The 69,071-nt window shown below is 38.6% G+C and overlaps 1 protein-coding gene across 1 annotated transcript; it reads right to left on the bottom strand.

Annotated features, from left to right (window-relative positions):
• Positions 1 to 31,927: 31,927 nt before the first annotated feature.
• LOC121321425 (leucine-rich repeat-containing protein 3-like) lies at positions 31,928 to 33,008 on the bottom strand. The gene has a single exon (XM_041260367.1). The coding sequence runs from the start codon at positions 32,798 to 32,800 to the stop codon at positions 32,006 to 32,008; it is 795 nt and encodes a 264-aa protein (XP_041116301.1). The 5' UTR covers positions 32,801 to 33,008; the 3' UTR covers positions 31,928 to 32,005.
• Between the last annotated feature and the right edge of the window lie 36,063 nt (positions 33,009 to 69,071).

Genomic DNA, 69,071 nt, shown 5'->3' with positions numbered 1-69,071 from the left:
TACTTAGATAAATTAACTACAGAAATGTACAGCTTTAATTTATTAGCACACAGTATAGTGTACAACGTTTATTCACAATTCAAAGACTGTATCGTAAGTTACTGTTAAAAAATGGGACACACTTCTAAACAGAAGTGCATAAACTCCAATGAAGCTACAGTGTACACTTTATTTACATTTTCATACTTATGTACTGTAACACAGAGGCTCGCCACACAGGCTTGCTTAGGTTCTTTACCCTTCTAAAAACACGACCCAACAAACAAATTTGAAAGACTGACGCGCACTTTAATTATTCCCAAAACGAAAACAAACCCTAGCTCTCTTTGAGCACTAACTATATATTTGCCGGTTCCCTGGCACACTTTTCTTTACAGTACTTACATCAAAACGATATGACATAACATTTTTAATGTATGGCTATATTTACAATGGAAATAGAGGTAGCATGTTATGATTGCCATGCTATTATTCCTGAAAAAAATAACCCCTTGACACTTTTGACAGTGGTTTTAGTTTGATGGTAATTAAGGATAGGCTTTGCTAATATTTCATACAGCACACATCATAAGAATGTACCAGTAATTAAACGCACATTGCGTTAAAGGTTTTCACAATGACTTTGTAAGATTTTAGAATGGTATTGCAAAAACGTTCCAGTTTTCCCATACCAAATCGTGGCCATCTGGGTTTACAGCAGATGTAACTGGAGCGTTCCCTTTCAATTCGAAGACAACTACCACTGACATTATGTACTGGATATGCCTGCCCGTTGGGTAGGTATCACTGAGCCCTCCATATCAGAGCTGCCGGTAGGCCCCTTCCTGGGATGACGCACTCGGTTCTGCCCACTGTGGGATTTAAACTGTCATACTGAGGAAGCCATTTCTTCTTTTCCTTCTCAAGACGGTACGGTAAGGAACTTTGTGTTTAGCTGAGAGTGTTGATAGAAAAGAGCTTCTCAAGTTGAATTGAGTTGATTGTGTTTCCCTTGCATTCGTGCTGAAAGCAGGCTCGCCGCTTTCCTGGAGTTGAAAAAGACAGAGCCCTTTGCCTTTGTGTCCTTCAGCGGCCTCCTCGCTTGTGTGGTAGGCCACTCTTTCTTATCTGTCTGTCATGCTTGAGCAACTGCCATGCAGTCACCCTCGCAAGTGCTTGTCTATTCCTTCTTGGGAGAGCACAGTTCCTCCACGGGGCTAGACCTTGCCTCATCCCTGCTGTCGAGTGACCCTTCTAGCTGTGTGTTTCCTCCACGGGGCTAGGCCTTGCCGCATCCCTGCTGTCAAGTAAAACTCACCGGCTGAGTAGGCCCGCCCACCTCGGTGAGTCAGGCCTTGTAAACAAACAGTGTGCTTTACCTATCTATCTATTTCTACAGTGTTTTTTTGCAATTTGCTTCAACTCGCCCGCCCTGGCTTCATCCCTTGTGTCTCCCTGGTCTATGCTATGCGCTGACCTGGGTAGACACCGTTGCATAGCGCCCCTCCCCCCCCCTTTTGGTGTTTCGGTACCACGGTGCACACATTGCACATGGTGCTCGGTACCCACAGCTACAGCGCCAGTGCATGGGCGCACGGTGCTACAGCACTAGTGCAGGGACGCATGGTACCTTATGGTACAGCGCTAGTGCACGGGCGCATGCCACTGCATGGTACACGATGCATGTAGTGTTCATGGCAAGCGGTGCAATCGTTGCTTGATTGCACAGTGCTATATTGCATATCCTATTATATATATATATATATTATATATATATATATATAATATATATATATATATATATATATATGTGGGTACATATATATATGTATATATACATATATACATGTATGGTATACACACCATGTCAATTTTTTTTATAAAAGGTAGTTTCACAAGTGTACGCAAACTAACCATGGTATCTGTACTGTGTGTGTGTGTGTGTGTGTGTGTGTGTGTGTGTGTGTGTGTGTGTGTATATATATATATATATATATATATATATATATATATATATATATATATATATATATAAGCTCACAGTGTATCCAGTGCAAGCAGTGTTTGGTGCACAACATGCCAATATATGTTGAGCAAGACTGGGTTCCAAGTCTGTACATCCTGCAGGGCTAACATCCCTCAGGAGGACAAGCACACCCTCTGTGCGTGGTGCCTGGGCGTTCAGCATGCCATATTGGCCCTAGAGAGAGAGAGGTGACCTGCAGTACCTGCATGGCTTTTCAGCCCCAGTTGAAAGAGAACAGGTTGGAGAGGGCCACGAGGGTGAGTTCTGCATCCCCAGTGGCTGGACCATAGGCTCTCGGAGCCCCAGAGCCCCTCCTCCATGAACTGTCCCAGGACCTCCTGCTTGACATCCCCGGCACACAGGCCTCTTGTAGCTGCTCCCCATCCCCTCAGGCAAGAAGGGTAAAGCGGTCTAAACAAGCCAGAGACATTATGGACCTCAAAACACAAATGACCCAGGTGCTGGAGCTTCTGTATCGACAGGCACCTGCGGCTCCAGCCGCAGCCCCAGCTCCAATCCTGCCCCAAGTACTGTACCCTCCCTCCCCCAGGGGAGATAAGGGTGAATGGGAAAAAGCACCCCATCCGGCAGAAGAGGATACGCTCTTCATAGCGCCCTCCTGGGACAGAGCCTCCTTCTCCTCCGACATGGAACCTAGCTTCAAGGTGGCCTCGGAAGCCAGAGCTCCATCACACTCAACATCGGTGCTGATGGGGCGCTGCAGCGTTTCTGCAGGTCCCCTGGACACCAGCGGGAGAGCCACGCCGGTCCTTTTTTTTGACGTACGTGATGGTCCTCAAAAGTTCCCGGTCTTCCCGGATTTCATGGAGGAGGTTTGCTCCTCCTGGGATTGTCCAGCCTCAGCTCCAAGCGTGCTGAAGTATGCCACACAGCGTACCTCCCTGGAAGGTGCGAACAAGCTGGGCCTAGTGGGGTTTCATCCGATAGACTCCACCATCACGGCCTAGGTCAAGGCCCTGCTGGTGGGATATGAGCCATTCGCCTCATAAACCCCACCTCCCAAAGAGAAAGGTACTACTTGAGATACTTTATGGTATCCAAAAAAGACACTGGCTTTTGCCCCATTCTAGATCTGAGGCTTCTCAACAGGTTCTTAAAAGAAAGGAGGTTCCAGATGCTGACTCACAGTCACATTGTCCAGTCAGTCCGGCCGGGCAACTGGTTTACCACTGTGGACTTACTGGACACGTATTTTCATGTTCCCATTCGTCCAGAACACAGGAAGTATCTCCGCTTTGCCTTTCAGGGAAACATTTACGAGTTTGCTGTGCTGCCATTTGGCCTCTCCCTAGCTCATTGTATGTTTTCAAAGTGCGTGGACATTATCCTGGCCCCCTTGCAGCTGCAGGGGATCAGAGTAATAAATTATCCCCAGTCACGAGAGGGAGCAGTGGCCCACACGGCGGTCGTGACAGAGCAACTCGTGAGGCTGGCTCTCACCATCAATGATGCAAAGAGTCTGCTTATACTGGTGCAGTGCACAACGTACTTGGAGTTCTGGCTGGACTCCAGTATGATGCGTGCATACCTGTTGGACAACAAAGTAGCAGCTATTCAAGAGTTCCTCTCCTTGTTTCAATATGGATCGCAGGTCACTCCTATTTGCCAGAAACTGGGTCTGATGGCCGCAGCCATATAAATCATTCAGCTGGGTCTACTTCGCTTACGCCCGCTACAAGCATGGCTCAATGTGCTCCATCTCCATCTCAAGTGCAACAGACACCATTGGCTGACAGTGTCTCATGTGCTCGGCAGCACTGCGCTGGTGGAGGACGACCTCTCGACTGCGCTAGGGTGTGTGGACGGGAGTAATGTTAAACCGTCAAGTGGTGACGACAGATGCTTCAACTTGGGTTGGGGGTGGTCTGGGAAGGCAGAGGAGTATGTGGATCCTGCTAGAATAAACATGCTGGAGTTGCAAGTGGTCTCACTTGCTCTCCACCACTTCCGCCCAGTGCTTCAGGTTACACGTGTTGATCCGGACTGACAACACTACAGTGGTGGTGTATTTCAACCACCAGGATGGCCTACGATCCCCGGGGTTCTATCGCATGGCATTCAGACTACTGACATGGGCTTAGGGGAACTTGCTGTCCCTGCGGGCAATGCACATTCCCAGAGTGGTGAACTGGGCAGCAGACCTTCTCTCCAGGGAGGGTTTGCATTCATTGGAGTGGTGCATCCACCCTCAGATAGTGGAGCGCATTTAGGAACGGTTCTGGAAGAAGCAGGTCAATCTCTTTGCCTCGGCAGAGATGACACATTGCTCCATGTGGAACTCCCTCCACCACTTAGGCAGTCCACTTATCGTAGATGCCCTAGAGCACGAATGGCCCAAAGCATTTTTGTATACTTTCCCGTCTATACCGCTGCTCCTGAAAAATCTGGTTCTCGAACCCGTGCCAGCTCTTAAAAGGCCACCCCTGGGAGATCCCGCTTCACATGGATCTCCTTAGTGAGGCGATAGGCACTCTTTGTCACACAGAACCGGGCAGGTTACAGCTATGGGTCTGGCCCCTGACTGCTGGTTAGCCCTAGGGCTTTCAGATGCAGTTGTGGGTACACTGCAAAACACTGTGGCAGATTCCACTAGGTTGTTGTACGCCTATAAGTGGAAGTATTTCCAGACTTGGTGTCTGACCAGGAGTCATGATCCAGTCTCTTTCCACATGTCAGTTATCTTACAATTCCTACAAGAGCTGTTTGATGCTGGTATGTCACCTTTCACTTTGAAGGTGTATTTAGAGGTTATTTCTGCATGCCATGCCCCCGTGGATTTGGTTTCTCCGGGTGCGTATTTTTTGGCTACCCGATTTCTTAAAGGCACGCTGTGATTATGTTCTCGCTGAATGGAGCCTTAACATTGTACTGGAGGCTCTCATGTAGGCCTCGTTTTAGCCCATACATTCCACAGAGTTGAAGTATCTGTCTATGAAAACAGCCTTACTTGTGGCTATCGCCTTCGCTAAGTGGGTCAGTGAGCTGTAGACGCTGTCTGTGCACAGCTCCTGCATGCGTATTAGGGACGATGGTAGCAAGGTGTCATTGTGTACAAACCCTGCTCTCCTCCCCAAGGTGATCACAGCCTTCCACATTAATCAGTCTGTGGAACTGGAGTCCTTCCCCGTTTTCTTTGGAGGAGGATGAGAAATTGAATTTCCTCCACCCAGTGCGGGAATTGAGATGCTACATGGATAGGACAGACCAGCTCTTTGTCACGGGACATGGACCCCAGGATAGCCCCTCTCAAAGCAGCATCTGTCACATTGGATTGTGGACACAGTCTCGACTGTATATGATGGTGCTGGCTTGCCCCCACCTAGGAGGGTGGTCACACACTCCACTAGAGGGTTGGTTACATCTTCAGCCCTCTTCAGAGGGGCCTCGCTAAGGGACCTACGCCGCATACTTTCTCCAGGTTCCACTGCCTTAAAGTGTTAGATACTGCTCTGTCTTTATTGAGGGTGTAAGCTTACATCTCTAACCCCAGGGTTATGCAGTTATGATGCATCCCTCTTATGCTGCCGTTCCTTCTCTCACGACGGTTCTGGTATACATTATCCCATACTAAATATTATTGGTGGTCATCTTAGAATTGAAAGGGAATGTTAGGTTACTCACGTAACCCTGGTTCCCTGGAAGAGAAGACTACCACAAACCGCGAGATTGCATCGGTCAACACACAGGTTCGATGGAAAAAGAGAAATGGCTTCCTCAGTATGACTGTTTTAATCCCTCTGTTGGCGGGACCGAGTGTTGTCATCCCAGGAAAGGGCCTATCGGCAGCTCTGATATAAAGAGCTCAGCGATACCTACCCAATGGGCAGGCATATCCCATACATAATGTCGTTGGTGGATGTCTTCTCTTTCAGGGAACCAGGGTTACGCAAGTAATCTAACTTTCTACTGGTCACCTCTGTTTTTTATATCTCCAAGGATGGTTGTGTTCTTTACATTCTTCCACCTGTCTTTCAAACCTGTTCAAGAAAACTTTGAAACCAATCAAGAACTGAAGCAGGTCTTGTATTATATGTTACATATTCACTTCTGCTTACTTGCACTCAATGTGGTTACATTTGAATTTAAATTTGCCCTGAATATAAGGAAACTGAAACTATTTTTAGTTTCTCTATATTCATGTGTTCTTACTTTGTATGCTCAGCTGCTGCTACCTTGCCATGGTTACCAAAAGCTAAAAGGCCAGAGGGTGAGAAATAATATACTTTCCTTCCATTTTCCTAAATGTTCCCCATGGTTGCTGAGAACTCCCAACTTTAAAGGGCAAATATCTTTTATTAGATGCATAGGGTGGTCATAACTGCAGCGGCATAAGTAAAGACCAGGTACGTGCTTTAAAACAACAACCCCCATGCAGAGAAACTTTTCTTTACTGATGTCATGTTCCTGTTACAGCATGGGTATGTGGCCTAAATCACTAGCTTTTTTCATTGTTAAGCATACTGGTCTTCTGACCTCTCACTGGTCCTCTTTTCAGCACAGTCAGAATAATCTCAAACTACATTCCTCTCCCTTCTGGAATAAAAACCCTAGCTCCCTTTATCAGACAGTTATATATTTGATTTTTGCATTGATTAGGATGCAGTTATACTATTTACATGCTACTGAAACCAATACTGGTTTAGTAAGTTTACATTCTGTTGGTGAACATAAATATAATTCAGAAAATATGCTATTTAAAAGAAGAAGCACAAGAGTTACAATTCCAGCATAAAAAAGGTAACACTAGATTTAGCTGAAATAACAAAATAAAGGTTTGCATCCTTACATGTGAAGTTGGAGATCTTTGCTGGGATTTCACGGCAAGCACTGCAGAATTAGCTTTCGAATGCTGGAAGGCACAAATCAGGGCCTGGCTGAAGAGTTCCTGAGTGTTTAGTGGACTGGAGGACATTTACTGACCTTCAGTTCTCCTGAACTGCTGTGGGGAGGAACATAATTGAACGTTGTAAAATGGGGAAGAAAACGAGGGTAAAATAATTGGGCACATGAAATTAGCTTGCTGGAATGAAAGCTTTGAAAACATGCCCCCAAAAAGGTGTCGACGTGTGTTTTTAATCATTAATCATTTAAAATCTGTTCACTATTGTATTTATTATAATGAAGATACATATTCAAGGTATGCTGATGTTGTTAATTAAATGAGATTAGCTTATCTGATTTAACAATCTTTTCCCCCACTTAATGTGTTCAATTATAGAATGCTTAATGTTATGTGAATGATTCACATGATCTACTATCAAAATATGTGATGACATAGATGTATGACATTTGGATATTTAATAGGCATTTTATATGCAGGACTTGGTATTTGGTTGACAATGGAAATGTGAGTGTTTGTAATTTGTGTTGATGCAACGTTAGGATAGGTCTGCTTGAGCCTGACATCAAAAAAATTGTAGCATATTTTGAATTAAAAATGTATTTGGGTTAATGCTAAATGGGGTTCAGAAAAATATAGCGTTATATGACCCCAGGTGTTGCTACACTGTTTAAATTACATACCTGTAGGGGGTCCCCGAGTGGCTCATCCAGTTAAAGCACTGCCACGGGGAATGCAGGATGAGTCAAGCAACTTGGATGATGCCGGGTCCAGGCTATGCAAAGAGGCCAAACTTTGCTGGGGACTTTTCATTGTTATTCATGTTTCATTTTTCTTTTAAGACCTTAAAGTTATGTGTAAAAAGTTGTAAGGGTGTTAACAGTAAAAAGAAAAATGACAGGTACATTATCTAACAATCATGATTGTGTTTTAAAAAGACATTGGTAAAACTGTATGTAGCACACAAGAGGTAGTAACAAGAACAGGTATGTGATATACATCAGCTGTCAGAGGTCTCTAGTTACACTAACACTTTAGCAGGGTGCTCCTTTCAGGCCACGCAGCAAGATCCTTTGTTCAGTGGCAACCTCTAATCAAGTGAGGTTGTATTTCTCACACACTCTTTCTTGTGTCAGGCCCACAAGCAAAGTATATTAGAAGTCATTAACGCTAAATAAAAATGAGACAAAAAGCTGATTTTAATGTATTTAATCTTTTATGTTGATTCTGTTGTGTTTTAAATGTTTAGAATTCTTTGTTATTGACATTCTCAGGGAGAGATCTACACAATTATAAGTGTAGTTCCTGATAATAGTTTCCAACGAGGACTTGACTAAGAATGTACTGTATATTCTAACTCCTAACCTTACTTATTGAACAGATTAGTTTAAATTCTCTGGTTTGAATTAACAGGATATAATTTAACACGCTAATTCAGTTCCAAGAACGTAGATCGAGTTTAAATTAATCCAGATAATTTAAGCCGGGTTAATGTTTCTATGTGTGTGCGTGGAACCAACAGTTGACATAGTTTCCATAGCGCTCGTGTGTATGTTTTCATGGTAACATTTATTACACAGTAGTTGAAAAAGAAAATGGAGAAGAAAGGAAAAGCAAGTTTTTTATACTGCCTCCGAGCAGCAAATTTTAATTTCTAAATATGAGCAAGTAAAATATATATTATTAGCAACAAAAAAATAAATAAAACACTGCCAATGCCAATAAAGGCAGGGAGGCAGCCTGGCATGCTATAGCAGACGCTGTCAATGTATACGTATACCGTATCCCCAGTAAGCACAAAATCACATATCCCAACTTTATTTTTATATTTCTTAACACTGGCCCAGTAATTCTCCACGCTGTCTAGCCGTAAACTGCAAAGTCATAATTTATAGACACATATCACGGAGAGTAAATCTACATTACTCCAACATTGCATAGGCTAAGTATTTTTTATTTTTTTATTTCACTTGCTAAGTTATATGAGTGATGCTTTTAAGCAACACAATCAGATGGAATTAACTTCATCATAGCTGTGTTAACTTTGTTACAAAGAGAGACTGATGGAAAGCATTATGTTTTTGTTTTTGTAAAGGTCAAATCCAACAGGTGTCAGGAGAACATGGCAACAGGTCAAGCTGAAATATACAAATATAATTCAGACTGGTGAGCTCTTAGTTAAATATAAAACTATATATAGTTAATGTTCATGTTGCCTTATTAAGATTCTTGGCATCGCCGACTGTATACAAAAATGTTCCACAGCCATAAACCTTAGGCCTATGGAGAGCACCTGTATATGAGTAAGGGCTAAGGGCTCTGTTCTGTCAGGTTTGTTGTTCAAGGGAGTGTCTTAGGAGACCTGCCAAATACAGGATATCGTCCCTAGAGAAACGGTATCGCTCATACAGGGTAGAATCTGGATTATTCAGTGGATCTTGACAATCACTGAACACCCTCTCCCGACGAAAAGCCCTTCTTATAATTGTAGCACCAACATCCACTGCTCCTTTTCAGTTTTAAAAGTCAGGATTAATGGGGGCTCCTGAGTGCTGCATCCAGTAAACGCGCTCCACATGGAGTGCAGGATCGCAGGTTCAAGTTCAGGCTATGTCAGAGCCGACCATGACTGGGAGTTGCTAAGGGGTGGTGCACAATTGGCCGAGCCCTGCCCGGGTAGGGAGGGCTTAGGTCAGCAGGGGAATCCAGAGCTCACTGCACATCAGTGACCGCTGTGGCCGATAGGGTGCCTGTGGTTCTGCAGTGGAGCTGCCAGATGTGCGTTTTCCTCCGGCACTATAGGTCTGGTGGCCTCGCTGTGGATCCGCAGTGCGAAAAATGATGGATTGGCAGCAGCAGGTTTCTGTGGATACGTGCCCTAGCCGCCATTCCCCTAGTTGGCAGGGGGGGTTTGCGAGCGGTGAGCCGAGGATACAGATCATAATTGGGCACGCTAAACTGGGGAGAAAACTGGGGTAAAAAATTGGAGACAACTAAATAAAAAAAGAAAAAGAAGAAGAAAAAAAAAGTCAGGATTAATCTAGTTATCCCGCTCTGGAGCAGGTCTGTTTAATCGCGATAAGTTACCATGGATTTAAGACCGAGTTATTATTATTTCGTTTTTTTGCAACGGTATAAGTCTGACTTTCACAATTAAACCTGGAAGTTATCTGGATAACTCATTAAAACACCATTATGCAACAGCCCCTGGTCATTTTTATTAACAGGTCAGGTGGGACATTGGTAATTTGCTCTGTAGTATAGTGACAGCCTTTACTATCTGGTTTATAACAGCATATACTGGATTTGGAATCCCCATAGTTGAAGTTAATGAGGCAATTTTGTACAATTTTCAGTATTGCAATTGTTTCTGATAGGGGTACCACTGTTAAGACATTATATTTATGGCAATTAATAACCAGCAACTGTGTTAACGTTTCCTTTTTCAATGCGAGCAAACATTTGCTTGACGCAATTGCATGCACGCTAAGACTTTCCGAATATGGCAGTACATTTAAATTTTAAACATGGTCAAGCTTCAATAAGCACTGTAAACCGTCTTTCATAAGTATGCCATGTTTTTCAGATACTTTCACTGTGTCTAATTGCACTGCCCTTCATTGCTAATGTATGCCTTTCCTAATTTGAAGTTTCTTGAGGTTCAGCTGCAGATATAGGCTAATGGATTGTACAATATAATCAGACTTCTCCATTAAATGTATGATCTATGTAAGCAATAAAGCAAGACAGAGTGTGTGATATACTCTAAGATCACCATGCCCCTGATACGTTGTAAGTCACAAGGCAAAGCTGTATAGTTTTTTTGTATTTGATTCCTTATACTTCTTGTAATTCTTGGTTTGTTCATTACATTTTAAAGTAAAATATTACTGCCCATTTTCATCATGACACAGCACAAATGAGTCTGCCTTTAAATCACGCTGACCCTTCCTCACAAGACCTGCAACAGTATCAATGAGACAGCTTTTTTTTTTTTTTTTTTTAATCGTACTTTGTTATTCGGGGTAGTCAGGTATCCATACCAGATTTGAGCTACCGCTTCAAAGTGGCGAGAAAGCTGTTATTTGCATGGAATACCCGGTTAATTTTCATATTAATTTTGCAGTTTACGGCTAGACAACGTGGAGAATTACTGGGTCACTGTTAAGAAACAATTTAAAACAATGCAAGGCACAGCAGAAGAGATGATTCCATCATACCAGGACACATGCATCTCGACATTTATGTCGAGATGCATTTATAAATACTCTGCATCAGACCACACAGCTATATAGGGGGTGGGACCTGTGGCAACAGGCAGCATAGGAGATGCAACAGACCAGAGATGAACGCACAGAGACGGGGGCAGCATCAACAAAACATCTATTTAACCAGTAAAGCCTTTTTTAAGAGTTATCTAAATATTTTTTAAAAAGCTGAAAGTTTAAGATATACATATTTTTAAACTGTTTATTTTCAGAACGGGATAGGGAAACACTGTAGTTCATTCAGAGAGAAGCAGCAGAGCGATCAGAATGGTGAGTTTTGAATTGATTTGAATACTTTTGCCTTTTTTCACTACTTAATGTATCACTGGTGTCCGATTCAGACTAATTCAATATCTCATGTACACTTAGGTTTCCCAAAAGGTCAACATCTACATAAATCTCATCATTCATGTTTATCGCAATAAATTTCAATATGTCTGCTGTTTTTTTCCCCTCACAGAATTCTAGTGATGTATGGATATCTACCAGTGATTTGCCCCTTTGTGAAAAGAAGTGCTAACCCATGGTGATATGCTACAATATCAACACCCCCATGTGACCTGTTTTGACCAATCAGGATAGAGTATTTAAAATACTGATTTTGTAAATTCACTTAAACCTTGTTGAAAAAAGACCTTATGAAATATGATACCTGTCTTTACTCCTGAACCCAATCTAGCTGTACACAAACGATCAATTGCAGCAACTAAACCTTAGTGAAAAGCCACTATCCCTGTGTTTGGCAGTCTTTCCATCATAATAATAATCTTTATATAGCTCATTTCATAGTGGACCACCATCACAAAGCACTTTACAAGATACAAGACTAGGGTGTGTGAACTATGCATCAGCTGTAGAGTCACTTACAAAAACGTCTCACCCAAAAGATGGAGCACAAGGAAGTTAAGGGACTTGCTCTGGGTCACACACTGAGTCAGTAGGATTGAACCAAGATTTGAACGGGGTACCTCCTGGTTACAAGTTTGTTTCTTTAACCACTGGACCATACAGCCTCCTATGGTGAAATAGTCATTCCTATGGGTGTGTTATAAGGATTGGTTCTATAATAGGTAACAACTTGCATGATACATTGGGGATTGATCAGCATCTGTAATGTAATGCTAACCATCATGGAGTGCAGGCTTGAACAGGACAGAATCCTTAGTGCCATTACTGGCTGAATTCTTGGGGGGGTGGGGGTGGGGGGGAATTACATGTCATGCTTTAAAAACATGCCAGGCCATTGGACGAGGTAAGTAAAATGATGTTATGAAATATCAGCTTGAATTTAGAATTCCTAATAGATTTTCCTAGCACCATTAGATAACAGCTAAGGCCATAGGTTCACTTTCTTGCAATTTAGTTGCGTATTACAAAATGAGTTTCAAATAAATCAATTACATAAAGCACTTATGCAGCTCAAAATAGCAATAATGGAAGGCTCCTAAAACCTGAAGACGTTATTGCTCAAATAAATCCTAGGGAATGGATACAGGAGTGAATTAGGTTTTATACCTTTTTAAATGTAATATTCTAAGTATACTTACCTTAAATCTGTAGTCTCAGGCCTGTGAAACCAAAGGCAACTTTGAAGTAAGATGTCAAGGTGAAGTTAAGGTAACAACATCACAACAATTTTGATTAAGAGCTTGGTGAAAATAGTTTGAAAATGGGACATTCAGAAAAAGTTGCTTCATGGCTTTAAAATCGATTCCCCAATCCTGTACTCTCTTTATAGTCATTTTCATCTCTTTATGAGCTAGTCATACTAAAAGGAACTGTGACCAGGATGTCTTGTTGTGACGTCAGACCAGGAAGACAGACACACAGGACTGGTGTGCCAGTTTATTGTAAAACAAATACTTAGACAAAACACAAACCGATAACAAGTAGTGATCTGGTGTAGAGCCAGCACACGTAGCAATTGCTATTATTTTATTCTTATTCCTCCTGACTCTCTCCCATTCATTCTCCCTGAACGCACCTAACACTGAGTGAGTGATTCGTGCCTCTATATATACAGCTGTGCCGGGACTCAACTGCTAATTAATCATTCACGTGAATCCCAGCACAGTCTGCACATTAACTAATTTGTGCAATCCCTGTGCCCACATACAAATACACACTTTACTCTGCACGTGAAGTGATTGTGCAATGCCTGTCCCTAAATACAAATATACATTTGAAATCACCTGTGCAACATAACCCACACTCCGTGCACTACTACATACATAGAAACAATAACACACCAAACAAAACACAAAATAGGCACAGGGGCGGGGATATCCTGCCACAGGAAAATAGGAAAATTATTTGGCAGGTGCATTTTAGAAGTCTTGGTCATTGTCTTTAATCATAGTGCCGTCGAACCTTTGTACATTTTTTATGCATTTCGGAAGGTACAACAAAATAGCTTTCTCCCTGCCCTCCATGTTGGTTCAAAACATATAGTGCCCCCCATGCTTTATTTCCTTAAGTCCCTTAGAATTCTGATCCCTTGAGCTGAGACAAGGCTCTTTACTGCTCATGGAAGCCTGGCACTTTTTGTTACATTGGTCAACCTGACTGCTTCCCATGCTGCTCTTAAAACATCTACTGGAGAACATGCATCATTGAGTGGCTCAACTACTAGTAAAGGCACATTCTCAAGGTATGCAGGGCTAGTCATACACTCAGGAACACATGTTCATAGCACAGATGTTGATCTTCACTGTTCATCCTGTGTTGCATTGGCTCTGGCACTCCCACAGATTAGAGGGGGCAAAATTGACAGGACCTGTTTCTGCTGCGGTGAGGGAACATAACTGGACAACTGGGGTAAAATAGTTGCCACTCTAAAATAAAATAGTCAAACAAAACAATACAAAACAAACACCCATAAGCCATATATACCAGCTGTAGTACTGCCATAAACCTATTCTGGATTGTTTTTATAGACATCACTTTATAAAAAAAAAATGTTAAAGAAAATTACACTTGTGGAGGATGATGGGGAGGATGACTGGGTCATTTTAACCAAGGTATTTCTGACATTGATCTCACTGACAACTAATTAGATTGATAGTTCCTCTTTGCTTTGTACCCGTTTGCTGTGAATCACATACAATTTGTCTCTGTTAGCAGAGCTACAGCAATCAATCTAAGTATAACACCACAAGTGTTCCAGGCAGATGGACACATTACTATTTTCATTTTTTATTAATTACCATCTTGTCAGTCCACACATGTATACCATGTACACAGAAAATATCAAAATCTAGAACAGTTTTAATGAATTCTTTCAGTTACATGTACATAAAACTACAGTATCCTGCATTCATGTTAGGTTTACAATATGATTCTGTGTGTCTGTTTCTTGCTTTTTTCCATAGCTTTTCCAGTTAAACTGTGCACTTGACTTAATCAAAAAACAGATTGTTCCTAAATTTGCCATCTGGACAGTTTTCAGTCAGTCTGGCTGGATTTTGTATTGCTGTGCCAGTTGAAGGATGAAATTATACTTTTTTTTTTTTTAAATTAATATAATTTATTATTCTATGCAGCAAAACCTTTGAGAAATCTTGATTATGCTCAAATAGATACAAAGTGAGTTTGTTATGAACTTTGAATAGAATTCTTTAACCATTTAAACCGCAGACAAGATCAATGATATCTGACTACGGTCCCCTGCACGCTGCTCTCGTTTCTTTATCCAAATTTCAGATATGAAATTATCCATACAAAAATAATTTAACAAAAGTTGCACCTTGAACTCCAATTCTCTGACTGTCGTACATGAGTGATGATTTAGCTCTGTTGTTATGTACCATAAAAAGGGACAGAAACCAATATTTCATGTAGGGAGACATCTGACTAATGCAACAGTGAAGTTATTTAAAGCTGTCGTCCAGTGTACAATCAATTGAAGTACAGCATTTCCAGATGATAGCAGATAAATGACTGGATGGATCTAGTGTGTAAATAGCCATGAGAGTTATCATATAATTTGATTTTCATTTATTCATTGGCAAGAGTCAATCTGCCCTCCTTGTTAACATATGAATAAACACTTAAGGTGCGAAAAGCATCAAACTGGAAGACCAGGCAATCTGTCTCACTCACCATTGAAAGTACTTGAGACTAAAGCGTAAATTAGAACTGTCAGAAAAGAAACTAACAAAGAATGCACCAAGGGCCATTGAGTATTCTAGCTGATTTTAAAGCAGTCATGCACTTGAAACAAAGCTGTACAGAGATAAATGTGAATATAGTATAAAAAAAGAGTAGGAAAACACGATAATTTAACACATGCTAATGTAAAAAAATTGTAAACAAACAAACAAACGAAAACTTGTGTAAATGGCAAAAATACTGTAGATATATCCAATGGCAAACCTACAGAAGGAACTAATCAGGTTTATTGAGGTGAACAAGATATTTTTATAATATTATCTACCTGGCTGTGTGACTGGTAAGCAATAAAGATATACTATGGGCCCGATCTTCGAAAGGTTTGCGCTCCGCGCAGAGGGGTATGTGTGTTGCAAATGGCCATTGTGCTGGAATTGTGCCAAGTTGCCATATTCAAAACATCCTTTTGCGCATCATAATCCAGTTGTCCTGATCTAGCAGGATTCCAGTTGTATTCGGAATAGTGGGAAATTTGAATAGCTATTCCATGCCATGTAAACAGGGTATTCCGAATGAATCCGTCCATATTCTTGATACCAGTATTCCAAAAACGTGATACGGAATACCGACTTAGTATTAGGATACTATTGGAATACTAGCCCTTCTAGACATCTTATTCAGAAAACCTGTTTTTTTTTTTTCTAGACACACAAGTCATCGTTTTATAATCTCCAATATATAAGATGACGATTTTTGTGCCCAACAAAGCGTTTGCAAAAACTGTGCACAAGTAAATTAGTACTTGTATGACCTCAAACTGGTTGCCGACTATGCAATATCTTCCTTTTTTTTTTTGCTTTTTAGTAGATCAACAGTCAATACCAGGATATATATATATATATATATATATATATATATATATATATATATATATATATATATATATATATATATATATATATATATATTTATTATTTTCCTTGTAGTCACATTGAGATTAAAGCCTCTTTTACGAGTTAGACCTAGCCAAGCAGGTAGCAGCAAGTCAATCGGAGAACAAGTACACAATAAAATACAATTAAGACACAGGCAAATCACATTTTAAACAATAATCAAAATACACAAAAGTAGTCAACTATTTAAAACAATTACAACTCTCAGTCACGAGATCATGCAGTTTACACTTAAATTGCAATAAAGATATCTGGGTCTGCAGCTTTAGTTTGGACTGGAACTCATTCCAGGACCATGGGGCATAATAAGCAAAGGATCCTTTACCAGCCTCAGTACGCACATTTGGGATTTTAAAATGCAAAAAAGAATGAGATCTGAGGCTATGGTTACTATGGGAAGCTATAAGGTATTCATTTAAATAAGTATATTTCATATAATTTACATTGAATAGCCTTATATACCAGAATATACCAATGCGTCAACCTGCGTAAAGCAAAGAAGTCCAGCCTACCAAATCGTATATATACAATAATATAATGAATATATAATAATGAGTATTAAATCTTGTATTTGTATTGTACCTCAATGCTGCATGATATAGCGAGTCCAGTTTACCTAAAGTTGATGGTGATGCAAACCTATATACTGCATCACCATAGTCAATTTGCAGCAAAAAAATACAAGCAATAAACCTCTTTTTTTTTGTTTCCAAAACGAGTGTGGAAACATGCACTGGAAATGAAGATTGAGAGAAGGATGAAGAGGGGAGGGGGGTTTTGCCTGTTATCTTTGCTGTGTGTTGTCACACATCTGAAATTAATTGAATAAATACGTCATACACCCATCTTGTGGCCTGTCGCTTTATTAATCTATTCCATAGATTGCTGTGTATTACGGGTGTAGGGGTGAGCAGCTGCACTTATGAGAGCCAATCACCATCAGGGCAAAAGGCTGTGAAAGACATGCTAATGTTTTCCTAATGCCAGACCAGTGATGCAATCAACCAATCAAAGACCTGTATTTTCTCTGAAGCAGTCCATTCATAAGTTAGCTGAGGTGGGACAAACAGCTCTGTTAACTGTAATTTCTGGCTGTTTATGCAGCTATCCAGTCTGCTGAATGTCGATGTTGCTAATTTTACAGAGACACTTCATTTATTGAGAAATCATAGTAGGCTAAAATTAACATTTTAGGGGTGTATTTAGAATTATTATTCTTACAAAAAAAACAAAAAAAATGTCATAATGAAAAAAATCCATTCCGGCGACACTCAAAACCTTACAAACTGGGCTTAATCATGATGTACAAATAGGTGACTTATATTAAAAAAAATAATTTAGAAAAAAAAGAGAGACAGTATCGAAAGCCTTTTTTAAAAAATGTTACTTCAAAAACATACAACTATATCAGATCAGCTGGCCTTTAAAGAAACCTACATAGTATTTCCTTGTGATATAACACTGTCCGTATTCAATAAAACAGTGGCGTTATCAGTTTATTTATTTGAAAAGTTGGCGCCCAGCTGTGGTCTTGTCTGCTGTCATATCGGTACATACTGTGGCGACATCAATGATAGCAGCTTATCGGGGGAATCTCATTGCTAATAGTGACTGTCCATCATTCTACATTTTCGCTTGACTGTTGTGTGCAGTTGCTATATTGGTAGTGAATGCGCAGACGGTTTTGCGAAACACAAACAGATGTGCGAATTGCTCAAAAAACTGCTATATTCCTTAATGTCTCGCAACTGCTTAGTGCCGTTTTGGAATATCTCTCATTTTGTGCCAAAGCACTAATTTTTTTGCGAGGCACAAATTTAGCGAGGGGATTGCGTGAAGATTGAAGATCGGGCCCTATATCCATTTACCTGAATGGTTTTCAGATGGAGAGTTCTATGCTGCAGACTCACTGGTTCAAGATTGCATAGGGTTAGATGAGTCATTTTGAGGGAAGTCCGGATGAAGAACCTGTAGCTGGACAACCAACAACAGCCACGCTCAAGATGCTGGTGCACTACCTTTGCATACATGAAAATTCAACTAAAGTGCATTTTGAGATTGGAATACAGGATTTAACTTTAAAAGGGTTACAGAACACCCTGCAAAAATGCTACCTTTGCTATAGCCTGTGATTTCCATATTGCAGCATACATCTGTTAAAATACTGATATTTATTTATTTTATTTTTTTCCAAAAATCATAACTCAGCTGGGAACACATTTCTCAATTTTTAGTCAGGCGCATTCCCCTCCTGCAACAATCCATAACTATAACTATACTATAACTAATCAATTGTGCTCCATTTAGAAATACTAAAAGAAACATAGTAAATTCAGTGTCAAATGTTCTGCCTAGAAGTCTCTCTCAATTTATCCATTCGTGTTGTGTGTCTAGTGAGTGTATTCTCAATTAAGGAAAGGTGTCCTTAGTCACTTTTGAACTGACTGCTAATTGAATCACATAGAAGATTTATATTTCAAATTGATTTTAATAGCTCCTGAAGGTTCCCGCTGTTGAATTTCAATCTTGTGCAATTTTTGTTTAGTCTTATTTTTTCATATGCAGAAATGCTTTTGTTCATAATTCAGGCTTACTAGTTAGTACTGGCACCAGAGATTTTTCGGTAATGGGTAGTCTTTTTTCTTAAAGTATACCAGTAAGTACTGAGGATATCAAATACTTTTTGTCAATGATTGCATTGCCTATTACGATGGTTTCATCTGAGCAGCTACTCTTTGGCGCTAGTTGCCTAGATATACTGCATGTAAGATTTGCATCACTCTATAGAATTAACTCATTTTGCTTCATAAAGTTGAATAAAACCTGCTGAATAATGTTACGTTAACATATTGAATTACATACTGCTTTGTAGTTTTCCTTAGTGAAAAACTGACAGAAAAAAAGATTCCTAAGTCTAACATGAAATACTGTACTACTATTACGGCTTCTGGTAGACTTTTGCAATATCATTCTGTAGTTTATTTGATTACATAATGTTAAATATAATACCTAAATTATGTTCATGTAGGTATTATTATTTTTTTAAATTATGTCTGAATCCTAAAATTCTAGGTGATGCTAAACCTTTGGCCATAGAGTAGCTGTAGATCAGCCAAAGAAGTAAGAACCAGCACTATGTAGTGATTTGTACAAGTTCACCTTTAGTTTAGCTGCTGATACACTGCTGTGAAGCATATGGTACTAGTGCTTACTTATATAAAAGGCACTTTGGTTGATCTAGCATACATTGTATAGGTTTATGACAGGCAACTAGAACAACTCATAAGAACTGCATAAATGCATATACACTAAGGAGAAAATAAAAATAAAATAATGATATTTATCATTCATGCTGTATCTATTTGTTACAGTTTATTGAACCTGTATACAGTAGATAGGGTTTACATCCAATAATGATGACATATATTAATAAAAATATTATTTATATCTTATAATAACATAATTAAAAACACAATATTCAATGTATTTTTTTGTCATTCTAGATGACTTATACAGCCTGAAGTATGGTATTATTCTAAAAACAATTGGTAAAATGAATATTTATACATGCCAAAAAATACTTTCTTGTTCTGATTTTAATTTCTGCTGCTCTATGAAGTAAATGTCTTTTTATATTTAGATCAGGGAATGTTGCCAGTATAATAAAACCAGGATCAGGATTTTTATTTTTTTTTATGTTAATCGAACTACCTCTTAAAATACAAAGGAAATGAGGCAATAGTATTCTTAATTGCTAAAACTTAAATAACAATGACACTCCAACCTAATTTATATGCACAATTTATTTTTAGATGCACACACCTGGCCTTTGGGACTAAAATATTAAAAACTGTATCTCGCTTGAGAAAATAATGGGTATCTGTGTGCTGTTTTACAAAAAAAGAAACATTGTTTGATGGAGACAGGATCGCAAGCCAGTGATGGCCACATTGTAAAACATTAAGGTCACTTCAGTATTAAGATCATATTGCAACAAAGGCTACTTTCTACAGTCCAGATTTGCTCCTTTTGACAGCAATGTAACGTTACCTTCAAAAATAAGAATTAAGTCCACCGTCTGCATTCCCAGAGATACAAAGCGCTCTTACCTCTGTAATAAGATCAACATGCTGTAAACTACCAACTACATATCACATTACTACATATAATTTTGATGCAACATGATATAACTAAGTCAGGAACCAGAAACACATAAGATAGATTGGCTCGGCAGAGCCCACGACACGCTCTGCTGAGCGGCAGTTGTGTAGGTAGAATAAGCTCTTATATAGACTGTATATTTGGAGCATCTAAGGAATCCAAAGAAAACAGTTAAGCAACATGATTTCCATGAGGAGATCTTCGAAGAGGTTGATATGGGAAAGTAGGAGTGGATATGTGTGGAACGTCAGGCGGATTGCTGACCAGAAGGATCGAAGAGGACTCTGACATAAGATGGTAACAGAACTGATTCCGGAGATGCAAGACTTGATTGAAGAAGCAGAGAGGTGTAGAATGTCTCGTACGTGGACGATAAAGCTAAGATCCAGTCATGATTCGCTGATTTATTTATTTTTGTGCAGAAAGAAGACCAGCCTGTAGAGTTGCCTGCTCATGTTGATGGAGCTAGGGCAGTGGACATGTCATTTCTAGCTGCTTGACGAAAGGAACACTAGGTAACTTTGAGAGGTGCTGGAGCTGCAGCGAGAACCAACTGCTGAAATCTGATGACCTTCTATAATATTGTGGCAAATCTGTATAGAAAGAGAATGATGGTGGATGGAGGTGGGAGCTTGAGAGCAGAGATCTGCTGAAGCAGTGATCTGTAACAGTGTGCTGTAGACTACCACCAGCAGTGTGCAATGGCCTGGTGTAGAGAGCAGAGTGTGCAGTGGACAGGGGTGGAAAGTAACAAAGTAGAAATACTTTGTTACAGTACTTAAGTATTTGTTTTGGGGATCTGTACTTAAGTACTTTATTTTTGGGATACTTGTACTTTTACTCAAGTACGTTTATTTTGAAAATACTGTACTTTTTACTCCACTACATTTCCCAGAAGCATCTCATTACTCGTTCTTTCAGCACACTGACTCTTGCACTGGCCAGGATTCTGACTGGGTAAAGCAGAGTCGCATGCGCAAAGTGGCTGCTTGCTTTGATGATGACATACTATGTTGATGCCCAGCCAGAGACCTCTGATTTTTAAAATAACCAATCAACAAACACAATTTTTAGCTGCGGAGGATGCACTAGTAGTTTATAAGAGTAACAGGAATCTACAAGCAGTTTAAAAACAATTTTACATTTTTAACATTTGATCCTAGAATTGTTTCATGAATTGTGTTTTATTTATGGATAAAGGACTTAAAGAAAAGAAAATTTCCATTCCTGATTTGAGATTTAAATTACGCATTTGAACCACAAGGAGCGGGCTTAATCGTGTGGTAATGCCCACTTCATGCATCCGAGGGCTGTTCAGGCTCTTTGGTTTAATCCAAGCGGTGGACCCTGTAGGCTACTTCCAGTTGCGGCGTAAATAACAATTTAATACAGTACCGTATTTAATAAAAATATTCTACTTACATGCAGCTGTTCGTACTCTGTGAAGTGTTTGTTATCGATAACTTTAAAAAAAAAAAAATAGGACTTGAGTGCATATTTGTACAGCCAGCTAAATATCAGCATTTACTGTTAAGCTACTTTTTTTAATGTGTTATTGGTAATTGTGCTGTTGTATTTATATAGTTTATTCAAAGTGCTGTCAGAGAACATGTACCGAGTCTGTGTTGCTGGTGATCCATTGAAATAAAGTTATTGAATGTCAATCTGCTTCTGTTTGTTTTACAACTTGTGAATAAAAGTATAGAGTAGTTGCTGTAGCCGCTGATTAACACATACACACACAAAAAAATTGCTATTCTAAATTTTAAATATATACAGTAAGGACAGCTAGGAAATAGACATTACATTCACAGCATGTGTACAAAGAATGGAGATTTTCTTCTGTCAAGCAGGAAAAGGTCAATAATACCAGAAGTGAATACATACTGGAGGTCTGCAGGACAGGGTTGTTTTTTCAGGTGGATTTCCATGGGTAGAATTTAAGGGCGGCTACTTTTTACTTCTGATACTTGAGTACTTTTAAGATATGATACTTTTGCACCTTTACACAAGTATGGTGATGAGAAGAGGGATACAGCACCACGGTCATAGGCCAGGAGGAAGATGGTACTGCGGGTACATTTTTAAAATTATTTCTCTGGATTTTTTTGTGCATCGTCTGCCTGGAGTATGGGCACACATATGGGAGTGAAGATCCCATTTTTGTGCAGGCCTTCGATCGGGGTGAGGTGGAGACTGCGAAGGAGTGGATCCAAGTGAAGGCTGCACCATCACTACAGGCACATGATCAGGACATCTGCCTCAAAAGAGGAGGAGTGGTACTTTGCCATTGGCAAGGTCGGGCATATATCACCTGACCAACCGCTTGCAATGTCTAGGGCTGCCTGCTCGTCACCGCCTGTGGTTGCCCCTACACTATTGCCTGGGAATGCCTGCCCTGGAGGTCATTTGCTGCTGACCCCTGGGTATTTGCTGTGGCCGCTGGCGGAGTATGCCACATCGCTGCCAGCATGGCCCTTGGCAGCATTTCCACTACCGGAGTGGGTCACCCTGCTGTCAGCCTTGGTGCTGCCATGGGCATCCTTTCCGCTGCCAGGACTGCACCGGCTGGAGGAGCAAGCATGTAAGCCTGTCATTGGCAACATTGTCACCAGCGGGCCAATTAATGCCTCAGTTTCCAGCCCAGGACCCTGTGCAAGGCTTTTGTTTGGCAGGATGAGTAAGGTGCCATCCGCCATTATTTGTTATTGTTTTGTTATTCTTTTGTGTTTTTAAAATACATTGTGAGAATGCATGACTGTCAGCTACTGATTGTTTAACTGGTTAACAGTCACTACTATAAAGACCTGCAGCTTTGGCTGCAATGTGAAGAGTGTTCATGAGTTGATAATGGGAGTAGAGAGAGGAGAAGGAATTAAAATCTAAAGAAAACAATTTCTACTGGTGCTAAAACACCTCAGCACGGTAGTTGTTTGTTCTGTTTGTTTGTTTTGGCCAATGTGCCCTTTTGTTTTGTAAAAGTATTTTGTTTTGTTTAAACTTTTTATTTTCTTAATAAAAGCGCAAGAAGCGCATTCATTACTCCATTACTGCCTTGTGTGGCTGTTTCCTTCCGGTTCTGTGATGTCATCCACCATCCATTCAACACAGTCACATGGTTTTCTTTTGTTTTCAACACACCTCTGTGTCTCTCCCTGTCTGTCAGTGGATAACCCACACCCTCTATCACACCTTTATAGAGAGGTTTCACTGGATATTTAAAGCCTTCCAGTATACTTTCACTGCTTTTATGCATAATTTACATATACACTTCTAAATGATTTTCATTTATGACTGTACTGAAACCTTAAACAATATGGCAGCAATCTTACTTCTTAGGGACCAAGAGTCATTGAGACACATTTATTTTAATTTAAGCAAAGACATTAAATAAACAACCCTGCCACGTCTTTCTAACACTGACTATTCCGACAGCATAATAAGCAGAACTAAAATCATTAATCAAGTGGCCAGGAAAAGTTTAGATAAATTAGGCCTTTTGCCTTTCTCTGGCTCTGGTGTAATGTAGTGTAGTGCAGTGAAGTGAGAGCAACGTCTACGGCCTTAAGATTTCAATTTCACCATTGACCCGGATGGCCTGCCATTCCTCACCAAGCCCTTGTGCTCTAAAATGAGTGATAACGTCATGGTGCATTGACTACATCAGTAACATTGCAATCAGCCTTGGGAACTGCACTTCACTGTTAATGTCACCATATTATCTTTTAAGTATTTTTTAATCAATAAGACAATGAAAATGAGCAATTGAAGAAGGTTGGAAAGGCATGTGCAGATTATTGATCATGCACAATACAAGAACATTTGATTCTCACTAATCCAGTCAGCTGATCAGATTCATGTTTTGTTTGGAGTACCGATCTTAATTTGTACTTTGTTTTATGTTCATTCCTATATTTAAATCACACAGTAGGTCATATCCATTTAAATAAATATTCAGAAACAACTAAATATTTTAATCATATGAAATTGAAGTTTGGTTTCTACAGCTTCTATCAACATGCATTATACAGCATCATTTTGGCCTGCTGTATGCCATGACACTTCACAAAGAAACTATTTATTATATCAATCTTATCATATTGAGTTTCTACTTTGCTTTGTTCTCAATAAAATGTACAGTCAATTACCAAAATAAATAAAAAAATAAATAATCATACCTGAGGCAGCTCACGGACTTCAGTTCAACTGAAAAGACAATTCAAAACAGTGACATCCCAGTCTGCCATGTATCTCAGTCACTCAACAGTATTCTCTTCATTAGATTAAATTAACAATAAAAAATACAACATGTATTCCATGCATTGCATATCAATAATTAAGCAGTATATAAGTTATATTGACACTCTTATAAAAAGACATTCCTTGTCCTTGAACCTTGTATGCTAACATGGTTCAGATTACACAGATCAATTCAGACTACCAGGGTTCAGATGAACTAGTCTACTGTATATAGAGTTATATCTTTCCCTTGAACACCTATATAAACTTAGAATAAGCTAAATGACCTAAAACAAATAAGCATAAAGAATGTTGACTTTTATATAAGAGTGAGTGATGAATCTCTCCGATAGTTTTCTCCCTGGTCTCAAACTAGACTTCAGCTTTCATTGCTGCTCGATGAGAATTTCTAGTGACTGACAATTTATTTTACTCATTCCAAAATGTTACATGATGTTCTGACCTTATAATAGCTATAGGGAAATATCAATATTGGAGCTCCAGTCAAAAATCCTCAGAAAAGATTGCATACAAAATACAAAGAACCCTTGATTTTTGTATTTCTTTTATGGGTATTTATGCAATTTCATAATCAATGTGTCCGCTGTAGTTTAGACAATTTGACACCAAATGTATTTGCATGTATGACCCAGTTACCTATAGTTATAGTACATGTTCTTGGATTCATTCAAAACCTAGTCAATCAATGTGTTTGTCATTCTGTCAAGCTATTTTGAATGATTGTACTGTTTAGGAGGTGAACAACCTGTATTGTGCTCAGAGAAACAGTATGCTTTCTTCCAACAGTGCAGACCCAATATTTACTTCTAAATGCATTTGACTCCACAGATTCAATATGGCAGGATGACATCAGATTAGAGGGCAGAATGAATGTTCTAGAAACTCATTTCATCCCGAGGAGAAACCTCTCCTCAGGATAGGGTGGAATAAATGCTCTGTGACCTTCTGGTCTAACACATTAATGAACACAATTTAGCAGGTGTTGTTCTTTTTCATAAGGCTTCTCAAAAAGCAACTGAAGAACCTGTCACATATGCTGTAGTAGTGGTTTTCTATACAATTTTCAAGGTCAGTCCAATCAAAATGATTCTATTTTTTACAGATTATATAAAATCTATGTAATATATAAAGGTGGCTTCTATATACCCTTTGGAAAAGCAAAATAGGGTAATGCTTGCTGACTCATCCATTATCACACTAACAGCCTGCAGTCAAAGGAAAGTGTTCTCCTAAACCATAAATTACAGAGTTTTCTTTTGACAAAATTAGGTTTCAAGAAAAAAAAAAAGAAGCACGACATCTGTATTTTTCCAGTACCATTTATTTTTTGGAGACCATAGCATGATGATGTAATCCAGCTACATAGAGCTATGATTCTGCATTTTAGGTGACCAAAACCATTAATGCTGTACTGAAATAATGTTTAAAGTACTGGTTTTGTACTTCTATTGCTAACTGATATCATAAAGAACAGGATATACTTGATAAGCAATACAGCAGTTAAAACGGACCTTCAAAAATAAATTATATTGTCCAAAAATGATATTTCAAAATACTCTACCCATGTGGAATGATAAAATGAGTTAGGAATTCAAAGACTGAAATGTGCGTCACAGATTTGAAAGTTTTCATCTTGAATGCCGAATGCCTTGGGTCTACCATCAGCACACTTGAGCTTTAATGTCCCTGGCACAGTCTGCTATGAAGTCAGACCAATAAACACAGTGCCCTTTATCTTTTACTTCTTTAAATATTGCACCTTCTGATCAGTCTCCCTTTTCCTTTATCAGTCATCAACTGGTCCAGGATGTGAGAGTTCTGGCTAGATTAAAGCAGCGGTGTCCTCTAGTAGTGTTATTTATTATATAATAAATCAAATATCAGTTGGTATTGGCTTACTAGTTTAAAGATTTGTCAAAAAATTTCCTTAATATGTAATCTGCAATATATTTACAGTATCTACTTTTACTTAAAGGAACCTTGAAAGGACCAGAAATTTGAAATGCCAGCCCTATTTAGTACACCCTTTTGTGTAAACGGTCTGCCCTTCACATGACCGATTCAATTATACATGCAAATGGTATCCCAGGCAAGTATTCTGCAATATACAAAACAATGGGAAAAGTCAACAGATCTTTGATGATGGGCCGATTGCAAGGATCCAGTTGGCAGGTGCTTCTTTTTCTAAGACACTGTCACAAAGATGGCCGGAGTGGGTGACGTCAGACCAGAAGCAGGAAATACAACGACAGAGAGGTGGAGTTTGGTGGAGCTGAGAGAATGGTCTTGCTCAGCATTTAATGAATGAACAGACACAGAAAATAAATGGTTGCAACAAAAAAAAACACAGGACATGGCACTCGTTGCCAAAATAAAAAGACAAACAAAACGAACTATACAGACAAAACACGGTGAGCAGATTTAGCTACTTTACAATTATTACCTCTGTCTCCTATCCCGTTCTCCACTCACCGAACACACAACCCCGAGTATGTGAAAACAGGCTGCTTTTATGCAGCTGTACCGAGACTCGACTGCTAATCAATCATTCAATTGGAGTCGCGGTACAATTGCACATGAATTAATAAAGTGCAATTCCCCATGCTCACATATTACATTTTACTTGCACGTGAAGTGCTGTGCAATCCTCGTGCCTAAATACAAATATACATTTTAAACACTCGTGCTACACAGACCCGTTTATATCCCGTGACTATACACCAACATTTAACACACCACACACAACATATAACAGAAAACATACACAGGGGCGGGCACTTCATCACAGACACACGAGGAAAAATAAAAAGAATTATGACTACAGCCCATTCTGAGTAATTCAAACTTACACCACAAACTTCCCTGAAGGAATTTTAGAGAATTGTCACGTAACCATCTCTAAAAAAAAATCTAACACCTGCAGACTTAACACAATCAGTGCCAGCCTGACTAGTTGAGAGTTTAGATAAATTAAATGAAAGCTACACCACACAGTCCAACTTAGTTTCAACACAGCAAGGCAGAGGTTCCCAACCTTTGGTCCATGAGCAAATCCCAGGCTCCCTGAAAGATTCCCAAAGTAAGACAGCTGTATCTGTCTATCTATCTATCCATCTCCCAAACCATTTACCTGCTACTCAACACACAACACCTGTGTCTCCAAACTGCACCCTATCTATCAATGTTATTAACAACTGAAAGCTTGTTAGAGTTCTAAAAATAAAATGTTAAAGTGTAAAAAGCTTCAATCTTGAGCATCTATTTTTTGAATGTGCCCTCGCTTTTTAATAAGTACAAACGTAAGTGTCAAATACAGACAAACAAATACTAGATTCCCTGGATTTATACTCAATAACTTATGTGAAAGAATGCCTTTTGCAAGTTAACAGCAACCATGTGTGCTGGGAGCCTTGTTTCACTCATTACCAAACTAATAAGGATAATCTTAGTAAATGTAACATGATTTGGGAGCAATACAATTATTCCACACTTTTAGGGCATGTAATGCACTTATGCTTGATGACCTAAACAAATCTACACCATTTTTTCAATTTAAAATGATTGCATTTTAATTGATTTTTATGGTTGTGGCATTGGATGTTTGTTTATTTATTTATTTAGTAAAACAAACAAAATAAATTAAACAATTGCCTTTGTTAATAACAATTATATTATTAAAGGTGATGTGTTCCATAGTCATGCTTAATTTAATTTTACATTATTATTCCAGGGTTAGCTTTTCTGATTAAATAATTCCTTTAAGTCTTACATGTGGCACCCTTCCATTCACTCTGCTAAACTATAGTTCATGCTAAAGTTAATTTTTTTTAATGCTAAATTTGACTCGATTATCAGTAGGATTCAATGTGGTAACATTGTCTGTGGTAACTCTTATAAAGGTTTCCCACAGTAAAAGCACAGCAAAGTGCAATAAAGCTTAGTGAAAGCATCGTAAAGACCAACAATATGCTAAAGCATATTTAAAAACATTGCAAACCAGGGTAAACTATTGTAATTGCATAGGAAAACCATATGAAAAAAAAATAAAGCATTAGGCGCTTTAGAATGAAATAGACTTAAAAAGAATAAAACGCACAACCGTGTGGCATGTGCAAGGTGAGTCATAGTCAGGGGACTCAGGTTTGTGTCTTGGCTGTGCGAAGTTGCCTTCAATTAACCCTGAATTTAGAAATTGAAATTAGGCTTTTCCAGTTTAACCATTTATATGGACCGATACGAGTTCCAATAATAGAAAGCATGGTATCTGGTACTGCACTTGGGTTAAGAATACTCTCAGTTTGCATTCCTTACTTTCAGGTAGTCCTGGGAGGTCATTTCACCACAGCAGGTGTCTTCGGCATCAAAGCATGTCACTGGCTGCAAAGCATGTCAGTCATTAGTGGAAGCAGCCTGGTTGATTAATGACAGAAAAAAAACACTGAAAGGAGGGGACAATTTTCCAGATAAAAATCGAGACTTTTGAAGACTAGTATGCAGTTTGTGTACTCAGTGCTTTAATGTATTGCAGTATGCAACACAATCTCAACCATAGTTTCGAACTAGTTTAGAAATTGAAGGCCTTACCTGCTCTCACTTGTTTTCAAATATTTTGGTATCCCTGAAAATTTGGCAAAAGATTTCAATAAGCAAGACATCCGATTAGTGTAGTATCCATTTACTAGCAATGCAGAGTAACTGTGAAGGGTGGTTGTCCTTCTTTTAACCTCAATTTTGTCTCCCCAGTGGTGATTGCCAAGACTGTTTTCACACTTAATGATCTATGAATGAGGATAGTCATTACTGCAGAAACACATTTCTTTGAGGACAATGAAGATCAAATATCCCTCCAAGTTATTCTGGATTCCATTTAGCAATGCATTTCTGGGACAACTTGCTTGTTACAATCTTTTGCTGATTTTTGAAAAGGGGGAAATTATCTAATCAGAGATATTAAGATATTTAGTAAACGAGGGTCTGGGGGGGTTAATGGGCAATAACCCCCTAGTCATTCTGTATTCATAGCAAATGGAAAGCATTTTGTGGAACAACTGCACTTGTGAGATGGTCTTCTCATTAAAATCTTTTGTCACATGATTTAAATGGAATGTGGAAGTCTATTCAATGGATTCTTCAAGCAAGCTCACAGCCAGGTGAAGTCGATTGAAGGTAGAGGACTGCAATAGTGTAAGTGGAGTAATCAGAGCAGCACGACCCTGAATGATTGCATACATCATAAAAGGTAAATGTAAAAGATACAGAATGCAGGTGTGTTGTTTTTTCCTGATCACTTTACAAAAAACAACTTTGCTATCTCCTTCATGTCAAGGCTGATTGACCTCACCTTGCTGTGCAATACCATTGTTCAGTCTCCCCAAAGTGCAAGTTTAGACCAACCCTTGTTTCTAAAGTGCACTGCTTAGTTTGATCAGTCTCACCCTATAGCTTTCATTTTAGGGGTCTTCATTTATTTAGCTTCTCTCCCTGCCTCCAAGTCAATGATGCTGGTAGGTCCACGTCAACCCATATGATTTCATGTTCTTTCACTCCCTATTTAAGAATGTAACATTTATTAACATTGTTAATAAATATATTACACACTGTCTTTAAATGACATAGTTCAATTAGAATGCTAAATTAACACTATGGGAAGCAAAACTAGGCAATCAAAGAAAAAAAAATAAGTACAAACACATTAACATAAACAAGGCTATATTTCTAAAAGTGGCAATTGTGAATAAGACAATACATAACACACAACTGTAGAGCATACAGACACACACACACACACATATAAGAATACTTTAGTTACAGCAACATGTAGGATAAACATTCACAGGTGTTGCTTACAGTATTGGTAAGCAAATATACCTTCAAAAGTTAGGCATCTTGGTTTCAGTGTTACTTAAAAAAAAGAAAAAGCAGTACATTAAGAAACTAGCCATATTTCAAAAACAAAATTCAGCTTTAACATAGAGACCAAAGTTACTCCTTAAAACTCATATAGGTCCTGAGAGCTAAAAATTAATTTAATGTTTCCCCTCTTTAAAAAAACGTGTTAAACCATCATGTGATTACAACAGTAATCACATGATAGTTCATATTACATAATGAAGCCTAGTTTTACCACTTTTTTTTTTTTACAATTGCATGAAAAATATTTTCACTTATGGAAACCGTATAATCCTGCAAATAAACTACGTACGATTTGTATGTGAAGATGCAGGTTGTGTCTCTCAATACAATATAATAGATATAAACTACACTTGAGGATGAGAGGAAAAAATATGTTTTTATGTTTACATTAAAACTTTTTTTTTGTGATAGCAAAATTAATACAAGCCTATATCACAAACTCGCAGTTGGACTTATTTTTCTGTTTTCAAAATTGAGGTCTGCCCTTATTTGCATGATATGTATTACAGGGTGATTGATTTAAAGAAAAAAAAATAATGAATTAGTTTGCTAGATTGTTTTCATATGTGTTAGTATAATTATAGTTAGTATGAACTGCTCTGAATTGTTGCTGATCTGCTCTAAACTCATAGACATTTATAGATGCTTCAGGTTGCACTTGGGTGCTATCCAATAAACTGTTTATGTTTTACAAACTTTACAAATGTAATAACATGAAGCCAGTCAGCCACAGTATCAAATCCTTCAGAGCAGAATTCACAGTTTAAACCATACTAAAAACTCTATGGAGTTTTTACTCGCGACATGCTGTTGCTTTCTCCTCTTCTTATTAATACTTGTATTCACACAATAACGAGTAAGCTATCCAAATGCTTTTTGATATCGATGATACAAAAAAATTCTTAGTAGTGAAAGTATTAAATGAAAGAATTTGGTATGTAACACCATGGGAAAGCAAATGCAATAGCACGAGAATGGTGGCCTATCATCCTAGATTTCCTTGAAAACGAGTTTAATCAAGAAATGCCAGTTACCAATCAGCTTATGTCTGACTTATCTGAACAGTCTAAGCCCCTTCATTAACACTGGAAACAACAGAGAGGCTGCAAATTGACAGACTGAGCTCAAGATTCTATCTAAAAAGACGGTTGCGAAGAGGTTGTAAACAGGGTTTGAAATTAATCTGCGTCTAAGCACAGTCTGTAGACAATGAATGTATAGATCCGCCAGGTAAAATAATCCCTGAATTAATTGATTTCATCTTTAAAAAAAAAAATTACAAGTGTTATCGCTTTTGATTTTTAAAATACAGCTGTGGCCAAAAGTTTTGAATCACCTTGAATTTTAGGATTGAGATATTAAAATATATGTACAGTATCTTGGCGTTACACACAGACTTTCACTATCCTGATCTCTCAGAACACTACAAAAACTGAGGGAATGCATTTTTGAATTCCATTACAATAAAATAGAGCTACAGCACAGTGTTAACGGTATCAAAGTCCTTGGTAAGCTGAGTGCTGGGGAGCGATTTCAAGTACTCCAGGTGCCGTCTGGCATCTTCCTGGTTATGCCTCACATAATACACCACATATGAGATGACCATGGTGAACCAGCCAAACATGGTGACAAACATCGCCATGTCAGTGGTCTTGTGATGAAAATTGCAAAAGTTAATGCCTGAGTCGAGAACCTGGATCAAGGGCTTGCCTGCATACTCCTCTTGGACAGAGGTCTGGCAGCTGATCTCATTGACTGTCTCCGGATCCAGCTTCAGCTCCCGCAAGGCCTCCTGCAGGGCACACTCACAGTGCCACGGGTTATTAGAGAGACGGATTTTTGCCTTTAGCTTGGAAAAGGCCTCCTTGGGCGCACTCTGGATGTGGTTGTTGGAAAGGTCCAGCAAGCGGAGGCCCTCGGCCACGCCGTTGAAGGCTCCGATGTCAATGATCTCGATGGAGTTCTTTGACAAGTCCAGCTCCTGGAGATGGCTCAGATCTTTGAAGGCATTGTTTGGTATTTTGGCGATTCTGTTCGAGTCCAAGAACAAAGACACAGTATCTCCTGGCAGGTCGGTAGGGATTTCTTCCAGGTTATGGGAGGAACAATGCACAGCTGTCATGCCATTTTTCTCAGCACAGTGGCAGATTTTGGGGCAGGGTAAAACAACCTCTACAAACACAAGCATTAAGAGTAGCCCCGAATGGAGTGTTAAACCAGCCACTCTGAAGGGTTTCCTAAACAGAGCAGGCATTGGTTTATTTACCATGTCCGACCTGATTTGTATTCTTCCTCTTAATTGCTGAATGTAGTCATGTTTAAGACAATAACAGGACGGTGATTAACAAGAGCTTTCATATGACGGTGCAGCACTTGAAGTTTCTGGGTGTAGGAGTTTCAGTTTTGTTACCCCATTAGTTAAAATAGCTTCATTCAATGTTCTTACCATTTGCAAAAGACAGCATGGGTATTTAATGGTGCAAAGCTGTAAAGATAAAAAATAAAAATAAATAATGTATTATGCAGCACAGGCAGAAGTACCTTTCACTATGTATCTTTTCTAAAAAAACAATTGCATCTGATCTTCACTAAACCAGACACTATCTACAGCTATGGTCAAAATGTTTGCATCACCTAGATATTTTAAGATTGAAACAATTAAAAAAAAAAAAAAGTATATATGTGGTGATTAGAAAGTAAGTTTACCACATCAATCATATGGTGAGTTGATTGATATATACTGTGTAATTATATCTGTATTATGTCTGAAGTTGGTCAATGACAGCACTGACATGATGGACCAATTTTGTCAGTCAACGTTGTTATAAAGACCCAAAAAACATTGGCTGGGCAATGACGACATTGCCCAGTAACAGTTGGTCAATGTTGAAAAAAAAAAATTGCATTACTACCACAAATTAAAAAAAAAAAAAAAAAAAAAGAAAGTATTGCTTTATTCAACCAAATATTGCTCTGACAAAATCTTTCATTTTAAATAATACAAGTGAGATTTGGCAAAGTACAGAGAGGTTACTATGACACTTACCGTTTACCATTACTATTATTTATTTTTATTTTTTTTTACCTACACTTATTGGTAAAACTTTGTTTGGCAAGAACCTTTTATAACAAAAAATGTTTCTTTTAAGCGTAAGCTACTTATTGTAGCATGACACAATACCGTGATACTTAGAATTACGTAGTTTACCATTAGCGTTGTGTACATCTTTGTGTTCAGCATTGTTGACAATGTCCGGCCAGCGTTAGCAGAAACACCATTGGCCGGCTAATGACTGAAGTACTGTACATTTCTGTTAATAAGACACCATTGCCCAAAAATAGCGGCCAGTGACGTCAATTGCCAGGCATTGTTGTCAGTGCCCAACAGCAGCGGACCATAACGTCAACGTTTCAGACATTGGCCATAACATATGTATATGTATGTATGCGTATATCTACTGTATGTATGTGTATATTACGGGTTGGCAAGGATAGAAAAGCTGGAACCAGGCACCCACCGTGAAATAACCGGACACCCATGTCTTTTTCAGGTAATAATAAAAAAAGGGCAACATCACAAATATTAATTGTTTTAAGTGAATGATACATATTTAAATACTACAGAGTACACACACATTTAGTCCCTTCCAATCTGAAGATTTGTGTAGCCTTTTTAAGTACTGGAAACATCAAATTAATAATAATAATAATCTTTGAATACAGCTTTTATTTAAATGTGCTTCATGCTGTGGGATTCTTTGCGACATCTAGTGACCCTATTCCGCTGTTGTTTTAAAACATCGCATCCAAGCAAAGGTGCTTATTTTCGTACTTCAGGCTATGAAAAAGTACGTTTGTAATTTATTCATTCTTTGATTTATAAGTTTAATTGAAAGCATGGCCAAATGCTTATTTCTCTTTTGCTTATCAGTTTAGCTAATTAGTATGAAAAAGATTTTACTAGCACACTTGGAGCCCTGTTTAGCAAATATGTGCACAGCCACTGTCGCTAGGGCAAAAATGACTGTTTGCAAAGCGCTGCGATAACACACGAAAATGTGGGCTAACGCACATCAAATAGCGAATCATGCGCCCAGCCAATCAAATCATAGTGGGGGGAGCAAGGTTACAACCAACAAGGATTCAACATTCCCTTTAGGAGGACCTGTGTGTCTGCAATAGCGAATGGAGGGTATTGTAAAAAGCAAAAAAAAAAAGACGGAAGACGACAAGCGCCTCAAGCAAGGCTACATTTTTTTTTGTAGCAGTCTCGGGGTGAATACTTACGAAATAAAAAAGTAATCTATAAGCAAAATTAAGCTACAGAAATAATTTTGAATCAGGAGTTTTTCTTAAGTTAGGCATGTACAGCTCACCTTTGAACCATGTGCACTGCCACTGCCTTTATTATAAATGCTTTCCTGTTAAAAATGTGCATCTTATACAACAAAAACTAAGTCCGCATTTTTTTATTGGTCCATATGCCTACCTGTGAACCCCTGTCTAAAAGGTTTTGTCTGACCTGCCTGGCACTTGCAGCATCCGCAATCTCCAACGGTGCGTTAAATTCAGCATCTGCTTCCTTCAAACACTGTAATCGTTCCTCTAAGTTCAATGTCCATTATGGAGAGATATGTTGTATAAAACACAAGTAGCCAGGATGACATTGCTAACCTTCTGAGGAGTGTACTGTAGTGTTCCCCCACAGACATCCAAACATCTGAATCGCATTTTGAGGATTCCAAATGTTTGCTCAATTACAGTACAAGCACGTTTAATGGTACGATTATACCTTCGGCAGGGGTCGTGGGGTTGAGCAGGGGTCTCAGTAGCCACCACTTCAGTGGATACTCGTTGTCCCCTATCAACCAGCCTCTCAGACTGTCACACCGCTGAAATGCAGCTGCCACCTGCAAATTAGCATGGATAAACAAGTCATGAGCTGAGCAATGATAGTTTGCATACACATTTGTGATGTAGTTGTTTGCATCACAGATCACACACTACTTGCACTTACGATTTACGTAGAAGTGCCTATTCTGTATTTGCGCGTGTACTGTAGTGCTACAGGCAAACAGTGTGCTCTCCGCATGTCTCCTTCTAGGTCAACCTGAAGCAGTTGGCTTGGCAGATGTCAGCGACCGATTGTCTGTAGAGACGAAATTGCTGCATACATTGTGTGTCAGACAGGTTCGGAAAAGACAGATGACTTAAATATTTGGGGACATCTTCTCCTCCACTCTTTGTCTGGCCACATACATTATTTTTCCTGTCCAGTATTATAAATTAATATGTGCAGTTGAAACTCCTTAATATTATTATTATTAATTTCTTAGCAGATACCCTTATCCAGGGAGACTTATAACTGTTACAAAATCACATTACAAAGTATCTAATGAATCCAGTGCATACTCCATATTTTTTTTTTTATTTCTCTTTTTTCCTGCTTCACTGGTAGTTTCACCGGTATTTATAGTTGACCATGTAATTTGTGCACATATGCCTGGTTTGTCTACTGAAATGCAAACGCTAATGCTGTTGAAAGTTTGCTAAACCACTACATTGTATTTAAATGAGGACACTCCCCAAGATCAGCCCACGTCAAGCATGGACGCTAACTTGCCGAGTGGGCACAAAACACGTGTTACTAAATCACATAGGTGGGCAAAGTCTGTCTGCCCACATGTGTGCCTGATTCTGGAGAGTTAACTGTCCGCAAAAGTGTTTTGCGATTGCCTTAGGGGTTTGTGGACATTGCTAAATCGGGCCCTTATTGTGCTGCAAATATTTTTTATTTAACCCAAAACAAAGTAGGTCAGCGTTTCATAAGTGTGTGAGTAATGTTTCTTAGAAGGATTTCATTTTACACTTTTCACCTTACGCATTTTGGAGTGCACGCTTTCTTTCTTTGTTAATCTACTTCATTAAAATAAAATAAAATGTTTACGGTTTTCAGCCTGTATTCTGGGGTACGCTGTTCACAATACTTTATTTTTAAATAGAGAGACTACTCATTTGATATTTTCTCTCTCTCTCTCTCTCTATATATATATATATATATATATATATATATATATATATATATATATATATATAACCATTTTCAGGTTGTACTGGAAAATTTTTTGTGAACACTTGGTCTTTATTTTGAAAACTTAAAAGTCGTGAAATACGTGTGAATAAGCACTTGGTATTATTAGCTCCCTGGGATCGCAACCTCGGGATGATTCGTCCTGTCGTCTAAGCTATTTACCTGACATACAACATGAAAACAAAACCAAAACATAGGTTTTAAACAGACCTTAAGACTTCCATTCAGGCTCTACACTCCCCTTTTATATCCTGCACCTGGCTCTAATTTTGTATAATTGCCAGGTGCAGGTGATAATTAAACAATTAAATTAAACAATTAGCTTGGCAGGGACGCTTTTTAACCCCATCCCTGCCATAAAACAAGCATCTTTAGGTTTTGCAGGCCCCCTGTCCTGCTACATCCGTTACTATATATAATATATATATATATATATATATATATATATATATATATATATATATATATATATAGTATGTCATGTTAGATTTCAAAATGCCACATTTTTCAATTTTTTTATGAAGTATATGGAAAACTACAAAGCAATTTGTAATTCAATGTGTTAACATAACATTATTATTCAGCAGGTTTTATTAGACTTTCTGAAGCAAAATTAGTTAACTCTAGGGGTGATGCAAAACTGCTGGCCATACAATATGTGAAAGAACAGGGGTGTTTCAGAAAAGTATTCTCTATACAATTAACTGAGAAACAAATAGGAGGTTTCCATTCTGAAGAAGTCTACAAATGAATATTCAACGTTCCCAAAAAGACAATCAGAAACATCTGCTAATGGAAGATCAAAGGGGCCAAGTAGAATAGACTTTGGTTATAATTGTGTAATGGGAAAAAAAACACACTGGGAAGTAATTGTAAGTAAACAGATGGGGCTCGCCATTATTTAATAAGTACCTCCACTCAGTAAATATTTGAGTTTTTCAAACCTGTTTAATTTGCTTTGATTCAAATCCATTAGGGGTAAAAATAACAGAAGTTGGATACCCACTTTTGTTGTTTTTATTTTGTTTAAATGTGACTAGTCTTTCAGGTACCCGAGTTGTTCTGAAGGAATACGACCTTTTCTCAACATTTTCTGCCTCTAATTTAATGGAGGTGGAAATCTGGTTCATTCTAGTTCAAGGGCACCAATGGATCATGTCAAGGCTTATTTATGTTTTTTATGTCAATTTGATGATAACAGAGACTTTCAAAATTGCCAATTTTACAAGACATTTTCTCAGATCATGCTCTCAAGACAATTTGTCCAAGGTTAAAAAGGACAAGTGATTTAGGGTTAAGATAATTTGGCATCCTGTCTCCCCCTTTTGGGTAGCTACACTTGGAAGGAAGGCAGTCTGACTTTCACATGAGTAAATTTGATATTTTTGCCAGATTGATTGCTTGTATGTGTAATTGATAGCTTGAAGTCTATGGAGCCGTTTGCCTAAACCAACAAACAAGACACACACAACAGGGTACTAAAAAAAAAAAAAAAACTGAACTCAGAGCTGTGGGATTGCCAAATACATTTCCATAAATTAGCATGATAATTTTTCAGTGAGCTGAATTAATTTCAGGCACATCACATAATTAAAAAAATAGGGAAGATGTTATCAGCTGTCATCTAAAGCAGTTACTACCAACTTTAGTCTTCAGGGACCGTAAGCAGTCTGTATTTTGGTTTCAAGCTGGGCCTACATATTTATAAGAACCTCTGCTGAGTTCTGGTGCATGTAAAACGGCACTCACAGCAGCTGAAACTAATCTGTGATACTGAATGCTGGGTGGAGGGTGGGGTCAACAATATTTTATTTGGTGGAATATAACGCTTCTATATGTTGCAGGTTTATGTGTCTGCAGTATTTTACTGTAGGCACAGTAGTGTAGTTTGTAATAAAAAATAATACATGTGGCATGAGGAAACCTAGTTGGGGAAAGTAATTTGACCTGTCCTGCATCCAGTCCTGAAATTTATAGCATTAAGTATTAGCTACCAGGCCCAGGCTAAACACCTCCACAGTTACCAGAACCTTGCATCAATTAATTAATTGATTAAATGAAGACTGACAGTCCATGGTGAGACTTATTGACAGGTTGCATAATTCCTGTAATACTTACACTTATCATTCTAAGGACACAGAATCCCTTCCCCTTACTTTAGCTGTGATTTATATACACATACCCACCAAAAGAGCATATATACACCAGATACAGTAGAATCTGTTGCTTCCAATTTCACTGGTTCCAGGGTTCTATCGGATATGTAAAAATATTGTATGTCAGGAGGGCATCGTTACTGTAGCTGTTTTGTTAATGCTGGGGCATTATAAATTAACTTTGTCAGTGTGTCTAAAACACCAAAGTAAGGTATTACACGTATACTATTGAAAAAAAAAAAAACTGTGACATTTATTTCAAAACAAAACATTGTAATACAGTATTTGGCAATGTTCAAAACAGTGTAGCGATCTATACGTTTGTGTTTATGTACCATGCTCCCTGTTGTCTCTTTGTGTTTGCATACTGTATGTGTTATTCTCTCCCTGCTGTACTCCGCCATTGCTTGTTTACCTTTTGTGTGTGTATTCCCGTACCAAGTAACCCGCTGTTAGTTTGTCTGCCGTGGTCTGTTCCCGTGGATGCAATCTGTGTACCCTCATTGGTCGCTCTTCTTTGCACTCTTTCTGCAGCAGCAATATCCTTTTTGTAGCTATGTGAATAGAACTGAACACAATATTCAAGATGAGGTCTTACTAATGCATTGTAGAGTTTTAACATTACTTCCCTTGATTTAAATTCAACACTTTTCACAATATATCCAAGCATCCTGTTGGCCTTTTTTATAGCTTCCCCACATTGTCTAGATCAAGACATTTCTGAGTCAACATAAACTCCTAGGTCTTTTTCATAGATTCCTTCTTCAATTTCAGTATCTCCCATATGATATTTATAATGCACATTTTATTTCTTGCGTGCAGTACCTTACACTTTTCTCTATTAAATGCAATTTGCCATGTGTCTGCCCAGTTCTGAATCTTGTCTAGATTATTTTGAATGAATGTTGCGGCTGCAACGATGTTTGCCACTCTTATTTTTGTGTCATCAGCAAATTCAACAAGTTTACTTACTATACCAGAATCTAAGTCATTAATGTAGATTAGGAATATTAGAGGACCTAATATTGATCGCTGTAGTACTCAACTGGTTACCTCGCTCCATTTCGAGGTTTCTCCTCTAATCAGCACTTTCTGTTTTCTGCATGTTAACCACTCCCTAATCCATGTACATGCATTTCCTTGAATCCCTGCTGTGTTCAGTTTGAGAATTAATCTTTTATACAGGACTTTGTCAAAAGCTTTCTGGAAATCTAAATAAACCATGTCATTTGCTTTGCAATTATCCATTGTCGATGTTGCATCCTCAAAATAATCAAGCAGGTTAGTTAGACAGGATCTCCCTTTCCTAAAACCATGTTGACTATCTCCCAGGATACTGTTACCATATAGGTAATCTGCCATTTTGGATCTTATTATAGTTACATATAATAGAAGTCAGGCTTACTGGTCTATAGTTACCTGGTTTGGTTTTGTTTCCCTTTTTGTGGATCGGTATTACGTTTGCAATTCTCCAGTCTGTCAGTACAACCCCTGTGTCAAGAGACTGTTGCATGATCTTGGTTAGTGGTTTGTAAATAACTTCTTTCATTTCTTTGAGTACTATTGGAAAGATTTCATCCTGCCCAGGGGATTTGTTTATTTTAAGAGCTCCTAGTCCATCAGTACTGTTCAGTTAGTAGCAGAGTCCTAGAGGGCCACCAGTTAATAGAGGGTAGTGTACCATGCCTTATAGAATTGGATATGACAGATTCTACTTTAACTATATTACCACATACTGTGGCAGAACCTTTCACCTGAGATTACTATATCCCTTGAATGGTGGATACCATTTTGGGGGTAAATATTGTTCTGAATTGGATGTAAATTAATTATACAATTTTGTTAGAACAGACTGCCACTTTAAGAGTTCACAAGAGACACGACGATAAAATTCGCTGTTTTTTTTTTTTTGTTTTTTTTCTGTCGGTTTGTAAAACAGGTTATTTTGGACCAAATGTTTTTATTTATTTATTTTTTATGAATGAAAGAATGAGTATTGTAGAGACTGTCAGAGTTTTTTTTTTTTAAAAAAACGTCAAGTTATCTTCTTTTTTTTTTTTTGGGGGGGGGGGGGGGGGGGGGGGGGGGTTATCAACAAATCAAAAGGCGCGTTTGTTAAAGCAATAAAACATGCAATGAAAACCAACTCATGTTACATTAATATAACGGGTTTGCAACCTTGAAACACTTTTTTCATAAACAAAATCTAAGAGCCTAATCTGCCACTGAGGTTAACGTGTTCGAATGTGTTTGCTAAATAAAGGCAAAAAATAACACCCAACAGGTGCAAATACACGATTAAAGAAATCAATAAACAAGCCTGTCATGTTAAAGAAGCAACATCAGAACTAGCCAATTTCAGCTGGTCTAAACATATGTTAATTAATCATACATACTGCATATTACAAAGATATGACATCTAAAAGGAATTAGAAGAAAGAAAGAAATGGATAGAAAAAATACAATGTAGAAAACAGTAGTTACAAAACAATGGAAGAAAGCAAATAAAAAATAGAAGAAACATATCAAGTCCGATCAGTTTTCTTTGCTTATCAAATAACGGTGTCGACGATCATTTTAGCCTTTTCTGAATTAGTAATTAAATTGGATAGCAGTTTTTTTTTTGTTTGTTTGTTTTTTGCGACGTTTACCTTGATATATAAATGTAATTGACTTAAATACAATAAACGAACGTACATGTTATATAAATAACATATCGACAATAAACTTCAAAGGCGTCACATGGCTATTTTACTAAAGCAACATTACATGTTCTATTATATTGTTGTTTCAAACTGAAAACAGTGACCATTAAAACTATATATAAACCCTTCATTATAAACAGAGTATGATACTGTATTTTAGTCAATTAAACCTGCCAGCTGTTAACCAGTTTGGCTGCTTTCTTTGTATAACACAAACGAGAAGTAAAACATCACTATCACTTGATTACCTCAATACATGCAAGTACTGGGATCTCCACTTCAGCCTTCACTTGTTGCTGCTGTGACCAGTCTCTCTTCAATGAAACACTCTCTCCCTGACAAACCTTCTGGTGTATTATTAAACCAATCTGCAGCTTCCTCTGTGCTCATTCGGCTATTCCACCGCCGAGAAGAAATCATTACTTCTTCTTACTAGTGCTGTACTACTTGTTTACTGGACATTATTCTCTCTAATTTGCTACAAAAAAGAGTGGACACGGCATGTTTTTTTTTTTTTTTTTTTTAAATGCACCGAACTAACTAAAACTGCATGTGGGCGATACGACCAGAGCAATACACAGTGTCCGCTGGACTCAAATGAGGCGGAGAGTGAAAGCTATTTAAAAATCTCATTTATAAGGTTTGAATTTGGAAGGTTTGAATAACTAAATTATGCAAAATATATACGTGGTCAAAGGCTTAATTTTCACACAAGGGGAGAAAAAAGAAATAGATTTATCAACCATCTAGTATTAGTAATATATATATATATATATATATATATATATATATATATATATATATATATATATATATATATATATATATATATATATATATGTTTTATTTATGTATTTATTAAATGTTAACTGGGATGTGACTCAGTAGGACCAAGGCTTAATTTGCATTAAGGTCCCCTGTGCAATAGGCAACAATGTCTCACAATACACACCACAGAAAACACACAAATAAAAAATAAATACATAAATAAATAAAGCACAAATATGATCACCCAGGTCATATCTGTTTACCAAAAGTCAGTGTGGACATTTAGTTTAACAATAATGAAGTCAATGTCAATGACAGCACTATGGTACAAAACACCAAGTTCTCTTGTTGGATAAAGCAACAGGCAATAGAACAGTCCATTACTGGCATTTAATCAGTGATTAGAAAAGGGCTTAATTAAATGCTGGCTACTGCATTCCTAATATTACTCTTTCATCATAGGAGTCTAAATAGAACAACTATTGTACCCTAATGAAACAATTCAGTGGTAATGATTCAATGCTAATTACCCAAAATATATGGAACTGATTAAGGAGGAAAGAAACCACATGTCTGGAGCATTACAAAATGACTGTGTACCACTCACCAATTTATTTGTTTTCAACAGAGGGGTGCTTAGTTTCCTGCCAGAGTGTACTGCAAATAACTGCAGACAATTTAGCTTATCGAATCCAGCAATACAGTCACCGTACAGCCTGCACATCAGGAATTTTGGTTCTGAAAGTCTCTATCAAATAAAGGAAACTACAGCTTACATGACTATTAATAGGTCTAATAAATAGCTTACTGACATATCAACAAATGTGCTTCATTTTTTGTTAGTTCTTATAGGATTTTGATGCCATGATAACGACACTCACTTATTTCTGTTTACAACTATTTTGTATTTGTGTTTGTGGTGTCATTTACTACATAGTTAATGATGTAACAATCTAGTATTCCTTTTTATTTAAACCTTCAGGCATCAGGATATTGAGTCTAAGGGAACAGTGATTTTTCTCATTGTAAATGTTCTGGCTAAAGGAACAGGAACTTGGCTTAAAATAACACCTTATTGGCACCGTTAGCGATGTGTTCACATCGGATACAGTATTGTTTTGTAATCTGATAATTCATCTTCATTAAACTTAAATGGTTTATTCAATCTTTTCAAAAGCGATTTGTCATCGCGAGCAGTGTCTTGAGGCACACTGATTCATTGATTAAATCTTTCCAGAAACCCTGAAATGAGCTGCTGCTTCTCTTGCTATAAAATGTTGGAAATTGTTCAAGCGCTTGAAAAAAAACCTGAATCAGACAAATTACCAAGCAATTTGGCATTTCCCTTTCTAGTGAGTTGCTTCACCATTCTGTTAAACAATGGAGGCTGTAAAATAAAAATAAAATAATAATAAATAAAAAATGTTATACTATATATTTTATTTTGTTATGTTTTTGCCAAACATACTGTAGTGATTTTGGTTCCACGCAGGCAGGCGCATCACACAAGGTGAGGCAATCCACACACAGCTGGAAGGCGGGCATGAACCTGGGACCTTTCATACTGAAGCATAGCGCCGATACTGCTGTACAAAAGAGCCTCCCAGCCCTGCTGCTACCTTCCCCCGTCCACAATACCATACCATAAAAAAGGTTGCTAGTTTTGCATGCTTTATTTTATTGATTTTAGCTGAGCTGAAAGAGCCAGCTGCCCAAATTTATGCTGTACATATTTTTCTCAAGGGAGCATGTGTTTGAATCAAAACATTGGAGGTATTTATAGGTGTTTGACGGCATGAAAACTACTGGTTATTGTTTATGTTCTACATATTGTAACATAATGTTTACATCTATCTTTAAATCTGTGTTAATTCTAATTAACACTATTTTATACAAACTAATATTTATATTATCATACAATGCTGGGTATGAATATCAGCCTTGATTTTGCCTCCCCAGCGCATCAGCATGCACAACTTTTGAATTAATTTTATTTATTTATTTATTTAAATGTTATATATATTTATTGGAGTTAATTAGTTCATTCTTTTCTGTTGAGTCCCGCTGGCATAATCGTGTTCAGTCTATTTATCCATTTACTTTCTTTTATTCTTCTATATGTCGCTTTGTCTAATTTTAGCTGTTCTAATACTACAAACTTTACATCATTTATGTCATGTCCTTGACTGGTGAAGTGCTGTACTATTGGTTCATTTATTTATTTATTTATTTATTTATTTTATTTCTAATTAATGAAAGGTGGTTCTGAATTATTTTATATAAAGTTGTTCTAGTCTCTCCAACATATTTTGTTTCATCACATTTTTCACAGGCTATTCCATAAGCAACATTGATATTTTTTGCAGTATGTATTCGTTTTCAGTGGATGTGTTGTTCTTATGTTCAATTATATTTTTATTTTTGTCCATGTATTTACACACATCATAAGTACTAGTGCAAGTATTTATAGAACCTATTCTGTCAATTAGCTTATTTAACTTCTCTTTTGAATGCTACAACTATGGTCTTAAAAAATACTTTTTAATTTTTTTTTCTGAATTATGTAGAATCCGCAAGTGTTTCCAAACTATCTTAGAAATAACTTTCAACACCGCCCACAGCGTTTTATAGTTGCCTCAACTTTAATATGACTACAATGTTTCTATTATTTCGGAATTTCGTTGCAAAATAATGTTGAAAAATATAAACTGTAACAGCAAAAGAAACGTCACTCTGACATTGTCTTTTGCTAGTGGGGGGTTGGTATGCCTTGTCGTCCTCTCTAGCCAACCAGTGACCTTCTGTGGGCAGTGATGCAAGTACTTGCTGTAACATTTTGTGACTGACGGTTTATTGCTGTTTTGCAAATGCTGTAGTGGCTGTTCAATTTTGTGAGTGAGCTTTTATTGTTATGCAAGTATTGTATGTTATGCGTCATTAATGTTAGCTGCAACTTGTCACTTGCAATGAAACACAGCATAAAATCTTTTATTTCAAACGGTGATAAACGGAGCCTTAAGAACTTATGTTCTGGTTATCTATTTATATGTTTTTTTTTTCTTATTGTTGTTTTTGAAAGCATATATATATGCAAATTGTTTATTTATGACTGCACTGAAACCGTAACTTTACAGTGGTCACAACTTGATAATAAAAAGAATCACGATTTTCTTACAGTTATATATATATATATATATATATATATATATATATATATATATATATATAAATCCTCCTAAAAAACACAAAAAAACATGTTTTGATTAATTGTTTTATTGTTAATTATCACCTGCACCTGGTCATTATTGTAAATTCGAGTCAGGTGCAGGATATTTAAAGAAACCAGACTCCTATGTGGAGAGCTCGATTGATGGTGTTTCAATTAAGAAAAGGTATTGTGTGAAGCCTTTTTGTTTTCAACATTAAAAACTGTGTTTTTGTTTTTTTTGTTTAGTTAGTGCTCTGAAGAACCTAGGTGTTTGTTTTGTTTTGATTTATTTTGTATCATTAAACATCCGTGTCAGCGCTTGTTCTCTCAAATCCAGTCTGTTGGGTCATGTTTGGAAGGGAAAATAACCAGTGAGCCTGTGTGGCGAGTCGTCGGTTTACATGTGGTGTCAGAAGTGCCTTTCTGACTCGACACACAATCAGAAATGGATTTAAAATAATTAATTGAAATAATCAAAAAGAATACTGCTGCTCAGGAGGAGCAGAACAGGAAGGGACGACTGGAATGATGGCTGCCAGAGAGGTAAACAACAGATCTGGAGCTACTGCTCTAGAAATGGGAGCAGGCAAAAGAAGCCCCACTGCCTCCAGCTCCAGAGGAAAAAAAACCACTGTGTCCAGCACCAGAGGAGGTGGAGCCACTGCCTTCTCCAGACCCATGGGCTGCAATCAAAGGTGAGGAGGGGATCAGCACACCTCCATTACAGCCGCAGCCGCAGCCCGTGAATGCCACTCCGGCACTGATGGATGCGGTCCCATGCACCGTGAGCAGGGACAACTGTCCGGAATTGCCGGATCTCCCTCTGCTCGACTTTGTGCCCAGGTCGCAGCACTGCCTGGCACAGTTCCTTGCCTGGTCCCTTACTCCACATCCCCTTGAAGACAAGACGTTTCTGCACAGGAGGAAGATGTCACTGGGGTTCCCCCTACTGCTTGCTGTATTCCCTCTACCCACTGCTCCGCTTCCCCTGGTCACCAAGACATCGCTGCGTCAGTTCACACTTCTTTTTGTCACTGCTCGTTCCTGGTCACTGGCCTGCACTGCAGTTGCCAAGGGCATATCATCCGGGTCTCTCCTTTTCATGGGCACCAAGGAAGGACTGACCCACCCTCAAGCCCGCCCGTACAAGAGGGCGAAGATTAAAGAAATCAGACTTGGGGGTGGAAGGTCCTTTTAAGGGTGGTGGTAGTTGGCCTTGGTACGGCCGGTGTCTTGGAAGGACAAAGGGGAGGATATTTAATACAGCAGTGAGAGAGTTAAAATCCTCCCTGCCTAAAAAACTGTTTTTGTTTTCAGCCGGTAAATAGCGAGTATTTGGAGTAGGTTCCTGACAAATGTTTAGTTAGTGCTCTGAAGGAGCTAGGTGTTTTTTTTTTTTTTTTTTTTATTTATTTTGTATCATTAAATGTGTGTGTTAGTGCTTATTCTCTCAAACCCTGTGTGTTGGGTCGTGTTTGGAAAGGAAAAGAACCCGAGCGAGCCTGTGTGGTGAGTCACCGGTTTACAAGATATGTGTGTATGTACAGTGGCTCTCAAAAGTATTCACCCCCCTTGGACTTTTCCACATTTTATCGTGTTACAACATGGAATCAAAATGGATTTAATTAGTTTAGAGTTAGAGTTAGAGTTTTTGCCACTAATCAACACAAAAAAGTCGATGTCAAAGTGAGAAACAAAATCTACAAATTGTTCTAAATTAATTACAAATACAAAACAGAAAATAATTGATTGCATAAGTATTCACCCCCTTGAGTCAATATTTGGTAGAGGCACCTTTAGCAGCAATTACAACCATGAGTCTATTTTGATAAGTCTACCAGCTTTGCACATCTGGACACTGCAATTTTTGCCCATTCTTCTTTGCAAAATTGCTCAAGCACCATCAAGTTGGATGGGGACCTTTGGTGAACAGCAATTTTCAACTCTTTCCACATATTCTCAATTGGATTGAGGTCCGGGCTTTGACTGCGCCACTCCAGGACATTTACCTTTTTCTTTTTAAGCCACTCCAGTGTGGCTGTGGCTGTATGCTGCATGCATTTTGCCCTCTATCTTCACGAGCTTTCCAGGCCCTGACGCAGAGAAGCAGCCCCATAGCATGATGCTGCCACCACCATGCTTCATGGTAGGGATGGTGTTCTCAGGATGATGTCCGGTGTTAGGCTTGCGCCAAACACAGTGCTTGGTGTTGAGGCCAAAAAGCTCTATTTTGGTCACATCAGACCATAGAATTTTCTTCCACTTGTTCTCAGAGTCTCCCAGGGGATATTCAATGCCTTGGAAAAGTTCTTGTATCCTACCCTTGATTAGTGCTTTTGAAGAACCTTATTCCGGATTTACTTTGAATGTTCCTTCATCTTCATGATGTAGTTTTTGTTAGGAAATGTACTAACCAACTGTGGGACCTCCCAGAGACAGGTGTATTTAACCTGAAATCATGTGAAACACCTTAATTTCACACAGGTGGACTCCATTCAACTACTTATGTGACTTATAAAGACAATAGATTGCGCTAGAGCTTATTTAGGTGTGTCATAGCAACGGGTGAATACTTATGTAATCAATTATTTTCTGTTTTAAATTTGTAATTAATTTAGAACAATTTGTAGATTTTATTTTTCACTTTGACGTTATGGACTTTTTTTTATGTTGATCAATGGCAAAAACTCCTAATTAAATCCATTTTGATTCCATGTTGTAACACAAATAAATGTGGAAAAGTCCAAGGGGGATGAATACTTTTGAGAATATTAAATATTAATGATGTCTTTATAAATATTAATTGAATGAAAATATCAGCATTAACCTGAACCACAGCTAATGTTTTATTCTTGTAAAGCTTGTTCATGACTAATGTATTTAAGTAAACTGTCTTTATTCCCATATTCCTATTAAATAGGGACAGTCCACGATGATTCAACCCAGCAAATATACAAAATGCAGGCTATACAGTTACTGAACCTGTGTTACTTTATATATTGTATAATATAAAACAAAGACATCAATAAATCCACTCCTAGCAGTAAGTGAGTAATATCACAAATGTACTCCACAATATTTTATTTGCATTATCCATCCCTGGATTTAAGGTTTGAATTTTCAGATTAGGTATGGGAGTCCATGTTTTCTCAAGCGCTCTCCTCATGAATTTGTGCTGAACATGGGGTGATACAATTTAAAAGTCTGCATCATATCCATTTATCTACAGCCAAACTGGAAAAAAAAATCCCTGACTGGGATCCAACATGTGACTGACGTAAGCAAGCCCCTGCCACCCTGATCCATGTGTACTGGTCTTTCTCAGTTTGGCACCATTCTGGACCTCCATCTTTGAGTCTCTCACAGATCCTAAATCCACCCATTGATCCCTCGCCACTTATAGCTCTATTTTGGTGCAGCACCCAGGGAAACAGCTTTTTACAGATTGCAGTCTGACACCTTGGCCTTCTCTGGCAAGACAACTGATCTTGTTGAATTGGAATCAAGCTGCCCTGTCCTCATTTGTAATTCTTTTTTTTAAGCTGGGGAAAATCAAGGTTACACTGCGTGTTCAGCAGCCCTTTCTAACTTATATCAATAGACTCAAACTTTCTTGGTGATTTGCTTGTGACACTTATCTGTCTGTTTTCATTTTAATATCCTCTTTTCTGTCTCTCGCTTTTTAATTATCTTTTTAAAATTAATATTAGTATTTTTTTTTGAAGGAAATGTAATTTCCTTTTTCTCTTTACATGTGTATAATATATTTTTTGTGCACTTCTTTTAAAAATCAATTAAACAAGTTTTATTTATTTAATCATATCTTCCTTTTTTGCATTTTGGTTTTCCCCCCAACTTTTCTGAAGCAGTTAGAGGCGGTACAAATTGAACATGACAACTGTGGTACGTGTGGTGCACCGTGAGGTGTGAAAATTAAATACATGAAGTGTATTTAGTTCAGATTCTCACAAAAGATTATGGATTCTCACAAACCTATTTTTAAAAAACTTTTGCTACATATATATATATATATAATATATATATAATATATATATATATATATATATATATATATATATATATATATATTTATATATATATATAAAGATTTGTTCTACCCGCAAATTAAATTCCTGGGCTTTCTATTTCTAGCTCTGTAAGTTTAATGGTGTTTATTTGTCATTCAGATACAAATGATGCTAATGACTGGAGTAAATAGCTTTGTGATTTCCCCCATTTGTACTTTCTTACCATCGTGGTACACGTCAATCAGGATGTTTCATACTACAATGATTTAATAGAATGATGTCGTTCTGCAGCCATGTGAAAATCCCTTCAAGGAGTGATTGATATTGATATCTCTCCACCTCAGAAGTGCTGAAGGCGATTAGACTGGAAGTCTACAACCATCTGCGCCATCCCTCTATTAAAGTATTATAAATTTTCTTCTTGTTACTGCATCTTGTAAAGCGCTTTGTGATGGTGGTCCACTATGAAAGACGCTATATAAAATAAAGACTGGCTGATTGATTGATTGTCTGCCATGTGTGGAAAACTCCACATTTTACATAGGCCTTGGCCAAATCTCTGTAACCTGGTTCTAATCCAACAAACACTCCCTGACAGCCTGACCTTCAAAAGACAATTACTGAATAGCTTAACCTTTTGCGGTCCAATTATTCAGCGCTTGTCAGGCGCGTCAGGTCCAATTTATTTTCACACACGCTTTTTATTTTACACGTGCTGTTTAAAATATATTTTAGTAAAACAGGTTTATAAGGCACTGAATCGCAAAAGGACACTCAGTACTGTATCTCCAGCCAAGGCCCACCCCTTGTTCATTGTATTTTTCACATACCTCTTTATAGATGTGCATACTGATAAATCCTCTCCTGATCACTCGTTTTATCACCAAACTCTTCAATAATACTGTGACCCAAGTCATTATTTTATTACTGTAACGTCTCAAAAAGCTCTGCAAATGTCCCTGATATTCTTTGAGCGCTGGATGCAGAAGCAGCTATTTCCTTTGTTTATGTCTGTCTTATCTTTGTGGTGCATGGGGCTATCAGATACGGCCTTTGTTTTTTGCTTTTTCGGCTTCATTCGGCTTCTATCGGTCTCACTTAGCCATTGAAAGATTTTCTCAACTTTTTCCAGAGAAAAAATGACTAGAGAACTGTGCATTACGTCTTTTTGATGATGTTGGACAGGGTCCGACATAGGACTGGAAAGGGAAAATTGTAATGTCGGACATGGTCCAACATAGGACCGCAAAAGGTTAAAGTGAGTGACGGTGGGATCATCACGCACCAAAGCTGGGAGAGAGTTCCAAAGAGTCAGAGCCATGAAGCTAAATGAGCGTTTTCCAAGTGTGGTGCACTTTTGCTTGGGGATATCAAGCAGGCCAGAGTCGGAGGACCTCAGCTTGCTAGCAGGGACATAACGAGTCAACAGGTTGAAGAGGTACTCGGGATCTGTGTGATGATGGTCATTGTAGGTAAGCAGGAGAGTTTTGAACATAATCCTGAACTTTACAGGTAGCAGTGCAGCTGGGCAAGGCGGGGGTTTATGGTGCGTGCAGGGAGACCACCATATAAAGAGTTGCAGGAGTCGAGAGCAGACAAATGCATGACATAGTATCTCCGCATCTGGAAGGGAAAGGAAGGGATGGAGATATTTTGAAGATGGTAGAAGGAAGATTTGACCATGGAGGAGATGTGGGCATCAAAGGAGAGGTTGTTGTCAAGAAGTACACCAAGGCTTTGTACTGTGAGGGAAGGCAGCAGCAGACAGTTTCCGAGGTTCAGGGTAGCTATATTGAGATTCTTAAGTTGAGTTTTAGATCCTAAAAGAAGGAGTTCTGATTTAGTACTGTTCAGTTGAAGAAAATTGGCAGACATCCAGGCATGTCGTCAGCATAGGAGTGAAGCATGAGGTTGTTTTGGATGATGAAGTGACCTAAGCAAAGCATGTAGATATTGGAGAAGGGGCCCAGGAGCAGATCCCTGGGGGACCCCACAAGTGACTGGGTTTGCTACACCACTGCTTCCAGCATAAAAAACAGACAACATGTGTCCGGATAGGTAAGAGGACATCCAGGTGAGACAAGTCCAGAGAGTCCAACATATTTCTGAAGGCGGTCAAGAAGAATGCCATGATCTATGGTGTCAAAAGCAGCTGTTAGGTCAAGAAGGACAAGCACAGAGGGAGCACTAGCATTAGCATTGAACAGGAGATCATTCACAATCCAGAGCAGAGCGGTTTCAGTACTGTGATGGGGCCAGAAACCATATTGTAGAGATTCAAGCAGATTGTTGTCTGTGAGATGTTTCATTAGCTGACTGGCTACAGCCCTTTCGAGAGTTTTTGAGAGAAAAGGAAGATTGGAGATGGGACAGAAATTAGGTAAGTCAGAGGGGTCAAGTGAGGGTTTTTTGAGTACCAGTGTAACTCGGGGAAGCTTGAGGACAGCAGGAACCGAGCCAGAGTCCAGGAACAGGTTGAGAGTGTGCATAATGGAGGGAGCAAGGTAAGAAGCACAGAGATAGACAAGGTGTGCTCGAGCTTGCAGCAGGCAGATTTAAGCAGTCAAAGTTCAAAGGTGTACCATAGGCAGTTTAGATATTTCTTGATGGTTCTGGTTAAGCGGGGCAACAGTGTCAATGATATGAGTAAGGGTGGAGTTGTAGAGGGTCAAGGCATCATCAACTGAAGAAGGAAGAGTAGCAATTAGAGGGGATGCAGAGACACATTCTGAGAGTTTCAGAGGATTCAGCAGATTCTTGGGATAGAAGGAGACAACAGTATCAGTAGCAGAGGAAGGAGCAGGTAGATTAATATTAACAGTGATTAAGAAATGGACAGAGATAGAGACATCTGAGACAGAGAGATTGGAGACATCAAGGCCCCTGGTGATGAGCAGATCCAGGGTGTGTCCTCGGGTGTGAGTGGGGACGTTGACAGATTGAGAGAGCCCAAGAACAGTGTTGAAGTCGGTCACTACAGGGGAGGAAGGTAAGTCCACATGAATGTTGAAGTTACCTAGGAGTAGGATTTTGTCAGTAGAAGTGCAGAAGGAGAGGAATTCTGAGAACTCTGCAATAAAAGCACAGTTGCTTTTAGTTGAACGGTAGATAACAGCAAGGGTGAGGGACATGGGAGAGGGGGGATTAATGGCGAGATGTTCAAATGAAGAAAAGGCAGGCAAAGAAAGAACCGAGGAAGCGAGCACAAAATTAGCAATGACAGCAGTGCCCTCGTCTCGGCCAGTGAGGCGAGGTTTGTCAAAGAGAGAATAGCCCTTTGGAGTGGCTAGATGCAGTAAGTGCATGTCATTTACAGAGTGCCAAGTTTTTGCTAGACAGAGAATATCAAGATTGGTATCAGTTATAAGTTCATTGAGAAGCAGTGATTTGTTATTCGGGAACGACTATTGAAAAAGGAAATTTTCAAGTATGTAGCAGGCAGCGTAGGGGGAGGAGTTAGTAAGGGTATGTGGAACAGGTATTTACCAGTGTTCATTCTGGGATTGGAGAGTAACGAGTAACCCCTCTATGTCCAGGGGAAGTAGACGTTAGGTGTCAAGGCAGGAATGAGGCCTCTAGTAGCCATCTAGAGGGATTTGGAAAAGGTCCTCGCTCCACCTGTCCTCGCTCTGACGGCCACAGCTCAGACTGCCTTTGGACTTCTGGCCCTTAGACTGGCTGGCACTTAGAAGGGCTGGCGTTCTAAGACACTGATTGCCAATTTATACTATCCTGTCGGCCTGGAGCCATATACTTTACACACATTTCTAATCAGCCTCCCAATTCAACATAGCCCAGCACATGAAGGAAATCTAAATGACTATTTATAAGTGAAACTGAATACACGCAGTTATTCATAATGCATAAAACAGGCAGATAATGTGTTACATCAAGTGTGTTTCACACAATACAATTACATTTGATATTACATTATCACTAGGCATGTGTTTTGGGACAGAGTTTGGTTGAGCACATACTCTGTGTGTGTTTGGGTGGGGGGGGGGGGGGGGGGATTTTGTAAGGTATTGTGTGCTATGGCAAGCAGTGACATTAAAAGAAAAAACTATTCAATTCTTACCCACAAAATAATGTACTTTCTTACCAAAATACACGGGATTCTTCAAAATGTATCTAAAGTACTAGAACATTTCAGGGAGATAACTCTCTCCAAACAGGAATTTAACCTGGAGGTTCCTCCCACCTTCCTTTTAATTATCAATTGCTCCAAAATGTATCAAGCTGAGTAAATTGAAACCTACTATACCTTCCCATGTTGTCGGTGCTTTGATTTGACTTCAGCCTCACTTCCTTTTCCTTAGGTACTAGGATTTGGAGTGTTTAACCTATAAGTGTTGTGTTGGAAAAGACTACAGACTGCATCACTGTGGCAAAGTGGTTTGTAGTGCTCCGGTGTATAGGTGAGTTGAGGTGCTCCAACAAAGGACAAACACAAAGTCTACCGGTCAGGTTTCTTTTAATGCCCTTTTTAAACCGGGTTTCAAATAATAAAGCTGGCTCTACCCAGCAATGGGTATTGCCAGTGAAAACTGGACCCAAAATAATAAAGGTGGTTCTACCCAGCAATGGGTATTACCAGCTACAAAACAAAGGGGTTGCAGTCCCGAAATAATAAACACAAAAACACGTCTCCAAACTGGGTGCTCTGGAGCAGGTGCGGTGCTCTGAGTGCTGGTGCTCGTGCGCCTTCAGGTGCTCGTTCAGCCGTCTGGCAAAACAAACACATTACTCCTCAATGAACCCACACTTCATTCAAGATTCCGTCCTTGTCTCCTCCCATTAACCACAACAAAGGAGCCGATTACGGCGTCACGTCCCCCTAAAGTACCCTTAGCCCCGCCCCCTCCGATAGCTAGTTCAATCACGTCTCCTCCAATTCATGACTGAAACTTCGCTCACCGTACTAGGGCGATGACTCCAGGTACCATAACGCCGCCCTCTTCCTGAATGGCCGGCTCCCGACTGTCCCCAGGATGAACTGCCCAACCATTCAGTAGGAAGCCCGCAGCTCCTGTTGTACAGTGCCCTCACTGGTCGAGAGGGAGATTTTTGATTCGGATTAATTCGCTCTCCGTCACAATCACCAAAAAAGCATGCAAACAACCAAAAGATATTGTCTTTTTTTGAGCTCAAGACATTGAAAAATTGAAACTGAATTTAAGTTTTTAAGCTTTTAGTATTTCTATATTCAGGTTGAACATCAATACAAACCACTGTACTAATTTCTGCATTTGTCCTAGTAATAGCATTGTTATGTATTCATGATCTAACTCAAGGGTATTTTAAAACTGAACAATAAAACTCAAGAGAAACACAGGTGGCTACCTCAATATTTGAGCTGGGATGGATAAACATGACTATTGGGGAGGACAAGATTGTTATACTTCTGTCAGATCTGCTTCTCTTATCACTGGTTGCACTACACAACATCGTGTTCATGTGTCCCTGAATACTAAAATTGTTTTTGACTCCTATGACTAGTCTTTCTGTCCTGTCCTGGAACGTGCAAGGTCTAAATTCATGATTAAATGTACAGTCTGCTTAGATTTCCTGCGTAGAAAAAAATAGATCTCACCATGATACAGGAAAACCACCTCAAACAATAAGATGTACCCAGATTAGCGAATAAATATTTTCACATGTTCACTTCCTCTTCAACTGAAAACAAAACTAAAGGTGCATTAATTCTGTTAAGCCGCAGTTTCCAGATCACGATTATGGGTGCAGGGGAGATGAAACAGGGAGAGTAGTATACTTGTAATCTGTTTTTACTGGCAAAAAATTGCAGAGAAAGCTTTCGACTGACTAGAATGGGGTTATCTCTGGTCAGTACTGGATCACATTGGCCTGGGCTCAGGCTTCATTAATATGATCAAAGTCCTATATTCTAACCCTCTGCAATGGTGTTAATAGGGAACAAATGCTCCCCTCAGTTTGCTGTTTTAGGGGCACATACCAGGGCTGCTCCCTCTTTCCTTTATTATTTGTATTATCACTAGACCCACTCATCAAAGCTGTCTGTCATTCAGCTTTTTCTACCCCTATCAATATTAATTCTACTCAACATCATGCTCTTTAAATGCAGATGTATTATTATTTATTGAAAACATTCCCCTCTCACCTTCTAAATATCTTTAACAATTTTAGTTAAATCTCGGGATATAAAATTAATTGACTTAAATCGGCTTTCATGCACCTAAACTCCACATCTGACGAGGATACCCTTCCCTCAGATATTCCGGCAGTCAGACACTTAAAATATCTTGCCGCTGATATTTACCTCTTTCTGCACTCCATATACTCCTCTACTTTCTCCATATCTGCTAATTTCAACAAAGTTGTCTCTCAGGTAAAATCCGATCTGGACGACTGGTCACACTTCATTAATTCATTCCAGGCCCGCATCGCTATAATTAAAATGAATGTGCTCCTGCGGGTTCACTTTTTCAGCTCTATGCTCCCTTTATCTCCTTTATGGCACTCTCATACGCCTATATTCCTTAACTTTGCGCTCCTATTGAGGAGTTGACCCTTCTCTTTTCCTCTTTTGTGGAGTGGGGGAGGACACACCCTTGCTGATATTTCTGAGGCCAGCTATCTTCGAATGTTCCAGGACCTACAACAGATACACAACATTCCCCCTTTTTTTTTACCTTCGGCTCCGCTCAACTATGCATGCCTATGGGGTTCCCTGGGGGACAATACTACCATCACATCCACTTCATAAAATACCAGACACAAAGGGGTTGGTTACTTCTTTATACTCTCATTTTTTTTAAACTTCATACAGACCATTGGCTATCTGTACTATCAGGGGTGCCCTGGGTACCTTCATGCACATGGTATGGGACCGCTCGATGGTAGCTAAACTCTGGAAGCAAGTGTCTTCAGCCTTGTTCATAATTCTAAAGAAAGATATTCCTTGCACTTTTTTTATTGTTAATACTACATGATGAGTCATCACTTGGTCTGACATCCCAGAAATGAATTTGGCTAGCTGGCCTTACTGCAGCAAAAAAGTTGATAGTGATGCTCTGGCAGCCTCCCCACTCCCTTCCTCGGCACCAGTGGATCCTTACACTCTTAGAAATTATTTACCTGGAACTCTCTACCACTCGGATCCATGGTGCCTTAGAGGGGTTGTTGCAGGCTTGGTGGGATGCTCCTGTCCTTGATAAATCTTTGTTAGACTCGGTCTGAATTAGCTCCGGAATTCACACTAGCTGAGACCTGAGACAGAGGAAGTATAGCCACCTTAGAGAGTGAGGGAGAGAACAGGCAGAGAGGAAGAGAGAGGGTGGGTGAGGAGGGAAGGAAGGAGAGGGCAGATAGGGAGGGAGGGTAAAAAATTGAAATACCTGGGGAATATTGTATGGGTTTGTGGCAAAGTGCCTGCTCCTGTGTATATTTTGTGTTAGGTGTTGTGTTTTAATGTTGGTGTGTAGTCATTGGTACACAGGATATAAACGGGTCTGTGTAACACGAGTGTTTAAAATGTATATTTGTGTTTAGGCACGAGGATTGCACAGCACTTCACATACAAGTAAAACGTAAAAATATGTGAGCACGTGGAATTGCACTTTATTAATTCACATGCAGTTGTACCGCGACTCCAATTGAATGATTGATTAGCAATCGGGTCATGGTACTGCTGCATAAAAGCAGCATGGTTTCACATACTCGGGGTTGTGTGTTCGGTGAGTGGAGAACGGGATAGGAGACGGAGGTAATACTGGTAATAAGAATAATAGTAATCGTTAAAAATAGAAGCTCAACGTGTGTTGTCTGTAGTCCGTTTTATTTGTCTTTTTGTTTTAGCTGCCAGTGCCATGTCCTGTTTTTGTCCTGTTTTATTTTGTAATAATAAACTGCGCAGCAGCGCATCCATTTATCATTTCTTCTCTGTACTGTGTGTTTCTTCTGGTCTGACGTCCCCACTACAGCCGTCTTTGTGACAGGGTTACATTGCTGTACTGTGTTTATTGTACTCCAATTAAAAAAAAAAAAAAAAAAAAAAAAACATTTAATCAAATTAAAAAAATAAAAATAAACTCAAGAGAAATGCAGCTGACTTGTTAAACAGATATTTTATTGATTTACAAGGCAGAATGAGCATGTAGCTTGTGCCAGTATCTGGAGAGAAATGATTGATTTACAGAAGCTGTAACAGTATTAGTTTATATGCGAGCAAGCTCTGAAATTAAGCAGTGTTGAGTGGAATAAGCTACTAAGTACGTAGTCTGTTAAAGATGTTTTTGACGTACAGTGGCACTATCTTATCAGCTGATAAAATCTAAGCTTGAGGTCAAAATTCATGCTTAAGGACATACTGTGCAGTATCTCAGTACAATTATTGATCATGTACTGTAAGTACGGCATAGTTGTACTGCACAGTTGACGTCACCTGCTCTAGAAAAATTAGGCACCTTTTCAAAATCCATTCAAGTGTAAAGTCCATTTATCAACCTTTTCTCTTTTTTCTGTAAAATTGACAATGTTACCAACAAAGGTTGGTAATGATTTAAAAGCAAATATCTCTATTTTTAACTTGTATATGATTATTAAAGCTATATAATATTCTATAATATATATATATATATATATATATATATAATATATTTATAGGACTGCAAGTGTCTGTGTGGGTTACATCAGCACTCGCTACTCGTAAACAGACCTCTGCTCTCAGCCTTGGTCCACTCCGTTCTGTGCGTGCCGATATTACCCACATATACAGACATTCACTGTCCTCTAACCCTATAATTTGTAACACTATTTTACCCTTTTTGTTGACCAGAGTGTTCTTTTGTTTGTCTCTATTTATACTTGGGATATGCGGTGGGATATCTGTTAACAATGTGTTCATTTCACAAGAAGAAAAGCTGCCTTTCCCTCATTTTACCTCCTCTGTCCAATTGAGTACCAGTCAATTGCAATGAACTGCATTGGCTGATATAATGGCGCTCAATTTTTTTTCCTTTAATCCGGGGTGCTGAGATTTTAATGCCGTAAACTGACACATAACATGACCTTTCCTTAGCCATGAGAGCTAATCACTAAGACACTGTTATGTACTGGGAGGTGCATTTGTTTGTCGGGTTTAATCCGAGATTAGATCTTACAGTAAGGCAATTAACACAATATTAACACAATATTACAGTAAGGGAATTAAAACAATGCTATACTCAACATGCAATACAACATATTTTATTATTCTAAATGAAGTCTGCTCATTTACATTCAGAACACGTTTTACCAGTCAAGGCTGTCAAACCATGTTTGTGAAAAAGAATGTGACTGATATGTGACAAGATATTTTATGCATTTTAATACACCAAAATTGGCCCCTTTTGTAAAAATTTTAGATAGATGGTAAATATATGTTTTATATGTTTAAGCAAATATATTGAGAAATATGAAATTCATATGAGAAAAATGTTTTACGTATACATTTGAAAGATTACTTTTAATATACAGTATGTACTTGTGTATGGCACATAATAAAAAACAAACACTACTGTAGACAAGCAGGGCACTTAGTGGCACCTTTATTGTTTAATAAAGGAAGTAATGCAGCTCGGCTGCCAATAGCAGTGACGCACATATTTCTCAGAGTGATTTTTTGCCGATAAATAACAAATCACAATAATACTCCCAAATGAACCATAAACATGTAAAACAATAACTTCAATAATTATCACAAAAACAGTAATCACATATTTACAATAATTAACAAATAATTGCAGTTTCCACACACAAATCCCAACCCTCAGCCTCCTTTGCAAGCAACTAATTTACTCTCCGGCAATAACCAATATGACAATATCCATATACGGTTGAATGGCCTCCTCTCGTTTGTAACCTTTCTTATGTTCTAATGCCTTGTAAATATATAAATATAATGATTAATATTAAATTTAAAACGGTAAATACATGTTTCAATACAATTAAATATATAAAAAATACATATTTGGAATATATTTTAAATATAATCTAGTCTGTAAGCCTGTAGCAGGGAAGCAGGACAGCACCATTCACATTACTAATGTTTTTAGTTTTTGTTATTATTATTATTATGATGAATTGTTTGTATATATGACAGCATAGCCATGTTGTTTTGTTTTGTTTTTGACAGCGAAGAGCAGTATGTTTTGTATGGTGTTGCAGCGTGGATGGGAAGCCCTATCCACATTAAAAAAAACCTTGTGCAGAAGATGGCCATCTCCCTATTTAATTGTTTAATTTATTGCCAATTGGGAGATGGTCAGCTGCATAAAAACCTGCAGCTCTCTGCACTCCGGGTGGGTTTACAGAGGAAAGTATAGGTGAGCGAGAGCAAGAGGAAGATGAAACCAAAATCAAAACTTGTAGGATCTCTGAGGGCTACTGCCCAGCTGGACCTTAGGGGTGTGTTATTGTATTCGTGACTTGTTTTTTGTTTGACTATTTGTTTTCCTCTGTGAGCAGTGATTTGTGTTTAAATATTTATTTTATTTTTGTTGTTTAAATAAACAGCACACGCAGTGTATTTTTGCCCTGCAGTACTTGCCTGTGTTTGCTTCCTGCATTCTGGCCTGATGTCACCACAAAGCCACCCTGTCACAGAGCCATTATTTATTTTATATGTTGAAAATATGTGCTAAAGTCAAAAATATATTATTCATATATTTAACATGTTTCCCATTCATAAAAATAAATAAATAAATAAATCATTAAAAATATATTTTCTTTCCGTATGGGAATGAACCTAGGGAAGAAATAATTTTGCATTGAGTCAATAGCATGGCATCATATCTAATGCAGTTATATGTGGATGTAATGATATTATATTTTATGCATACTAGCTGAATCAAGAATTTAACCAAAAATAATTACCAGAATTAGTTTTGCAGACATCTTATCTGGCTTTTAGTCTATTTAGGTGACAGGGTAACTTGTCCATAATAGTAGAATCCCATCCCATAATCTACTAAGCTTAACAGATTTGTGTCAAAGGGTGTCCATCTTATTTGATCATTCTGATAGGAAGGAGTACCTTTTTGACTGGAGACACCTTTAACAGTGATGAAGCCTTTCTATTAGGTAATGTTTCAAGTCTGTATCTAGGCTTTCATTTTTATACAAATTGTTTAAGAACATAAGAACATAAGAAAGTTTACAAACGAGATGAGGCCATTCGGCCCCTCTTGCTCATTTGGTTGTTAGTAGCTTATTGATCCCAGAATCTCATCAAGCCGCTTCTTGAAGGATAGGGTGTCAGCTTCAACAACATTACTAGGGAGTTGGTTCCAGACCATCACAATTCTGTAAAAATGTGCCTCCTATTTTCTATTCTGAATGCCCCTTTGTCTAATCTCTATTTGTGACCCCTGGTCCTTGTTTCTTTTTTCAGGTCAAAAAAGTCCCTTGGGTCGACATTGTCAATACCTTTTAGAATTTTGAATGCTTGAATCAGGTCGCTGCGTAGTCTTCTTTGTTCAAGACTGAATAGATTAACTTCTTTTAGCCTGTCATTGCGATCTTCTGTATGTTTCACAGTACAGTTAAAATCACCTGCTAAAAACATGCCTACAATTACTACAATCATATAACATGCAAAAAAAGTTTACTCTTTTCCTCCCTTCATTAGGTGCATATATATTAATAAACAAAAATTAATTATCCCCCAACCTTGCTTTCACTTTAAGTAATCTTCCTTTTACTACTTCAGTAGTATTAATCCAATCAGGTTTAAAAAACTCTAAAAATAAAACTACTCCAGCACTTAAGTTTGACCCCTTGGCTTAAAAATAATCCCCCCTTCCAGTCTTTATCCCAGTCTGTCTGATTTCTAATATCAGAGTGTGTTTCTTGTATAAGTGTTACTTTAATTTTTTTTCTGACTGAGATACTCAAACAAAGCTGCCCTTTTCAATTTATCTCTACAACCTTTAGTGTTTAAAAATCATATTGTAAAATAACTCATATTAGATGGAAAGGGAAAAACATACAGGAAAACGAAACAAAATCACATACATTAAAAATTATTCTATTTTTTTAACACTAGAACTGCCACATGGGTCACTTTGACCCATGCATTTTTAAACTGCTTTGTTATGAAAATGATACTACTATCGGATACAACTGAAAAGTTGTATTCATGAAAATCATATCTAACATTTGCATCGCAAGAAACACCGTACTTAAATGGAAATTAAACATGAAATGCTTTATTTTTATGACTGCATATACAGCACGACTACAAACAGTGAATAAAATCTAATAAAATACACATTTCAAAAGAAATGGGTATGTACAGGTGTAAACAGGTATAAGTACACACAAAACTATAAAACCAAAATCATTGTTTCTAATACTACATAAAAATTAAATATAACACTGCTTCCGGTATGAGGGCTGCATTGTACTCTATGGAGGATCGTACGCGTCTGCCAGCTGACTGTGCCTGAATCCAGGAATTGTGTTGTAAACACAGACGCAGTTCCAATGAGCACTATTGTGTAAACTGATACATACAAAGCTGTAAAAAAAAAAGTTTTTTTTTTCTAAAAATAATATAAAAAAGAATATATAAAATATGTTTTATATTATGCACATAAGTTGTTATCCTACCTGTCATTTTAGTTTGCTGTAAGAATCTGAGTGCAGCTTGTCATATTCCAATCAAAATGACTATTTTTAAGATTAAATATTTCCTTTTGATATTTTCCCAGTTGCATTTGTGGAACAAAACGAAAGATTGCTGTCTCCCAGGTACATTGAAAAATAAGCAACTAGGCTTCCACTGAGTTTGTATCTTGGTAAGTCCATAATCACAGCAATCTCTGTCTCATAGTCAGTCTACAAACAAAGGCTTGAAAAAAAAACACATGTGCCAGGAGGAGGGGGTGTGTCTTGTTTTCTGCATTTACAAAAATAATAGAATATCTTATGTTATATTAAAAAAAAAAAAAAAACTTGTATTGTAATGCATGGGTCACATTGACCCTCGTGTCGGTTCTAGGTAGAACTGTTATAAACGTATAATTTTTTTTTTCTGGCTATCAAACACCGTAAGGATATTTAATTCATATATGTAGGAAAAGTCAAAAAACGGTCATACACATACGACTTGCAACGGAAGAGTAATTAACATTTTAAGTGCAAAATGGGTCACAATGACCCGCATGCCGGTTCTAGTGTTAAACTGTTTACAGACTTTGGCAATTCAATTTTTTAAATGCCATCCTTCTTGTTCAGTGATACCGGAGCCAGACACGTTCTGTAAAGTGTACCGTGCTGACAATAAAAACATTTCTATATTTGGGAAATGTTTCCCAACATTTATCCCTCTCCTCCCTTTTGTGATTTCTAGAAACTCAAAATTTTTTTACACTATACCCCCCACCAATGAACAAGGACTCTAAGCCTTAAGAACAGTCAGTAAAACTCGCTTCTTCCTTGCTATCAATCTCAGAGCTATCCTCTGGTGTCTTATGCTCCACATCATCTCTCCACTCGTTTTGGGCTAAGGGTTGGACTGCACCTTCTCGCTATCTTCTGTATTGTTAGCTTTTTTACATGCAATCTCGTGTCTCGTTCTTTTTTCCCTTACTCTGAAAACTTTCCTTGCCTCCTCTATAGGTCCAGCAGACACCCCTGTTTCTGTTCTGCGTTCTTGCTGCTTGCTGACATCGCCTCTTCTCTACCACTGCCTTCAGGTGGAGTGATCGGTTTTTCCGCACTTATCTTTACATTTTCATTCATTTGTTCATCTGTCTCTTTTGCCTCATTAACATTTTGTATCTCAGTTTTATTTTCCTTTACTTTAGTTGTACTCTCGTGAACCCCGGACTCAAATGTTTTAATTTCTGAGACTTAAAGACCAAGTGGGATTCTGGAGGCTGGTTACAACCTGAGCATATCTCAATAATGCCGCTTCTAGTAAAATTATTTTTTTAAAGAGGGGGTATGTTTGATAAAATAACCCTTCTAAAAAGGTACCACAAGTGGCGTCACTGTAAAAAAGTGGTTATTAATCACAATCCATTTTTCCAGAACTTTAGAAACAAGATCTGTGTCAATCAAAAAAGCAACAACCAATCTGTTGATTCTAGAGGCAGATTTTATGTTATTACATCCAACAACTTTTCCTAACTCCAAAAAGCACTGCTTCAAAGCCACAAAACCTTCCATCAGTTATTTTTATCCCATGGCAGCAGGTTAACATTTGAAAAGGAACATTTGGGGGAGCTTTCCTCCCCCCTGAGCTGGCCATATTGGCCTTCTCAGAGCTGACCCTCGTCAGCTAAAAAAAAAAACTAAAAAAAAAATAAAAACTCTAAACTAATACCTTTAAAAAAATAAACCAAACCACAATGAAAAAAAAAACAATCACTCAGCAACTCACTCTAAATCCCTTCACTCTCCTACGGCAGCACACACACCTCACACTCCCAGCATGCACCAACAGACAGAAAGAGTAGATAGATAGATAGATAGATAGATAGATAGATAGATAGATAGATAGATAGATAGATAGATAGATAGATAGATAGATAGATAGATATATATATATATATATATATATATATATATATATATATATATATATATATATATATATATATACAGTGGTTCTCAAAAGTATTCACCCCCCCCCCCCCCCCCCCCCCCCCCCTTGGACTTTTCCACATTTTATTGTGTTACAACATGGAATCAAAATGGATTTAATTAGTTTTTGCCACTGATCAACACAAAAAAAGTCCATAATGTCAAAGTGAAAAATAAAATCTACAAATTGTTCTAAATTAATTACAAATACAAAACAGAAAACAATTGATTGCATAAGTATTCACCCCCTTCAGTCAATATTTGGTAGAAGCAATGCTGGCGGCAATTACAGCCATGAGTCTATTTGGATAAGTCTCTACCAGCTGTGTACATCTGGCCACTGCAATTTTTGCCCATTCTTCTTTGCAAAGTTGCTCAAGCTCCGTCAAGTTGGATGGAGATCTTTGGTAAACAGCAATTTTCAACTCTTTCCACATATTCTCAATTGGATTGAGGCCAGGCTTTGACTGGGCCACTCCAGGACATTGACCTTTTTTTTTTTAAGCCACTTGAGTGTGGCTTTGGCTGTATGTTTGGGATCATTGTCCTGCTGAAAGATAAATCTTCTCCCAAGTCCCAGGTCTGTTGCAGACATCAGCAGGTTTTCCTCCAGGATTTCTCTGTACTTTGCCCTCTATGTTCACAAGCTTTCCAGGCCCTGATGCAGAGAAGCATCCCCATAGCATGATGCTGCCGCCACCATGCTTTACGGTAGGGATGGTGTTCTCAGGATGATGTGCGGTGTTAGGCTTGCGCCAAACACAGCGCTTGGTGTTGAGGCCAAAAAGCTCTATTTTGGTCTCATCAGACCATAGAATTTTCTTCCACTTGTTCTCAGAGTCTCCCACATGCCTTCTGGCAAACTGTAGCCAAGATTTGATGTGAGTTTTTTTCAACAATGGCTTTCTTTTTGCCACTCTCCCATAAAGGCCAGTTTTGCCTTAGCACCCAGGCTATTGTTGCCGTATGCACAGTGTCTCCCAGCTCAGCCGTGATAAACAGACATAGACAATACAAGCCTTTCAAAAAACAAGACTGAAAAATGTATATCTACCATTCCATCTTTATCTACCCCCCACCACAGAACACACCACCTCTTCTATTCCCCACACCTCCTGGAACACTTCAATCTGATGAGTAAGTTTATAATAAGCAAGCTCCATCTTGAGTCTGGATGCCACGATCACTATAAATACAGCAATCACATCCCCTGTTAAAACATCAGTTACTTTATTTTTTCTGCTTTTAATGATTGCTAGTTTGACTTGACACACTAAAAAGTTTGCCAATTGGCACTTATTCTTTGCCCTTCTGAAGTAAGAATTAACAGAGTTTCACAAAACAGTATCTCAAGACCCCTAAACATATCTACCAAAAGCCCAAACAATGGCTGCTGTCTGGGGGACACTGCTAACACCACTCACAGCTGCATTAAAAACAAGCTGATGAACTGCACTGATCTGACCCCAAACTCAGAGGCCAGAGAATCAGCATTCTTCCACTCTCTTTTTTCTATATCTATTAAATACCTAATCTTAGTAACCCCCATGTTAACCAACAAAGATATAAAAAAATATATATATTATACTCTAAATGTTAGTGTAGGATTGTGAATTAAAGGCTCCTCTAGATGCCAATACAGCCTTACCGACTCAGAGTTCTTCCTCACTGCCATAGTGCCAGGTAAGCAGCATCCCACGATAAAACGCAGATAAAGAGGACAAGGCCAGCTTGCTGGTGTTCATTAACAACATATGTCTGTCAAAATTCAGCTCTCTCACCCTGTGAAGGAAAGCAAAAGCAATATCCCTCCATGGTAGAGGGCCAGGAGCGTACAATAACCACTGTAGAGTCTGCAGTGTAAAAGCAACCATCTTATTAGTAAGATCAATCAGACCTTGTCCCCCTTCCTCCAACGGTAAGTAGAGCACACTTTTCTTCACCTAGTGCAGCCCATCCCAAAACAAATCTAGCCGCATTCTTTGGATTTTCTTTAAAAAAGATAGTGGGGGGTCCACGCAGCTTAACCTATGCCAAAGCATTGAAGCAACCAGATTATTAATTATTAAAACACTATCTCTATAGGAGAGCTTTAACAAAAGCCACCTCGAACTCTGCAATCTCCCCTTCACATGATATGACACTCCCTCCCAGTTCTCTAGTGCTGTACCCTCTCCTCCCAGGAACACTCTGAGATGCCGAAACACTCTCTTAAGAACATAAGAACATAAGAAAGTTTACAAACGAGAGGAGGCCATTCGGCCCATCTTGCTCGTTTGGTTGTTAGTAGCTTATTGATCCCAAAATCTCATCAAGCAGCTTCTTGAAGGATTCCAGGGTGTCAGCTTCAACAACATTACTGGGGAGTTGATTCCAGACCCTCACAATTCTCTGTGTAAAAAAGTGTCTCCTATTTTCTGTTCTGAATGCCCCTTTTTCTAAACTCCATTTGTGACCCCTGGTCCTTGTTTCTTTTTTCAGGCTGAAAAAGTCCCTTGGGTCGACACTGTCAATACCTTTTAGAATTTTGAATGCTTGAATTAGGTCGCCACGTAGTCTTCTTTGTTCAAGACTGAACAGATTCAATTCTTTTAGCCTGTCTGCATATGACATGCCTTTTAAGCCCGGAATAATTCTGGTCGCTCTTCTTTGCACTCTTTCTAGAGCAGCAATATCTTTTTTATAGCGAGGTGACCAGAACTGAACACACTCTTGTTCCACAGCAGCTCCCCCGGTAAATTGGACGGTCTGGTACAATCCCTCCCAATCACCCATCAAAAACATGCTGCTTTTAGCCCAATTAACAAGCAGATGACACACTCTCAAGATAGATCTGTTGGGTATACAATATGATTGATTAGGTTGCACAATACGGTCCATAACAGTTCTCAGGTGGTTTGCCAATGCCTTAGACAGGATTTGGAGCAAAATAGGCTTATAGGACGCCAGTTCTTCAAATTACATAGATCTCCTTTTTTTAGTAACAAAGTTAACACTGTGTCCCTGCAGCTTAAAGGCAGCTCTTTTTGCTGTATACGTTCCCTGAAGGCTTCAAAAAGGTCTCTTCCCACATAAGACTAAAGCACTTTGAAGAACTCAACTGGCAGTTCATCAATACCTGGTGCTTTATCATTATTGAGACCTGCTAAGGGCTCACTGAGTTCTTGAAAAGTTAATCCTTCCTTGATGTTCCCCTTATCCTCTCCAGGAACCTGGGCCAGACTCTCAAGGAACTGCCAGGCCTCTTGGGACTCCTCTCCAGCCTCCGCCATGTACAAATCCATGTAGAAAGCTACAGCGTGCCTCCGGAACAGCTCAGGCTTCCTCATCTCCTGCCCAGTCAAGGTCTTTAAACAATGAATCAGCTGCCTTTTTCTCCAACCCCAAAAAATATTGACTTGAGGCATCCACCTATGAAAGATTTTGAAACCTGGAGCGCACCAGTGCCCCCTGTACCAGTGCATCCAACAGATCATTTGGGGTTTTTTTTGGTTTTCAAGCCTTCAAACTGCTTGTTATCATAGCCAGGCTGCAGAGCTCTGTGCTCTGTGATGTCCTCCTCCAGCTCTCTCATGACTATAGCAGTACTCTGTGTAGCATGGTCAGTGTACTGTTGACAAAGCAACTTCACCTGCACTTTTGCCACATCCCACCACTGCTTTAATGAAGAGAAAGTTTTCGCCCCCTCCATCTTTGCCAAAATGTCTGTCATTAGGGTGCAGATTCCTGCTAGTATCCACCAGTTCATGTAGTGTCAACACAACACGTAGCTCCCTGACTGAGCTGGGGTGAGGCTCTGAGCTGTTCCTATCTAATTGCTTATTTTCAGTGCAGTTGAAATCCCCAGCCAACACAACAATCTCCTCAGACTGATACTGAGTCAACACTCCATTCAGGGTTTAAAAAAAAAAAAAACACCCCCTCTCTTCTGTAATTTGGAGGATAAATGTTAATAAAAACAAAGTTTGCATTTCCCACCCATACCTGAATGGTTAATAATCGTCCTTTGATTACTTCTATTACTTTAAAGAAATCTGGAGTTAAACATTTTGCAAATAAAATGGCTACTCCTGCAATAACATCCTGCATTAACATTAGAGCCATGTTTGAAAAAGGCTGTCCCCTCCCACTCATTGACCCAGTGTGTCTGATTTTTATCATCAGTGTGTGTCTCCTGGAGAAAATTGACACTCTTTTTTTAACTAAATACTCAAAAAGAGACACTCGTTTTACTATATTTCTACATCCATTCACATTCAGAGTCCCCAAACTAAGGTTTTGCATTGAGTGATTATAGAGAAAAGTATAGGACACACAATTAGAAAAAACACTAAGTAAACAGGAAAAAGAAAAGTACTTTAAGGAGTTTAAACATTATCATTGTGTTTTTAGAGTACCGCATACTTTATTCATCCCATTCTTCAATCTACCTCTCTTTTTTATATCCCTAAAGATTCAGTGTTGCACATCACCTGCTGAGCCAAGCTCAGAAACAGCTTGAGATTGTGAAAGTGATTTACCACACTAATCTCCCTCCTTCCTTTAATCATTTTTTAAAAAAGCTTGAATACTCTCAGCACTGTACCATCCTCTCAATTGCTGACTAGCTGACAGCTCATAAGTGGAAGAGGAGTCAGTGTCACTGTCTTCCTCATCACTTGCTGTGCTGTCTTCAATCACACTGTTCTCAGCGCTCTGTGCTTTCAGAAAAGTGCCCACGTTTTGCAGCACCCTGGTGCTTCAATCTTCTCCCCCGTCTACCTCTTCCCCTGAAACCCCCACTCGCTGATTTCACCTGTGAGGAGTATCTTGTTAATCCAGCACTTCACCCCCCCCTTACGTCTTTCTGTACGGCAGTTCTAACCTGCGCTCCTAGCTCTGCCTGCTCACCGTCTTCCACAGTGCCTGAGATTTTCTTACTTGTCGGTTCCCCAGCCTCAGCCCCGGCAATCCCTGTTGCCTCACGCACCACCT

The sequence above is a fragment of the Polyodon spathula genome, chromosome 10, assembly GCF_017654505.1.
Source record: "Polyodon spathula isolate WHYD16114869_AA chromosome 10, ASM1765450v1, whole genome shotgun sequence".
In the NCBI taxonomy this organism is placed as follows: Eukaryota; Metazoa; Chordata; class Actinopteri; order Acipenseriformes; family Polyodontidae; genus Polyodon; species Polyodon spathula.
This window is presented reverse-complemented; position numbering and strand designations above follow the sequence as displayed.

What these genes read in the sequence shown, in the direction of transcription:
- LOC121321425 (XM_041260367.1), bottom strand. Translation starts at nt 32,800, where the DNA reads ATGGTAAATAAACCAATGCCTGCTCTGTTTAGGAAACCCTTCAGAGTG.